This window comes from Chamaea fasciata, unplaced genomic scaffold, assembly GCF_029207755.1.
Source record: "Chamaea fasciata isolate MVZ Bird 193981 ecotype frontalis unplaced genomic scaffold, bChaFas1.0.hap1 SCAF_11, whole genome shotgun sequence".
Taxonomy (NCBI): domain Eukaryota; kingdom Metazoa; phylum Chordata; class Aves; order Passeriformes; family Sylviidae; genus Chamaea; species Chamaea fasciata.
In genome coordinates this window covers 23,299,749-23,371,477 of record NW_027094096.1, presented here as the reverse complement: position 1 = coordinate 23,371,477, position 71,729 = coordinate 23,299,749, and the positions used below count along the sequence as shown (strand labels likewise).

At 42.3% G+C, this 71,729-nt stretch overlaps 1 protein-coding gene and 1 long non-coding RNA gene across 3 annotated transcripts; both read left to right on the top strand.

Annotated features, from left to right (window-relative positions):
* The first annotated feature begins 13,205 nt into the window (after positions 1 to 13,205).
* BCHE (butyrylcholinesterase) lies at positions 13,206 to 58,432 on the top strand. Of its 2 annotated transcripts, none has more exons than XM_066193695.1 (4): positions 13,206 to 13,284; positions 33,653 to 35,174; positions 50,884 to 51,050; positions 58,188 to 58,432. In XM_066193695.1, exons 2-4 carry the CDS (start codon positions 33,658 to 33,660, stop codon positions 58,307 to 58,309), a joined length of 1,806 nt encoding a protein of 601 aa, XP_066049792.1. In that variant the 5' UTR covers positions 13,206 to 13,284; positions 33,653 to 33,657; the 3' UTR covers positions 58,310 to 58,432. The 2 variants fall into 2 exon arrangements, with proteins under 2 accessions (XP_066049792.1, XP_066049793.1); XM_066193696.1 differs by lacking the exon at positions 13,206 to 13,284 and adding an exon at positions 30,376 to 30,525.
* A 1,176-nt stretch (positions 58,433 to 59,608) lies between these two features.
* LOC136295240 (uncharacterized) lies at positions 59,609 to 63,037 on the top strand. The gene is made up of 2 exons (XR_010722609.1): positions 59,609 to 59,988; positions 62,812 to 63,037. It is a non-coding gene; the product is annotated as an uncharacterized lncRNA (long non-coding RNA).
* Positions 63,038 to 71,729: the final 8,692 nt, after the last annotated feature.

Sequence of the window (71,729 nt, the reverse complement as noted above, 5' to 3'; positions counted from 1 at the left end):
TCCAGATCCACACTTTGATAACCCCACGTTTTTGGTGTCAGGAAAGGAAGGGCTCTGCTGCACCCAGGAGCAGGTGGATGGTCAACACCTCCCAAAACAGCCGCACCTCAGGGTTGGGTTTCACCTCCCAAACAATTGTCTGCCTGGTGGGAAATGGCTGAGCTGATTCGATCCCAGCCCTGCGTCCTTGACGCTGTTTTGCACCACAATGACACAGACTCCGAGATTCAGAAGGTTGACAATGGCTCCTTTATTTTTGGGATGTGTCTCCCTTTTGTACTCTTCCACACAGACCAATTTGATTGGTGAAACAAAGGCAAAATCTCTTCACTCACATTGGTCAGAGCAGAGGGACATCAAGAAGAAGTCTCTCCTGGGAAAAGGAATGAATAACAGTTACAACTACAAAAACATTTCTCTTGTTTACAGAAAATTTTCTGGGAAAAGAATTTCAGGAAACCAAAACATCTCAGGCACGGAACCAGGGCTACACATCCTCAGGACAGTTCCAGTGCAGGGCCAAGGCCTTTCATTTCCCTGGTATTTTGGCTGCCAGACCTCACCGGGAGGGACTGGCAGCTTTAATGATCAAACAATATTCCAAGCTGAGCCCGTGCCTTGCAATAACTGAGCACAGCTCCTGGGATAGCTCTGGGAATCTTCAGTGTGAGCAAAAAAGAGTCCTGCAGTTTCCTCATTTAATTAAATTTAAATCTATGGGGGCTGGCAGTGCGTGGCTCAGGCTTATGATTTTTTTTTTTAATTTTTTTTTTTGAGTTGTTCTTTGCAGCTTAATGTGGTTGTGAAGTAATTTTTAATCAACAGACAGTCTCGACTGGAGGTGGAGCTGACACCTCGTTACCTTTAGAGGGGGATTTTTATTAATTGCAGCACTAAGTACAGGGGAAATATCCGGGATGACATGTAGTAAAAACCACCAGAAGGTAGCACAGGGTTCAAAAGCATTTCAGCATTTCCTCTTATGGGTTGCACTTGTGGTTGTCTGGAATTTTTTATGGGAAGGGATCACTCTCATCTGGTTTTTATTGTTCCAACCCGAATTATTAAGGAGTATTTTCTCCACGAGGCTGAAACTTGGGAGTGTTTTAGAAACATCTGCTTTCTAAAACACCTCTAAGACACTTGTGAGTTGAAAGGAAACTGCTTCCAGTGCTGTTTTATGGAGAAACACCATTTCTCTGGGGTGGAACGAGTTGTAAACATAGATAAAGATACAGATACAAATATAGAGATTAAAAAAGAATAATAATAATAAAAATATACCTGCACCACATAAGTTGGTAAATTTCTTTAAAACCAATTTCTGCTGAACTGTTCTTGAACTGTTGTGCTGAGCTGTCCCTGACCAGGAGCTGTGCAGCACCACGGCACAGGGAATGGAATTATTCATATGGCATTAACACAACATCAGTCAGGAATGGTGCCAATTGCTACATCCAGCGCCTTTTAAATTCAGCTTTTCTGAGCATAACACGGGATCGGTTCATGTAATGCAGTTCCTTTTTAACGTAGGGAAACCCTCACAAAAATATCTCCCGGACACAAATTTGCCTCTGTAAGAAGATATGTAAGATGTAAGAACATCTCTGACAGTTTATTGTCACCTCTGTGCTGTCCCCTCTCTGTGCTGTCCCCTCTCTCATATCCTATTTACTAGTTACTCATGGTCACAGAGACACGGAATGGTTTGGGATGGAAGGGAAATTAAAACCCCTGCCATGGGCAGGACACCTTCCACTATCCCAAACCCCATCCAACCTGGCCTTGGACATTGCCAGGGATCCAGGTGCAGCCACAGCTTCTCTGGGAATTCCATCCCAGCCCCTCCCCATCCTCCCAGGGAACAATTTCTCCTTAATACCCCACCTAACCCTGCCCTCCATCGGTTTGAAGCTCTTCCCCCTTTTCCTGTCACTCCTAGAACTCCCTTGTCCAAAGTCCCTCAATTTTCCGGCAAAATAAAGATTTTGCCAACCCACTGCAGTGAGAGGCAAAAAGCAAACCAAGAGGTTCTTCCTGGCCCTCCTGCTCCCAGGAAAAGCATGGAAAATTCTCGATGGTAACAACAACTGGTGAAGCTGGCAGGAATCAAGAACCACCACAGTGAACAGGAGCAAAGGGTGACAAAAACTGAGAGGAGCAGGAGGAAATGGAGAGGAGAAGGAGAAGTGGAAATTTGTGGCTGCTGGCAGGAGGGGCGCCGGAGGAACAGGCAGAAAGGAGAAGGGAAGGAGCCACGCTCTGCTCTAAAGAAATACATCTACAAAAAGAAAAAAAACCGTAATAAAAATATCTGTAGAGACACCGGGTGAAGCAAAGCTCCCCTAAACTACAGAAAAGGCTCATTAGAGGCAACTGGAGAAGTAAACAGACTTTTACCCCCTGCAACACCTACAAGAACCAGGCAACTCCTTGGTGGATTTTAGTGCTTGTTTAACAAAGAGCTGTGATCTGTCTGCCCATCCACCTCACCCCTCACAGCAGCAGGGCACAGCTCCCCACCTCGGCTTCCTAAAACGTTAAATTATCAGCAAAACAACGTCCTTCCCTCTCCCCGGCCTCCTGTCAGTTATTTAGTTCTTCCTCTGCAAAAATCAGGTTAATTTAGTAGTTAGTTCCACAAAATAGTTTAGTATAGAACATTTTTTCACTTTGTTTCGCTCTGTTCCTCCAGGGAGCTGCAGCATTCAATGGGAAGCAGGAATCTGGTTATAAACCAGATTAAAAAAAAAACTATAAAAAAGATAAAATGAGGGATTACATTATTTTTTCCCCCATACCCTGGTGATTTTTTACTTTGTGAAGAAGAGCTTGGACTCCCTCATTCCACACCCCTGTTGTGCTCAGAGCCTTTTCCAGTGGAGGCCTCGTGGCTGCTCACCAGGAGGTTTTGCTGAGAGACAGAAACATCCAATTTCTTGTTCCTTGAGTGTCCAACCTCCCCAGGCTGGCTGTGTTTGGGCAGCTCTGCTGAAGATCCCTGGGTCAGGAAAATTGTTCTCTGTGTGTGGGAAGAAGAACATGGATTTTTATGTTGACAAAAAACCCACAAACCTCTCAAAGTTGTTTCTTTTTTTTTTTGCTGGAGGGACAATCCCAAACTTGTCCTGTGGATGCTCAAACAGATGTGCCACAGCCAGGGGGCCTCAAGGGCAGCACCCAGAATTGGATTGTGGTATAAAAGGTTGTTTTTTTTTTTTCCCCATCTGCTTAGGAATAACCACCTGATTTTAAAAAATCTTCAATCAGTGGCAATTAATAAAAAATCAAGGATCGGAGTATATTTACTCAATATTTAATGACTATATTACAGGGCAATGAGAACTGGGTCAGTTGAAGGTGGCAGGAAACGGTGGGAAAAAATAGAATCTTCTGTTGTAATGAGCAAAATCTTCTCTTCTAAGAGCAAAAACTGCTGTGATGTGATTTAGAATCCTGTGAGTGACTTTCCAGGCTAAGGAATGCCTGAACTGAGTGGTTTTGTGTGGGATGCTGCTGCTCTTTCCATACACATTTTCTATTTCGGGCATAATACATAAATCAATGTCACAACAGAAAGGGAAAATGATGCACACTTAAAGCAAAACATCGAATTACCTCTTTACGGGCTATCTGCCTCTTAGATATTATTTAGAAAGCACAAAATAAAAGAGCAGAGCTGTTTTGGAGCTGCCTAGAGCACAGGAAGGGAGGAGAGATTTCAGAGAGATGAAGTCTCTGCTCTCACAGGTGCTGAACAAACACCTCTGAGCATCACCTCTGTGCCTTGTGCTGTCAGGGAAATGCAGAATTCCTCTCGCTTGGACAACAGAGGACAAATCTACTCCAGGATTTGCTTCCCACTCTGCAGAGAGAGCAGAAAATACTTTACCTCCAGCTGGAGTCTGGTGAGAGGGACAGCTCTGACTTTGCTGTGGTTTCCTGGGACACCTCACAAGGAGGAACTTGGAAATCAGCATTTGATGGCTCAAATATGAGCTTTAATAAATTGCCCGAATCTCTGGGAATTCTTACTGTGATAGGGACAAAGAGATCAGAACCATTATTTTATGAACAGAAATTCCTACATTTGTAATGTTGGTGGATTTTCTCTGGTGGATTATCTCTGGTGGATTTTTTAAACTTGAATAAAATGTACAAATAAATAAAACTTCTTGTTCACAACAAGCTTTGTATAAAACTCCTGTCTTGTGCTGAGTGCAAGTTGATGGAACATTCCCTGGGCAGGTTTTTTTTTACTGCAAATGGAACCTTCTTTGCTTTCTGTCCATTTTACCCACCCAAAGCAGGCAAGAGGAGGTGAGAGCACAGATTTGACACCTGATCAGCACAGGGATATGAGGACATTTATCCAGGGAAAGCCCCACCAAAGAGAGAGGGTTGCTCTAATATCACCTGTTATTATCTTATTTATTTAAGATAAGAGTGGGAAATGCAGTTTGTTCTGCTGGAACATTTTTATCTACAATGCACTCAATATCAAGGGGAAATTGACCAAAAAAACCAGCTCCAAAACCTGCTGCAGGACACCTTGTCTGGAATATTTTGGACCAAACTTTCTTAGCCTAAGGTACCAATGTTTGCACTTCTACCCTGACTCTTTTGGAAAAGATTAATAAACTGAGCATGCTGCTCACAATTCACTTTTTTTTTTTTTTTTTTTTTTTTAATGTCATTAGAAATAAATGGGCTTTGTAAAGAGTTTCAGTAAAATATAGCTCTGGAAAGTTATTTTGGAAAAAAAAATCATAATAAGATATTTAAATATAGAGAAAAATCGCTTGATGAGGTCTGTCTCTTTCCTTGCAGTAAGAAATACAATTTTTTGAAAGGTGGTGTGTTTGGAGCCTGATTTGTGGGTATCTCACCTCCTCACCCTTTCTCCCCTGCGTGCCCTTATCTTTTGTGAGGATGATAAAAGCTTCACCTGCCACAGCTCCATCCTCCTTAAGCCCAGCCTTGAGGTTTAATCCATTGTAGGCCTAGTTCATAAAAAAGAGTTTTCCCTCTCTCTTTCCTAAAAGAGAGTCCAAGACATAATCCAATTATCAACAGTGTATGGCTGTTATACCTGAAGACTTTCAGTTTTGTTGGAAATAATTTTTGAATGCTGCTAATGTCAGGGACAACCAAGTTGCCTATGAAGGAAAATAGGATTTATTTAAAAATAGGATTTTAAAACTCTCAAAAAAAAAGGTGTTTTTTTCTGTCTCTTCTGATGTAGAAACATTGATAGAAATGTCTTTCAATTTTATTTCTTCAAGCAGAAAACAGCAATAAAGAGAACTGCTGCTTTTCCTATTCTAACAAATTCAAGGTTTCAAGAATCAGTTTGAAATAAATAAATAAAAAAATCCTACACCCAGGCACTAAACCCAAATAGGAGCAAGCTTTGTTGTTATCAAAACTCGCTGTAATCCAGTGCCAATTAAACCTCAATATCTGTGTTCATTTCAGAAACAAGGAAAAGCTGTTTCCCTTTGCTTATTGGTGCTTGTACAGGTTCCTTCTGCTGGAAGTGAATTTGCAATTATTGTGAGTTTTGGAGCAGTCTGGGGGAAGGTGCAGAGGCAGCTCTGTACCTCTCTGTGAATTCCTTTTTTCCAGGTGCAGCATCTGTTGCTAAGCTCTAAATACACAACAGAATTTTCAGGTAAGGCTTTCTCATCCATGGCAAGGCTTAATTTGTTTTCATGTTCCAGAACCTCTCCTATTACTTAGAACACCGGGTGATTGCATTGCTAATCTTGCAGCTGACAAGTGCCCCTTCCTCCCCTTTGGGGAATGCAAAAAATCCTTCTTGCAAGGAGCCCTGATCCCAGGCAAACCTCTCAAAGATGGGAGATATGCTGCTCCTTCTGCTTTTAAATAAATAAGTGAATGAATAAACGAGAACAGCAGGACCTTAAAATTAATTAAATAAATAAAGCAGTGGGACCTAAAAATAGATAACAAGTAAATAAATAAATAAATAAATAAATAAATAAATAAATAAAACAATAGGACCAAGAAAGAAAGAAAGCAAGCAAGAAAGAAAGCAGCATGACCTTAAAATAATGAATAAATCAATGGGACCTTAAAATAAATAGATAAATAAATAAATAAATAAATAAATAAATAAATAAATAAATAAGGAAAAAGAGTTTCAGTTTACCTCTGAACACATAACGAAGATGGGCTAGAAAGTTTGAGTTCCGAGTTTGCTCTGTGCTTTTTGGGGTGCCTTAGCTAGGTGCAAGGGGCTTTCCTGCTCCTGAGCACAGCTTCTGGTTTTGGTTTTGTACCGTTTGTTATTTTGTCATTTATTAAAACCTCTTGTTTTTCACAAAAAAACAATTTGTCTTGCAATTATTCTAAGCCATTCTGAGAAGTGCTGGACACCCTCACAACTTGATACACCTTCCTGGGGCTCATTACAGGCTGGCCTCACCTAAGATTGTATCACCTCCCCAGCCCTACAACCCCAAACTCACCCGGCAAATCCATCACCTGGTGTCACCTGTTGTCACCTGTTGTCACCTGTCCGTGGAGGATGAGGCAAAGCCACCCCCAGTCCCTCCTGGGTGACACCTGGAGGGAGCAGCACCTGGATGACACCACCCCTGTTCCCCCCGTGAAAGTTTAATGAAAGTGTCACTTTCTCCCCGTTATTGCTTGTGGAACTTCGTGTCCTCATGAAGAACTGCGGGGAGAGCGGGTTAAGCCCGGTCAGCCAATTTATTTTATAAATCAAAATTAGAAAAATTATAAATTTGATAAAGATGCAAAACTTTGGCATGGCTCTGAGAGTTTTGGGGCTGTTTCAAGGAGAATTTCCTACAACATTTTCAAGGCCTGTGCTCTGCATCCCAAACATTAAAAACCATTTGAAAGGAGCACAAGCTACCAGCACTTCAGGTAAAGCAAGGCAGGAAAACCTTCCCAGCTTGCTGAGCATGAGCGTGTTTAGATAAATCTGGGAGTCTCTGCCTGGCAATTTTTGCTCCAGCAGCCACTGCACAGAAACAGCTTTTGTATCCAATTTACAAACATGAATGCTCCATCCTTACCCTAGAGCTTAAAGACAATTTACAGAAGTAGGGCACTATGAGGTATTGCCACAATAAACAGTTGTTTTACTTCCCTTTTACAGCAAAAATTAGGGGAACACTGCAACTGTTGTCAAGCCTTAAAATATGCTTGCAATAAAATAGAAGCCATCGGCTTTCTTTAATTTCAATGAGTTTCTTCATTATTCAAAAGCCCCTTTAAATCTTTCATAGATTCAAATCTGGTTTTTTAAGAAGAAATACATAATCCTTCAGTAATTAATCTAAGTGTCTGCCTACTAAAAAATTGGGTATTGATGGTCCTCCTGCATTGTTCTCATGGAGGGAGAAGGCATTTTAATTCTTCGGAATTTGCTTATTGGTTCCTTTCTGTTGGCAAGAGTTTGAATATATTATAAAATGCTTTTCTGGTAATACCCTTCCAGAATTAATGAAGGAACACCTTATAACTGGTTACTATGAATTAATTACAAATTCATCCTGGTGGCTGGAGATTCACTTGGATATGAAAGAAAGTTCATAGGAAGTTGCTGTTTATTTAACCACAAAGAAGTTCCTTAGGAAAGACTGAGAATACAGTGAGTTAACAAAGGCAAAAAAAATTATTTTTGTACTTTCACTGAATGAAAGGAATTAACTAGATGTTAAATAACATCGAAATACCACACAGAGTGGCTCTAAAATAGCCAGGCTGGGCTATTTTCATTAACAATGAGCAGCACTTCACTGCATGATTAGTCCCTCTGAAAACAACAGAAACAGAGGATTAATGTCCAGAAATGAGACTGTATAAATTCAGATCTTTGGAACCTTTTGAGGAAGAGTCTCCTGGATTTCAGGAGCCTGGGTTTGGTAGTTTGGGCACACCACAGACACCAGGCGATGGCTGGAGGAGGAGAAAGATTTCTCTCATTGGCATAAAAATCAGTGAGTGGAATTACAGCTTCATCTGCTGCTTCTTTTGTATGATAAGGGATGGACAGAAGGTGTTTTCTGGCTGTGTGAATTAAAATAATGGAGAGAACTGGGAATCTGAGAGAGGATTTAGGCAGAAAAGCCTGGTCCAGCTCAGCCCAGCCACTGCAGAGTGAAGGAGAAAGAAGCATTTTCATGCTCTGCAAACCCTGAGCTGGGTGGGCTTTGGGCAAACAGACACTTCCAGTCCACCTTTGACAAGCACAATTTCAAAGTGATCCAGACATGGAAGAGTTGTTGACGTCTTTGTACAAGGAATTAGCTTTAAACAGAGGGAGCGAGGGAAAAAAAGTCAAATAAGATAAAACCAGAAGAAATCTCAGTATGGGAGTTGACAGATACTTGGATTTTAGTAAAGCATTTGACATTGTCTCATGAAATCTTAATTGAAAAATTAATTCAAGTCAGCTTGGCTGCAGACAATGGTGTGTGGGTTGAATATTGGCTAAAGCACAAGTGGGAAAAATGCTGATAAACAGCTGGTAACAAGATGGGTGGAAATGTCCACTGGGCTAACACGCACTGATTGTTAGTCTGAGTTTACTTTATATCTTCATGAATGGCTTAGAAAAAAGATATCATCGAGATCATAATTAAATGCACAGATTATGCTCATCCTAAAAGGTTTGAAATATCAAACGGGAGAGTGAAATAAAAAAAGGATTGATGGGAAACACAGATAAAACCTGGCCAAAACAGATTCATCAAGGGAATAAAATAATTTTACTGCAAACACAAAACCAGCATGAACCAGAGTAACTGAAAAGGTGAACAACAGTTTATCTTTTAGGGAATGGAACAGTGGCAATGGATAAGAGAGAGAGCAGGAGGATGCTACAGGAATTATAAAAAGCAAAATGCAAGTTCAGGATCCAGTGCCCTTTGCATCCAATGGAAGTGCAGCCATGGACTTCAAAGGATTTTGGGCATGGCTGGCAGTCCCAAAGCAGGGATTATCTGCAACCTTGTTCTGGCCACTGCATGCGGCAGCAATAAGAGATGCTCTCCCAGAAAGATGTTAAATTGGCAGCAAATCAGAGAGGAGACAGAATAAAAAATGAAGGGGTTTTGTGAGAGCTGAAGTGGGAAGAAAAATGAAGGGAATTAAGCAGTTATAATTTGGCCAAATAAGGAATAAGCAGGAACACAATAACAGCTTTCAAATGTCTGAGGACATAAGCCTGAATAAAGGATAATAATTATTCACTCTGTTACATGGCAGAAGGAGTTTAACAGGTGAAGGGAATGTATTATGAGGGAAGAAAGACATTTGATGTAAATATCAGGAAATGCTGCATATTAAACTGCTGAATAATAGAGGAGATGGAAGTCCTGTGGTCTGGGATTTCTGAAACTCAGGCTGAATGCCAGCCATTGAAATGCAGAGAGGAATCTTTTCAATTCCCCAGGACACCAGGAAATGCATCTGCCTTGAAAAGATCAGGATCTTCTCCCGGCCTCTTCCTGTGCAAGCTCCGTGTGTTTTAAATCCCACACCAGGAGATGCAGAAATATCAGAGGAGAAATTGTTCTTAATAACCAATAAACACTCCTCCTATCTCCTGACTGTGCAATCCGCTCCCATCCCTGTCTGGCTGAGATCACAGCCTCTTCTCAAACGGCGAACTCAAGTCGGGATCTTCAAACTGCTTTGGTTTGCTCAGGAGGAAAAAAAAAAAAAAGGCTTTGCTGGGGTGGGAAATGGGGATATTTGTAGCAGTAACCCAAAGATTTATTAGTAGAGGACATTTTTTACCTCAATTTGTGTCAGAATACTCTTTTTTTTTCTGCTAGAAATACTGTCTAGGGGTGGTGTAAAACTTCTTTTCTGGAGTTTTTCTTCTCTGGCTTCATTTTTTTTATTGGGTCTTTAGATTCTAAAACTGCTAACTCTAAAGACCATTAGTAAATTTGTTTGATTGCATGTGCCCACTCATTCACACAGCAAAGAGTTTGACTAAAAATATTAATCAAAGAGAAAAATAGAAAAATCTGATTTTTATTCCATCACACTGTCCACTTTAGGGAAGGAAGCTATTTCTATCCAGCAATTCCTGCCTTTTTCCAGCCCCTGCATTTTGGTTCCTGGCTCTCCATTGAACGTAGGAAGCAAAGAGAAATTTTCAGATGATAAATCAGGAAGGTTTGGGTTTGTTGGGTTTTTTTTCCCCTTTCAGTATGAAAAAGGCAATTTTGAAAGCAGCTAAATATTTGTAAACATGGGAAGTGCCAGCTCTCACTCGGTGTAAATGATCCCGAGTTTATTCATTTTGATTTGAGCAGGGCTCTTCACACTGGGGGAGGATCAGGAATATTTCAGTGTGTGGTAAATTACAGGACTTCACTCACTTTAGTACCAGTTTTAATGATCAATAATGAGCGTAGGCAACATTAAATCAGTTTTCAGACTTTAGACACTGCTACAGTCTATGGTAGAACACATTAAAAAATCCTTCTTGGTGTCTTGATTTGATACTAATGCACAAGGAATTGCGGATTAAGGAAATACTAGGGAAGGTTTTCCATGTCTTAGTGCAAATCAATATATTTTATTACAGCAAAACACGTTTTGTACATCTGCAATGCCATAAATTTACGCCTGGAAAATCAACACGTCCTGCAGTGCAGAAATCAGGAGATGAGAAGCAGAATGTTCAGTCTCAATGCTGCAGGAAAGGCAAGGACACGACACCTGAAGGCAAAAAAAGCAGGACAGGAAGGGGAAAACCAGGGAAGAGGTGGCATCTGTGCATTGCTGAGACCTTTATTAGAGCAATCTGTTTAATTCTTCAGCCTAATTTCCAGGCTGATCCTGAAGACAAGAAATATTCTGAAAAAGGAAGGTGGGATGCTTGTATTTATATTATTTTTAAAGGTATTTTATGGAGAGAAAGTTACGAAGCTGAATGTATTTGGTTTATGTGAGCGTGGTTTAGGGGATGACTTCCTTGAAGCACTGAGGTGAGAAATCACGTAATAATAATCATGTAATAATAAGTTATTAAAAGCAGTAACTCTTCTGGTCCTTACACAAACCCTGAGAGCAGCACTGGCATCGATGGAGCCCTACAATTCTGGGAGTCAGAGCTCATGGCAGGGCTCTGGGCTGATTTATCCTCAATAAATTCAGTCACTGCCCTGATTTGCACTTGCCTGAAAAGACACTCAGGATCAATCCCAATTCAGACTCAAATTAAATTCAGGCTTGGATATATGCACAAATCATAAATACCTGGAAAGAAATAGATTAAGGATTAAGGCTGGTTAAGTAAAGAATTAGCTCAAAATTAAAGGGAAAACAATCCATAAACCATGGACTGTAAAATGGCCTGACATTCTTGAAAACCAAGATTCTCTATTTCTACACACTTGTATTATGAACCTTAAAAGCATGAATGTGTTTTATTCCTTGCCAGGTTTGTTCCTCTACTTGGAAAACATTTATTCTGCTTCTTGTTTACACTGAATTTAGAATTAATGTGGCTGTTCTGGTTGAGCAAAAACAACCTTGACTTGTACGAGGCATCATTTAATCATGCCAAGATATCTTGTATAAAAACATAACACGAGCAGAGTTCTCAGAATTAAGCTGGTTAATAATTACTATATAAACAGGTCAAGGATCAAGAGAGACAGTAAATTCTTGTGAAGTGTGTGTAGATTGTATTTCCAAATTGCAAGACTGAAAGGCAGAGCTGTCTTAATGTGCACAGAAAAAGTCAGATATCCAGAGGTGAAATATCGCGGTCTCAGGGAACATTTTTCACACGCTAATAATCAAAATAAAAATGCCAGTAGTTACTCAAATAAAATAATGCACTGTTGGCATTAGTGAAGTATTCCTTAGGTGCAGTAATAGTTACTGAAAAACTACACGATCCAAGCCACATTTTGTTATACACTGTAGAAATCAAGAAAAATCACAACTGAGAGACTCCAGTCCGGTTTCCTGGTGAGTTTTTCAGCCTCAAACCCATTTCCCCGGCCCAGCTTTCCCCCCAGAGCCTGCTCAGACACTGCTGCCATCACCTTCCCCCAGGGTTTCCACAAGGGAGACTTCTCTGGAGTCCTTTTAGCTCTTGTCTCCTCCAGCCTGGCTTTGAACGTTTCCTGAGGGTCACCCCTCTCTTCAACTTTGAGCCATGATCACCTCTGAACCTTTAAAGACGTTTAATGTTTCATGTCACGGGATCAAGGGCAGGATAACAAGCAGCTCCTTAAGGCTGGGGGTGGTTGTGTGAGCAGCTGGAGACAGCCAAGGGTTGTCTCCAGGTTCCCTGGGTTGTTCTGGATGGCCAAAATTCAGGACACAGTAAATGGCTCAGACTCAAGGTTTTGCAATGCAGAAGGTAAATACACACAGGACTGGGAATACAGTCAGGTGGCAACGTGAGAGTGACAGCTGCAGATAAGATGAGAACTGAACAGTGGAGTTCCTTCAACAGGAATTATTTCTCAGACATCTTCTTTCCGGAGGTTTTAAATTCAATTAATTTGCTCACAGAAAATAGTATTTAAACAGCAACAACAAACCGACCAACCAACGAAACAAAAAACCCCCAAAACAATTGTTTTCTTTCTCATCAGAAAATGGGAAGTGGAAAAGAAAGTAGTTCAATGCTCCAGCAGCTCCCTGAGCAGAACCAGCCCTTTCTCACTGAGCTGATGTCCCACACTTGGCCAGCCCAGCAATGCCAGACATGAAAACTGAATAACTGAGTTGTTCTAGATGTTAACGCTTCTTTATTTCCAATAAAAGCAATGTGGAATCTAAATTCCACTCAAATGACAAGTCAACCCCACGAATTAAAACTCCATATGGTTTTATAAAACAATTACATCAACATGTATGTTCTTTTTTGGGACCTTGGAAAGGATTTCAAAACAAATACAAAACCCTGGTTCTATCAGTAACCACAAAAAATATTTGATAACAGGGAAGGGTCTCAGCAAAGTGGGAAAAGCAGAGATGTGTAAACACAGCTGAGCAGGAACCTGTGTGTGGCTCATTTACTTGTTTGCCAAAGTGTCATTACCTCAGCACATTATTTACAGATAAAAAATAGCACGTCCTTGCAGTCATGTGGTGTGGCTGGCTGCTCAACCTCCTGCTTATCTGACAGGTTAGCCAGCAATTCTGGGCAGAAATGATTTGGCTACTTTGGTAATCAGCTCTTGGCCCAGCAAAACTCTTTTAGTCATGGAAAGAAGCAGCCGGATGTGAAAACCAGCTCTCAAGGTTGGTGGTCTTTTGCTTCCTTTTCTGATCCAGGAGTGCTGATGTGATCAGACAGGCAGGTTAGGGTGAATAAATGAAGCCCTGCTGTTCCCCTTGATTTTCTGGGTGAATTTGATGCCACCTGCACAGCTCTGGCATTTCAGCAGGCAGAGGAGAAGAGCAGCACAGCTGGAGGGGCTCCAGAGTTACTGTGCTGCCCTTCGGTCCTGGACTCTGCCCTGTCCCCTCGTTGGTCCCACGGGGATTGTGGCTGGCACCAGACCAGGGGTGCAGCCAGCCCCAGGGATCCAGGAAATGAAGCTCCTTCTCTCAGGTGTGCAGGTGTGTCACAAACACCAAAACCGGAGCTCTCCCTTCTGAGCTCCTCCCCTGCTCCTCCAGCAGCGGTGGCCAGAGGGTCGATGCTCCGGGAGGGTTTTCCCTTGTGCCGCAGCCGTGCCATGAGAGCAGCAAAGCTCAGACTCTGCGATTCGCCTTCACTTCCAACCTGCCCCTCTCCTGCTGGGGAGGCTCTGAGATTTCAGGGCTGGGGAAGCTCTTTGCAGATCAGCCTTGGTCACAGCTCAGCAAGGCCCTGATGATAATGATGCCTCAGGATTTGGGCTTTTCTATTTTCCATACATTTGCACTCCTGCAGCTCTTTGGTGTGTGACTCCAAACCCCACACACAGGGTCGGCTGCTGCTTCCCCATTTTGGGCAGACACAACAATTCCTCTCCAGGCCTGGGGATCAAGGACACCTCACTGCCTCACGCCCCCGGAGATGGAAACAAAAGTGAGTTGGGGGGAAAACTTGGGGAAAATGACTTCATTAGCTGGAGCTGTAATTGGGAGATGAACCCCCAATGTGCAAATGGCCCAAACTGATCAAAGTGTGAAAACCCGTGACCCGGGGCCCGTTTTGGGTGTAGGCCCTGGGGGGCTTTGTCTGCCCCGAATGTACCTGGAGGCCCTTCAATAAACAGAACTGCTTTTTATTCCCTTAATTTTATCCAGCCTCTTTTTTTAGGTAGCCCTGATAAAAGGTATCAGTACCCCAGAGCTTTTGCAGTTAAAAATTCCAATTATTAATGTAACCTGTCTGATAGCCCTGAGGAGTGGCTCTTTCTTCTCCAGCTTCCTCAGGACACAGAAACTGTGCTCGGTTTTTCCCTTCCTTTCTCTCTCCCAGCTGACCCCAAGGGCACCTGCAGCAGCCAGGGCTGGCACAATTAATTAAGTTAATCATTACCTGGGGCGGCAGCAGGTCGATGCTGCAGGTAACCCAGCTGATTAACACCTGGGATCCTGCAGTGCTGCTTGGTGAAATCTTTGCATTCTTCCTCCTGTGGGATTAATCCCCTTTTATAGATTTGTGCTCAGGTCTTTGGGTCCTGGAGAAGCCAGGCTGCTCCAGAGCTCCTCATCTTCTCCATCTCGGCATAAACACTTTTCCATGAGCAGCACTCTCGTTTCACTGACCAATAGCAGCAAATCATTGCATTTCTAAGAATTCTGAAAAATAAAGTTCCCGTCTGTAAAACCCTCGGAAGTTTTCTCTTCCCTTTTCTAACACTTGGGTTTCTCTGGCAGAAGTGTGGCTGTTACACAGCAATTTTCTTTCCATGTTTTTAAAGTGGCCGATTTTAATTTGGATGTGTTTTCCCCTTCCAAATCCTCTCAGTCAATATGGAATTACATAAAGCAGCTTTTTGAAGAGAAATTGAATCTGGAGAGGTTTCCACTGCGTGTGTGTGTTTTACACAAGTTATTTATTTTTTTTTGTGTCTTGGTGGCACTGTCATTTTTGCTGACCTGTGCTCCATCAGCCTGACCTCAAAGAAATAAAATGAAAATATTGATGCGATGTTTTTGATCCTTCCACATGAAGAGTGATGCTTTCAGATAAGGACAGGGTGGACAAAGTTTACTGGGATGATGGGGAGGAAAGTAATTCTTTTTCTTATCCCCAAAAAGCTGAGTGGCTTAGAAATGTGTTTCCTCCATATAAGTGTAACATAAAGAAAGGGAAGAAATGGTAAAATTTATAATAAAAAGAGATTTGTGTAGATTTATCTGGAAAGGGCAGTGAAGTTTCCAATCATGAGTGAGTGTAAAATGCTCTTCCATAAGGGATCATCAAAACTTCCCAACTGGGAATCTTGAACAGAAGGTGAATTCTTTGCATGTGCTACACAAAACCTGAAATAAAATACAATTATTGACTTCGGTTCTCCATTATTCCCAAAAGGGTAAAAGTACTGTGGAAGCTGGGAAAGCTCTCAAACATATTTTTAGAAAAATGAGGTGGTTTAGGTGTCCTCCATCAGGCAGTATTTTTATAATGCAAATGAAAATATTCCAGAGTCCCACATATCAGTTCAGGTTGGCTTAGGGCAGCTGATTTTCTGGGATCATGACTGCATCAACTGACAATGGAAATTAAATATTCAGCTTTGTTTCCTGCCAGTTCCTGCTGCCGTGGTGCCTATGAAATAACATCTCCAAGAGAACTTCTTGGCTGGACTGACCATTAATCAATTTATGTTTTGAATAGTGAGCAATCATCATAAGTCAGGATTTTTATCTTGCTTTATGTGCCTGGGATATTCGAGAGTCAGGTTTCTCTGACCACTGTGCCCATGGCAGCCTGGCAGCTTCTGGGACACGGCTGAAATGGTGAAAAAAAGAGCAGAGCCTTGTGTAAAACTCCTTTGACACTTTTCTGAGCCCTTGCTGCTCTGAAGACATTCCTGTCTGCTCCTTCAGAATGTTTTCCATATTTTCTGTCTCATGACGAAACAATTCAAAACCCACAGGGTGTGGAATAACACCAAACATTTCTTTGGGTTTTATCTTTTTTTTGTCATGAAACACATTAACCATTTTGGGTTGGTTTAGAAGAATAAGCAGACACTTTTTACTGAGTTGTTTAATTTTTTTGAGCAGTCAAACATCCACCTTTGAATCCATTAGTATCTCTATTGGTAGACTCATAAATCTTCATCTGGATGAAAGTTCCTCCACTGTTTTTTTCCAGCTGGCTCCACTTGCTGACTTATTTCCACGCTGAACATCTGCACACGTGCGTGGTATCACTTAAACCTTCAAGAGAAAGTTTACTTTGGATTTAAAGAATCTTTTTGATGCCATTCATTCCCACATAACAGCGGCATTTTCCACAGCACCAGCACCGTTCCAAATTTTTTTTTTTTTCATAAATATACAAGGGAAAAAAAAATTGTTTTATCTGCCTTGCAGAGCTTCAGACGGGCAGGATGTTTAAAAGAGAAAAAATTGTCTTTGTTCTGATTTATGAGAAATCACAAGTGATACAGATTCCCCCCTTGGGATATTGCTAATGAAGTGGAACCACGTCGAGATTGAGCTCCCTGCTCGTGTGCCCTGCCTGTCTTGTGGGTGCTGTTACAATTTGAGGCACAGCAGCTCTGGAGCCTGAGCTAAAGCAAGCACAAGGATTTATTGCAGCAGAGAAGTGCAGAATATTTGCTGAGTAAGCCAGGACTTCTTGCATTATGCCAGGGATTTAAAGGGACCAAAAAAATCCTTCCCAGCAGCGAATCTCGGGGCAGTCCACATTAACCTCTCTGTATGTCAAGAATTAGATCTTTTTTTTCTTCTCCTTTGTTTTCCCTATCTCAGCAATGCCTTTTAATCCATGGCAGAAATTTACCTTTTACCATGCAGTTTTCAAATTTCCCTGGTAGGCTTTGGGGATGGATTGGGTCAAAAGCCTTCTAAAACCACCACAGGATGATCTCCGTCGGATTGCTTTAATCCTGTGGACCTTCCTGATAGCACTCGACAGATCTGTGGGGCAAGATTTCGGACAAGTCCAATGGGAGGGCGAGGGTTTCCCCCTCTTTCCCCAATTTGTAGAAATTCTGGGGTTTAATATTCACATTTATCAGCCCATCTGAGACTCTGAACTCGACACAGCAGGAGCTGCTTGTCGATAATTTGGACAGGAGGAAATTTGAGAACGTACAACATGTAATTACCCTCTCTGCGAAAGGACAGATTCACACCTCGGTGAAATAGACAGGAGCGGGCTCTGAAGTGCTGCCGTGAATTTCAGGAGCTAAAAATCTGGTTGTATCCTTCAGGAGGCTATTTTAGGAGAGAAAGCCCACTGTGCAGCACCGTTATCTGCTGCTGAAGTAGTGCTCTGCAAGGCAGGACAGCCCCAGCTCCCACCTGGGAGCTGAATAACCTGAGTTGTGTTCACTGTGCTCTAACAACTCCTGATCTGCTGTATTCCCACCGAGGTGCATGAAAGGAAAGGATCCTTCCTCCTTCTTCTTTTCAAGTTGAGCTAAAAGCTTTTTTTCCTTGGAGTGCTTTGAGGGGAGGTGGGAGACGGTGGGTGTTGCACCAGTTGAGGAGGAAAGCGCACAAGGTGGAAAAGCTACTCAGCGCCAGGGAAAAAGCTCAAGGGTAGTTGGGGAAGAGTCCTCAAATCTTTGGGAATATTTAGAGGAGAAGAAACAATCTTAGTGATGTAAATTCAACTAAATCGTCTCCAAATGTGACTCTCAGTTATTTGCTCCAAATCTAAAGATTTGGGGTCTCCGTTTGGGTTTCCGTGGTGGGATGGTCCCATCTGTCACAAACCCACTCTCTGCAATCTCCTGAAAAGTGGCTGTGCTCAGGTGAGGGTTGGGCTCTTTCTCCAGGCACCAGCTGACAGTCTCAGGCTGCGGCAAGGGAAATTTAGGTTGGATATTAGGAAAAGGGTTTTTTTACTGAAAGAGTGATGAAGTACTGGAATTGTCTGCCCGGGGAGGTGGTGGAGTCACCATCCCTGGATGTGTTTAAAAAAAGCTTGAATGTGACACTCAGTGCCATGGTTTAGTTGAGGTGTTAGGGCGTGGGTTGGACTCAATGATCTTGGAGGTCTCTTCCAACCCGGTGATTCTGTGAACTGGTTTTATCCAATTAACCTTCATTTCTGAGGGAAAGAATCAGGATGCAGCCTTGAATCTTTGCCAGGTTTGCTTTTTTTTTTTTTTTTTCCTTTTATCACATGGGAGGCTGGCAGGTGGTGGGTTCAAAAGCAAACCAAAAGGAAGTTTCTTCACGGCTCATGGAATTTTTCACTAATGCAATGGATCTGGCGCCAGATGTTCTGGACTCTGAATGTTTACAAGGTTGCAAAAAGTGCTCAGATGAATTCAAGGAAGAAAAACCTCTGGGTGGCAATAGGAGACAAAAACATCACCTCTTGCTGAGATGCAGGGTTTTGTTGGCTAGAAAGCTTTACTTGTGTAATTCTGTGCTTGGCCTGCTCTTCTACTTTACTTCTGCAAACTTCCCCAATGTTTGGAGAGAGTCCAGAGGAGGCACCAGGATGAGCAGAGGGAGGGAGCAGCTCTGCTGGGAGGAAAGGCTGCAGAATTGGGGTTGTTCAGCCTGGAAAAGAGAAGACTCTGGGGAGACTTTATGTGGCCTTTCAGTATCTGAAGGAGAGCCTAAAATAAGGGTGGGGAGGGAATTTTTGTAAGGACATGGAATGACAGGACAAGGGGAATGGCTTTAAACCAAGAGAGGAGAGGTTTAGATGGGATATTGGGCAGAAATTGTTCCCTGAGGGCGGGGATGCCCTGGCACAGGGTGCCCAGAGAAGCTGTGGCTGCCCCTGGATCCCTGGCAGTGCCCAAGGCCAGGCTGGACAGGGCATGGAGCAGCCTGGGATGGTGGGAGGTGTCCCTGCCCATGGCAGGGGTGGCACTGGATGGGCTTTAAGGACCCTCCCAACCCAAACCGCTCTGTGATTTTATGATTTGTTGATTTACTTTTGTTCAGATTCTGCATGGCCATTCTTGAATATTCTTTATTTAATGAAAACTGTTATTACTCCTCTGCAATAACACATCCCTTTTGTCAGATGGAGTGGGAAAGTAACTCTGGGTCACTCCTCTGTCTGAGGCGCTCACTCCTATAGAAACAAATCTGCTCAGTTTAGCTGTGGTTTACTTAGAAAACGTTCAATGGGAAACCTGCAAAGATTGAATTTTTTTTTTCGAAGTTTGCAGGAAAAATTAATAGGTTGGGTATAAACTATAAAAAACCTGCCATTTTTTGGGTGAGCTGTGCAGTGTTTACATCCTAAGGCTATGCTGATGGCTGATTTATTTTTAATTATCTTATTTTAATCGTTTTATTTTCACTCTTTTAATACTTTTAATTTTACCGTTTATTTTTACTCTTTTTCCTACCCGAATTTCGTGGCCAGCAAACACTGCTGGTGGCTTTCAAAGCCAGCCAAAACCCGGGGAAAAAATACTGAGCTGTATAATCACAAGTGAAAATGAGTCCGAGAGAATTGGTTTTCCAGGATTTCAGGGTCTTCCCAGACAAACTGCAGCCAGGAGCCGAGCACAGCTCTGTGGTGATGAGCATTGCTTAAGGGCAACAGCACAACCTGGTGGTTTGTGCTTATTCCACATTCCCAATGCACCGGGATCTGCACAGGAATTTCCCTTCCCCACAACCCGGCTCGCTGCCTGCGCAGAACTGAAGTCTGTCCTCATTAATTCAGTTGTAAGATTCCATTTTACCCGAGGTTTTCAGAATAAACAGAAAACAGCAGGCTGCAAGGGCATATGCAAAAAAGATGGAGTAACAGGTCCTTCCCAGCATCCCTGATTCTGAAACCTCAAGGTGCTGGATATGTCTGAATTTTGCTTTCAAGATAATAACTAGAGGGGATATAACTGAGAAAACCAAAAAGCCTCTTGCAATATGTACTATGCAAAATTTAGGGGAAAAAGAAAAAAAAAAAAAGGACAAAAGGAAAGTGTGAGCAGAAAAAATTTGTAAGTTTGCCTTGCTTTTTCTATTATGACACAGTTCAAGCAAAGTATATAATGCATCTACATAGACTGAATATTCTGACACCAACAATGATATTTATTCTCTTTCTTGTGTGTCTTCAGGGTAAGTGACGTTGGTCAGTGTAACTTCCGAGGTGGCAGCGAAATGAAACGGGTGGCAAATGTGCTCGGAGAGGATTCTCAAATAAAATTAATTACATTCGCTGTTTTGCTTGGTTGTGAAGCACAGGCTGTGTGATTGCCAGCAATGCACATGTGGGTGCTGAACAAAATATCCTGCGAACTACATATTCAGTTCATTTTCTGATCATTTAAGATGGGACAAAAGCCACTGAGTGTGACAAGAGGGGGGTTTCCAGTCCAGTGCTGGCGCTGCTCCTGACACTGGGCAAGGCTTTTTCATGGAATAATAGAGTTCTAGAATGGTTTGGCTCTGAAGGCACCTTCAATTTCATCCAATTCCACTCCTGCCATGGGCAGGGACACTTTCCACCATCCCAGGTTGCTCCAAACCCCATCCAGCCTGGTCCTGGACACTTCCAGGAACTGGGAGTCCACAACCTGTCTGGGTTTTTCATCTAAACCAGGGACTGCTCAGTCCTGCTTAACTCGGTACAAAGAACCTTTGATTTCACCTGCGTGGCTTTGGAGCTGAGAGCAAAGGGATTTTCAAAGCCACTGGAGGACTGAAGTGCTTTGGGGCAAAAGGCTCATTATTTTTATGCAGTGAATATGCCTGGAGGATTTTCTCCCCAGGGGAATGCTGAGGTGTCTCACTGCTTCCTCTTTGTCCTTTAGCCCACTGCATGGCTGAGGAATGACTCACAATCACTCTCAAGAAAGCACTGGAGTCCAGTGGAGGGCTGACTCATGCATTTAAACTCATGCATTTGACTCTTAAGCTTCCTCTTAAGTTTCACTTATCATATTGTAGCCCAATGTACACGAATTCTGCTGAAATCGTGAAAATACTTATTGTTCTGCTTTGCTGTGTTACAGAAGAAACGCATTGTTACATAAATAGGACAAAATACTCGGAACACCTGAATAGAGTGAGGATATTCCTGAACACTCTGATTATAGAGAGGATATTTCTGAAAAACTGTGCACAAAGAGCTTTGGAAAAGTGTAGGATGCTGGGGGGAAGGAAGGGAGGAAGGAAGGAAGGAAGGAAGGAAGGAAGGAAGGAAGGAAGGAAGGAAGGAAGGAAGGAAGGAAGGAAGGAAGGAAGGAAGGAAGGAAGGAAGGAAGGAAGGAAGGAAGGAAGGAAGGAAGGAAGGAAGGAAGGAAGGAAGGAAGGAAGGAAGGAAGGAAGGAAGGAAGGAAGGGAGGGAAAGAAAAAGAAAGAGATTGTGTTCTCTTCCTTGAGTGCTGAATTAGAGGACAAAACGATCAAAGACCAAACGCTGCTGTTCACAACCTTTCCCTGTATCCCACTGAGGCACAGGGAGGTGCTGCAGTTCCTGGATCCCTCTGCAGCAGCCCTGGGAAGGATGTTGAGCTGTGCCTCAGTTAACCAAAACCATGGACAGAAACCAAACCCCTGAGATGGAAACTGTCCCAGCTTCCCACACATCCTGCTTCAGGCTGGAGAAACCAGAGTGTTTTTCAGCTCTCTAAAAATCCTTGGCGAGCACAGGGATGTCAGGTCTCCCTGCCTGACGTGCTTTGATCACTCTGCAATTATTACCCATCAGTTCAGACACTGATTTGTGCTTTGCTCAGGAGCAGGAGGCAGTGTTGGGGCCTGGATGGAGCAGCTCAGATCAGCTGGGTTGAGTTGACACCTCCTCCTGCTGGATGAAGCACTGACAGGGTTAATTCTCTCCTCTCCTTCCCCTGCTGCTTCACAAAGTTATTCCATATTTTCATGTCAACACAAAGGATTTGGCAGCAATAATTTCATGGACTACCAGGGACATCTTCCCATCATAGAATCACTAAGGTTGGAAAACCCCTTCAAAATCCTCGAGTCCAACCATTCCCTCAGCACTGCCAAGGCCACCACTAAATCTGTCCCCAAGTGCCACAGCCACACATTTTTTGAACATTTCCAGGGATGCTTCCATTGCCTTTCACCCTTTCAGTGAGGAAATCTTCCCTGCCATCCAGTCAAACCTCCCCTGGGGCCAAGACCCACCTGAGTGTGACCCCATTTCAGGTACTTGTGGAGAGCAAAATGTTGACAAATGAGTGTCAAACACCCACTCTCAAAACAATCCCAGTTTTCCTGCTGGGATGAGAGAAAATTCTCCTTTTTCCCTGCTAAACTGAGGGATAATGGAGGGGGTCTGCGCTGTGTTTGCCCCCAAAATGAAAGCTGCTCGCAGTACACACAGATGGTGAATCATCTTTTACCCAGAGGAGCACAAATTCTGGAGTACAAATCCGCTGTGTTCCCATATTTGTCCACCAAATTGTGTACTCGCTGCTGCAAATTTTGTATTAAATTATTTAGGTCAGCTTAAATTTGGAAAGCAACAAAACGAGCACCATTTTTTGGCTCATTTACATGTCTGTGGTTGTTGTAGCACGGTTTGCTTCCTAAATTAAAGTGATGCAAGCAGTCTGCCACGGAAATGAGCGGCAATTTTTTTTTTGGTTATATTTTTGAAAAGCTGGTTGTAACTCTCAGTCATGGACCCAAGAATAGGTGGACACGTGGAGAATAAAACCTCAGGTTTCTTCCAGTATGCACTGGGTTAATGGATGCTCTGGTTTGAAGTTTGATTGATGAGGAGATGAGGAGAATTTTGAGTCTTTGTTTAATGGTTTAAGCATATCAATATCAGTGATCCTGTGATTAAGGCCTGCCTAATGGCAGGTATTGTCAGGGTCCAGGGGATCACGTTAAAAGCCATTAATAGCTCCATGCTGTGCCCTGACATGATGCAGACCAGCAGCTGCCCCGCGGAGAAACACTCCAGGCATCGTGTCAAAGGGACACAGCGCTAATCACTGGGTTAGGATGGGTTTATTTCATCCTGATGGTTCCAGAGCCCTTCCTGTGCCTTCGGAAAGGCTCCTCCTCAAGGCCTGCCCTCATCCCACCCCTTGTTTTCCCTGCTGCTGACATTCCAGCTCCTGCCAAAAACTCCAGACCCCCATTTCTGCCCTAGGCAAACCTCTCTCTGTTCCTCGGTGCTTCCCGTAAACATTTCCACACAGCTCTGTCAGCTCCTCCTGCCTGACATTCTTGTGGGGTACCCTGGATGTGCTGACAAAAGTGGCTTTGTGGGTTTCCCTGGGTGGGTCCCACCTTTCTGCTCCCACTTGTCATAAATGGAAAGGTTTTTTCCTTTCCGTCTTCCTTGCAGGCATCCGGCCACGGAGTGACCCAGAACAGCTTTCCAAACAAAAGGGTGCTGGTGATGTTAGCACTGCAGGCCTCCTGTTTTCCTTTTATTTATTCCCATTTTTTTTAAATGTGTAATTTTTCTCCCACTCTAGAGAACCTCTGTGCTGATCCCAAAGACTGAATCCCCATTTCTCATGCACCAGATGCTCAGCACAAACTAAATTCCCTCTGCCCAGGCACCCATCATGGTCACATCTGTCCCGACACTGGCTGAAAACCATTTGCGTGGTGGCACTCTGGGGTCACCTGAGCCCAGAAGGACAATGATTTGGGAAGCATAGAAAGAGCTGGATCCATTCACTTACATTCCCTTTGGTCAAACATCTTGTTTCCTTTCTGTTCTGGTTTAATTATCTCAGCAACGTTTGATAAATTTTACTCCTTGCCCATTTTCTCTGGAATAGCTTCCAGGTTTTTCTATAAAACACTCAGATTCAGGCCCTTTCCTATCTTGTGCACCAATATCTAATTTTTGTACAGATTTTTATTGATTGCTTTTCTTGGTGTTATTTTATTTTGCTGTTTTATGGCTGCTGTTAACATTTACTACAGGAATTATTTTACACTCTGCATGGGAAGACATCACTCCAGATATTTTGGCCGCACAAATAGTGACTAAAATTTGGGGAGGGGGGTGTGGAATAAAAGGAGGAGGAAGAGGAGAGGAAAGGCAGCATAGGAGGGTGAGCAAATTGCTTTTCCTTTTTCAATGGTTAAATCCTAACCACTGCTAAATGCCCTTTCAGTGGGGAGGGCAGCCCATTTGTGATACGGTACAAATGGGCTCAATCAGAGAAGCAACCCCACAGGCACTTCCAATTTTTCCTGTGACATTCAACACCTCCGATGTTTTCGGCAGCTGGTGATGGGATTTACTCTCTTATTTCTTTTTTTTTTTTTTTTTTTCCCTTTTGCCGTGAACATGAAAATTAAAATCACTTGAACGCTTTCACCGAGCAAGTCCTCGCCGTCGTGCTTTGCTCCTCCAGGGGCACCGGGAAATAGACTGAGAGTCTTTTCCAGCCTTAATGATGCTGTGATTCTGTTTTATGGAAGCTGTGTTCCCGCAGGAGAGGCGAGGGAAGGCAATCCGTGTGAAAGTCAGCGGCACCCACCCGCCCACCTGTGGGCTTTCTCCAGCCTGAGCAGGTTTTGCTTGTGCCAAAAAAAAAAAAAAATTAAAAAAAAAAAAAAAAAAAAATGAAGGCACAGAGGTTTGTGCCGTGAGGTTCCATCTGTGCTTTCCCAATCCATTTCCAGCCAGAATCCTCCCTGCAGCCTTCGCTGGGATTGATTATTGTGCACACAAGATTCACAGCTGTGCTGGTGGCTCCAACAAGAAGCACAGGCAGTTCCTGGATGTGCTGATCCCAAGTGGTTTTCCTTCCCCAGGGGGTGGCTGCCAGCTAAGGAGCCCAGGAATATTCTGCATAACATCTGTAGTGACTTCTAGAAAATGCAGCCTCTGAATCCCAAGGGCTGAGTTCTGTTTACTGTGGAGAACAGGATGGAAATGATGCTTTTATTCAAGATTACCATCAAAAGGTCCTTATTTTTTTGTGATATATTTAGAGGAAAAGCTAGAAAAATGTAGCTATAAAAGTGGAGTATTTAAAACAAACCAAAAAGGATGGTGGTGTCCTGAAGTTCTGGGTGTCTAAAAGCAACCCAGTCTTTTCTTATGGTTTTGGGCACATCTTTCAATTTCCCAGGCTCCTTAGTCTGACAACTTAAACAGAAAGTCTTTCTTGCATTTTGTACTGAACCTGCCTCCAGGCAAAAGGGAGAAAATGAGCAGAGAATCAGAACATTCCTGCAGCCACTCAAACTCCTCTCCCCAGCCGAGCTCTGTGAGCTCTGCCAGGTTCTCCAGCGCTGCACTGAAGTTTTCCTTTCCTGTTTCGACCTCTTGCAGCTCCTCTTCCTAAGGGAAAGGTCACTTAAAGACCATTTTTGGAGTTAAAATGCTCTGACATGATAGAGGGCAAGGGGTTGGAAACGTTGGTGTTTCAGCTTGTACAGTTTCCATTGTGCAAACGAAAGTGGGAAGAAGGAAAGAGAAGTTCGTGGGGTGCATGAGCCATCAAAGATATACACAGGGCAGGACGATCATGACTAGAATATACTGTTATTAAACTGATGGGAGATAATTTTAACTCCTCCATAATAAAATATTTCCAAATAATTCTACATGGATAAGCTTTGGAATCAATGCGGTCTCAATATTTTGGTTTGTGCCCTCAAAATCCATAGGTTACTGCAGAAATCTGTGCAATCTAACTTAGAATTTAATTAGTTTTTTTCTTGCAAGCTAAACACCAGGCTGCAATAATGGTGTGCAAGTCATATTGAGTACACATTGATAGCTTTTATTTTCTTCATCAAACCTGATCCCTATATGAGACAAAATACGGAATTATGTAGTAACACAAGGAACTAAGAAGATGTGAACATTCAAAATAATAATAATAATATCAATAATAATGCCTTTGTCTTTTCATTTGCTGCATTTTCTCAGTGGCTCTGATTTCTTCAAGGCATTTGTACAAGTACAGACCATAACTGTGCTAATAAAGAGGAAATTATACTGATCTATAATTAGAGTAATAAGGAGAAAGGTACAGCAGATCATAATTGAACCAATAAGGGGAAAATATAATCATGTTTAATGGCTTACATGAGTGTTAGTGTCTTCTGTATACTTAATAAATTGGTACCCACTTTCATGGTGTCTATCTGAAACACACCACGAATCTTTCCCGATATTATCAAATTACCCTTCAGATCGATTGTTGGGCACTTCTGCTGGTCCTGGCAGCCCCTCTGGGGTTCCAGGAATAACAGAATAACAGCAGAATTTCAGAATGGTTTTGACCATCAGCTACAATCATCTGTAGCAGCACTTCATCCCTGTCCAGGTTTATTCAGGGTGTCCCTGGTTTAAATCCATGGATATACAGCTGGGCAGTCTCATAACAAGGGTGAGATTTGGAAAAAGAAACACAGAAATGGTCGAGAGGTGTAACCCTTCGGGGTCGCTGTGTTTGGCCACGAAAAGAAGCTCTGCAAGCAGGGTATGCTCTCAGGACAAGGCAATGATTTATTTGCTAATATTCACAGTAGAATAACGTGGCTGCAAGCCCCAGAGCTGAGCATCAGTAATTCCCTGCTGCTGCTGCTGAGCTCCCTTTCACCTTCTTTGGGCTTTTTTTTTTCTTTTTAACCTGAAAATTTCACAGCTCGAAGCTTTGATGTGTTTCCCTGCGAGTCCTTGAGCTGCTAAGTGTCCCCTTCTCAGCAATCTTCCCCCTGTCTGCAGCTTGACCTTTTGGAGCTTGTAGAGCTCGAGTTTACTTGTTTCCCTCACAGTTTTTTCTCACGGCGTGGTGGTTTGCTCAGAGGTTCGAGCCAAGGTCACGCAGATGCTCGCCGTGGAAATCCAGCCAGGGATCACAGAGAGAGCTGAGCCCTCCCAGGGGAGTTTACTAAGGCTGAAGTTTAAAATACCCTCTCCACATCTTCACAGAAACGACATCAAATATCGTTTGGATATAATTTGCCTATTGATTTCCCTCTCAGCCATTAAAAAAATCAGGATGTTTCCTACTTTTACTGTGAGCGCGTAGACATTTCCTCAGATGTGCTCACTCTTGGTGTGTGACATCCTTTATTTTAAGGTGACACCTGTAAAGATTTTCAGCCCAGTTATCCTGGCAGGAGCCCTTGGTGTTGTTTTTAAGCTATGGATGGCTTGGAACAGCAGGACCAAAACAGGTGGGACTCTTCATGTGTCAGAAGGCTTGCACTGGAGCCGGGGGAGCCAGCCTGGCAGCAAGATATCAACAGCCACTTGTTGCCTTTATCTTCTTTTTGTCAGAGTCAGGATTAAATGCTCAAGACAGTATTTCTTGTTCAGACTCAGATGTTTATTAATTCTTATCTCTGTTAGAGTCTCACAAACTGTGAGTTCTACAGCACTTCCAGCTAACAAACTAAAAATGGAGCTGTCTCTATCTCTCTGCAAGGCCTTTTAAGGATAAACTGTCCAACTAAGAAATGACACCTAAATTATTTTCACTTTTAACCCAATAACCAACCACCCGTGGCCCGCAATGAGAACTTTTCTACCCAGTCACAAAACACCACTCAGACCCATGAAGAAGAAGAAAAAAAGAAGGACTCAGCCTCTGCCCTAAATCCTCCGTCCTGCTTGATATATATATATTGCTGTACTTCCCTCCTCACTAAATGTCAATCAACGCAAAACCAGCACAAAGTCCCTATGCCAACATGACACTGAATTCACTTGTACACATGAAATAACGAAAAGACACTTTTACATATTGTGAATATAAGTTTTAAGAGCCTTGCCCTAAATAAAAAAATGACATAACCTTATAAAACCTCATTAGATAGATAGATAGAGATATTTAAAAAGAGAAAGGCAAATCCCATAAAATAAGAGTATAAATACATATATGTATGTAGGTGTACAGCATATATATATAAATATAAAAAATATTTCACCCACTGGTTTGCACCTCCTTTTCTTCCACTCTCCCGTAGGACCACTGAGAAAATGATGACTCTCCACGCAATTACCGAGGGCATAAAATGTATTTAATCTCTAATTTTCGCACAGGTATTTTTAGCAAGCTAAGTAATAACTAAAAGAAGTGTTTCCTCTCACGGCACATAGTTGTGAAACTTTAATTTATATGTTAATTTTTTTAATTAAAGGGGAAAAAATATAGAATTTGGCTTAGTTTTCTTTAAAAGTACAGCATAATAGCCTAACATTAGGCTGAAGGACAATAGTGGAGAGGTCTGACAGTTACCTGAAGACATCCAGGTAACCCCAAGGCTGAACTTGGAGCTTCCTGGTGCCTTGGAAACAGCCTGAGAAGGTGGATTCACTTATCCCAGGGTCACTTTGTCAGAAAACTTCAGGTTTTGCATTAAGGAAAGCAGTGCCTCCGAGCAGGAGGCTGCTCCGCGTGCCCTGGGCTCTCTGAAGAGGAGCAGGGAGGGGAAGGCACAGCCCCGACAGCAAATGAAGGAGAAAACGGACAGTGTTTGAAAACAGATGAAGCCCAAAGCAGCTTTTTTTTACTGTTTGAGTCTCCTGCTGCTTCTCTACTGCTCAAGGCAAAGAGGTCGAGAGCACAAGCATGGTCATAAGCATGTGAAATTCGCTTTAAAGTGGCCTCTAACAAGATTTGGGGGTGATGATTCATCCCTCTGATGTCACAGAAATGGAGTGTGTGTCACCTGGCCGCGTCCCCAAATGGGTTGAGGAGGCAGCAGAGAAAGGCAGCAAACGCTGAAACATTGAGAACTGCCTCAGTTTGTGTAGCACCATTTAGTGTTTCCTGCACTTGAAAGGTTTTGATCGGCAAGAGCTGTCACCAGAAATAATTCTGAATGAATTCTATTTTGTTATTAAATATTTCTATTACACTGCTGAGTGAACAATCTCAGTTAAGAATTCTGAAATCCCACTGTATTGGACAGTCCCGTGCTGAAAGTTTTGGGATTTTTTAACAAAATTATGGAATCCTCAAAAGGCCTGGGTTGAAGGGATCCTAAAAATCAGCCAGTTCCAACCCCTGCCATGGTGATTTAGGTTTAGAGTGGGACATATTCTCTCCAGTGAACATATCCATGCAAAATACCTGTGGAAGGTCTGATCCTAAAGGATGTGGTAAAATTCCCAGGAGAAATAAAATAATCCTGCTTTCTTGAACTTTATTCTGTTGAAACACTAATTCCCACGCTGGCTTGAAAAACCCCACTTGGAATCTCCATATTAAGGTCTATAAACTTCATCCTTAACTTTTTATTTCTGCTTTATTCCTGTTCTATGCGTTGCCAAATATTGCTTTTGTGTAATTGAAGCAGAGCTGTACTTTGATTATTAAACAGGGAAGGTAATTGTCTTCGGCTCTAAAGGGGGAAGCAAATGTGGGCAGCAGAAAAAAGTTTAAATTTTGGGAAAATTGCTTTTTTCAGAGCAGAGCTAGAGAGCAGATGCTGCTGGGGGACAGCAGTCCCAGCTCCAAGGGGTGCCTTTCTGGTTCCATGGGGGGCTCAGGGAAGGGGGTTTGACAAGAAAGTTTGTAAGGGTGGAATATGGAATTTTTTTCTTTTCTCCACCCCTCTGTTTTCATCAGTACCCGGCAGAATTTTTTTGCATTTTAATGCTGTGTTGCAGGACATGTCCCCCAGCTGTGGTTCAGCTTTGCGCCTGCACTGTGGAATTCTGGTGGGAACAATGCTCAGGGGTCCCAGGAAAAAGGAGGATATCAGGTGTGCTCGGCACCAAGGGTGATTTCCAGTTTGAAGCTTCAGAAAAGAGAACAAGCAGCACGTGACGCCACACGGGTCCCATTTTTAACCCTAAAATCAGAAGGCGACAATGCAGATCTGTGCCATGGCCTGGATGGGCAGGAGCCAAGGGATGCAGCTGGCGCTTGCCAGTTGTTGACATGTCCAGGCAGGGCACATTCCTGTTCTATCTGCCACAGCTGCTGCTAAAACCAAAAATAAATACTTATTTACAATGAAAACCTGAGGTTTGAGTACAGAAAAAAACCCCAAAAAAACAAAAACAAAACAAAACAAAACAAAAAAAAAAAACCAAAAACAAGCCAAAAATCCCCTAAGTGGGATGAAAGAGAGGGCTGAATTATTAGAAATAGATTTCTGTTTGTTGGTATAAAACAGACGCCCCACGCACGGAACACGGCCCCGTGTTCCCCCAGCCCCGTGGCTGGTTTTTTGCCCAGCCCGGGGCTGTCCCTGGAGCTTTTCCACGGCAGCTCTGGGAGCAGATGTGGGATGGGAGGCAGAGGCTGCCTGCAGATCAAGTGGCTGCTGCCAACTCTCGCGAGCTCCATGTCAGAAAGAGTTGATTATAATGTCAGCGCCGGCCAATTTACGGGCTTAAAGCAGCAGCTGCACCGCTGCATCTTTCCCCCGAGGGATCCCCGAGATTCCCCCCCACTCTTAAAAAAAAACTTTGTAGTTTCTTATAATAGGAGCGGGGTAAGTGATTCTCTCTCTGCACGTCTCTTGCCTGCCAGGATAATTTACGGTTCAGCTTGATTTGCGCGGGGATTGGGATCTCTGGGAATCGCTCTGCTCTGCCCATTTGTTGCTCTCCGGGGGGAACGCTGCCTCTTGCTTCTGCAAATGGAACGAGTGAGCAGCGTGTGTAGCAGACCTTGGCATTATTCAAGGGATCCTGGGCTAAGTAAATTAAGCTGGAGCTAGAAATCACTTACTAATTCAACCATCTTTCCTATTTAAATGGCGATTATGTAGTCCGGTGTATAGATTTTTTTTATTATTATTTTTTTTTTTTTTTTTGGCTGGGTAAAGATTTGCAAAGCGGGGAGGAAGCAGGCATTGAAATAGTGTTCCCTCGCTGAATAAGAATGCAAAAGTAGAGTCTGTTTAACTTTTTTTTTTTTTTTTTTTTTTTTTTTTTTTTTTTTTTTCTGGGGGAAACTACTACAGCAGCAGCAGCTTTTTAAGATGTGCAAACACGCTGCGTGATATAACTCTGCAGGGTGGGTGTTGATGAGCTAAAGCAATCTTCTGAACCTTTTTACTCTCATTGTGATAATCAAGTAATGTTTGTTTTGCTCAATGTGCTTTACGTTGCTGAGTTTGGTTTAAAGCAGCATTAAAATCCTTATTAAATGTAATATTTGCCCGGCATTCAAAGTGTAATAATAATCCTCTGCCACTTGCTACTTTTGTTAATATTAGCAGAGTGACCTGAGAGTAGATGAGTTCTTTCATTCAGTAGCACAAAACTTCGGTGTTTTTCAAGCTTGATACAACTTTTTCTTTGAAATGCCAGATCTAATTTAAAAGGTACAGAGCTGAATTTTTTGTTATTTTTTTCTCACTAATATTTATGGTCTAAAACTATTGCCTCTATATTTTGAAATGCTACATTGTTTTCCTTCCCTGTTTTTTAATTAACAGGAAAGTTCAGGAGGAGAATTAATTTTAATTACTATTCAGATGGATTAATCTTGAGGAACTTTAAAGTCTCTTGCTTTTCTTGGCGTCATTTTCTCTTCATAATGACAATATTTTAAATATCCTATTACTTCCAGCTTGTGGTTTGGTCATGATCAAATTCAGTGAAGTAGCAGTGTCACAACAACAGACTTTGAGAAATAATTTCTCCCATCTCATAAAGTTACTGGGTGCTTGAAAACCCTCCTCCACCCCTTCTCTATCATTATCCTTCTCCCCAGCTCTGGTGTCTTTTCAGGATTTTGGGTTTGGTTTTGCAGAGGGGCTGAGAGAAGCTCTGGGATGCCCGACACTAATGAATTTTAAGCACAGATTTACAAAGCAAACCAAATCGTTCTTCTCACCTCTCCTTCCACGGCCTCTCTTAAATCTTCTTGAGAAACTTTTAAAATGAAACGTGATGTGTTAAAAAATAATCCCAAGTCTTTGTTGGTTTAGGAGACTGGAAATATTCAGCAAATGGGGTGAGTTACGCCCAGTTGTCTCAATGACAGTGGGATTTAGGCTTGAGTGTTTTGGCAAACTGGGGTGAATACATGCTCTTGTTTTGGTCTCTGGGGAGGTTTAGCTTGGATTTCAGGAAAGGTTCTTCCCCCAGAGGGTGCTGGCACTGCCCAGGCTCCCCAGGGAATGGGCACAGCCCCGAGGCTGCCAGAGCTGTAGGAATGTTTGGGCAGCACTCCAGGGATGCCAAGGGTGGGATTGTTGGGGTGTCTGTGCAGAGACAGGCGCTGGACTGGATGATCCTGGTGGGGCCTTTCCAACCCAGAATATTCCCTGATTCCATGCCTGGCACAGAGAGTGGTGGGCCAAAAGCCAGTGAATGTGTGACTGAGCCTTCTGCCCATGCCAGGGTGAGTTGTGCTGACCCAAACTCACTGCTGGACCCCTTGAACTGACAAATCACACCTCTAATATTTAACATAAAACAGGACGATTGAAGATTTCTGTCAGTCAAGCTGAAGACTTGGTGGATTGTATGACCAACTCTGAAGTCTATAGCCTGCCTTCCCCACCTCATCTATTTTATTTTAACAGAACAACCAGAGCGTAAATGTTTATGTTTTCTAAAATTTATCTATTTTCTGTCTGTTTAGATGAATGCTAAAAATATTGTCCCTGAAGATTCCTCCCTGCTCCTTTGATGCTGTCTCAAAGTTAGGAACCCCTTTGCACAAAACCTTCCCATCCTCCCCTCTGCTGCATTTTCTTTCCAAGAACAGGCAAGCAAGCAGGAGGAGCTCAAATTAGGCCACAGCTGTATTTTCCAGAGAAATTATCCTCATTCCTTTTAAGGACACGAGTGCTCCTCATTAACAAAGAATGGCCTGTTTAAAGGCACAGGACAGAGCACGGGATGTGTGACAGGGAAACAGGCAAAAAAAAAAGAAGGGAGCTTTGTTGAGCATTTTCAGATATGTAAACCATAGAAATGGATTTATGCAAACAGGCTTTTCTGTAAATTTTCAGTTCAAGGGGATGGTGCTGAGGTTTTATTTGAAAAGGTTGAGGTAAATGAGATTACTAGGGTGCTGAAATGTGATACATAATCAACATTTATATACTTAGCTTTAAGGTAATACTGATTATCATTTGGAAAAGTTCTCAGAAAGGAAAGAGCAGACTGTACCCAAATTATTAGGCAGTATCCTCATTTACTCAAAAATCCTTGATGTTTTAGCATTTTAATATTAATTCTAAATAGTAGAAGTCTGAGTGCTTCATGTGACACTGCTGGTTGTAATCTTGGTTAAGATGCTCTAGAAAAACAAGCTCATAGAAGAAATTATTCATATAGGTTTTGGTTGGTGTGTAAATTATCTGCAGCGGTCAGAGCTTGCTTGTGTGATTTCATCTCTCCTGGTTTGTCTTCCTCAGTTCTACAGCTTTTGGCAAGAGAATTTTTCTGAAGTACTGGCCAAATACTAAATACTGAACACAATCTTTGCAACACAAATAACCAACAAGAACTTAGAGTTAAAAACCTCTGTGCTTTGTGTAGCAGCACCATCCTATTTTCATTGCCCCTGGGATGACCTACACCCTTGTTTAACAAACCATTTTGGTACTAATATATTGCAACACTAATTCTGAATTTATTTTTCATCTCGTGCTCCAGGCATCATGATTTGGACAAATGGTCTAAGTCTCTCTGCCGGATTCGTGATGGGGTTTCTTCTCCTGTCCACGTTCACCAGGAGGGTGGTGCCTGAAGAGAACATCATTGCAACCAAGAATGGCAAAGTCAGAGGGACCAGCCTGCAGGTGCTGGGGGGGACAGTCACAGCCTTCCTGGGAATCCCTTATGGGCAGCCCCCCGTCGGGAGGCTGCGGTTCCAAAAGCCAGAACCTCGGGAGAAATGGGCGGATGTTTGGGATGCCACCAAACACGCCAACTCCTGCTACCAGCCCATAGACACAACTTACCCGGGTTTTGCTGGGTCGGAGATGTGGAACCCAAAAACCAACCTGAGTGAGGACTGCCTGTACCTGAACGTGTGGATTCCTTCTCCCAAGCCCAAGAACGCCACTGTCATGGTGTGGATTTATGGTGGTGGCTTCGAGTCTGGGTCCACTGCCCTGCCTGTCTACGATGGGAAGTTTCTGGCCAGGGTGGAAAGAGTGGTCGTGGTTTCCATGAACTACAGGACTGGTGCACTGGGATTTCTGTCCTTGCCGGGAAACCAGAAAGCTCCTGGAAATGCAGGTTTGTTTGATCAAAGGTTGGCACTTCAGTGGGTCCAGGAGAACATAGCAGCCTTTGGAGGCAATCCCAAAAGCGTGACTCTGTTTGGAGAGAGTGCTGGCTCGGCCTCTGTCACCTATCACCTCCTTTCTCCTGAAAGTCACCCTTTATTCACCCGGGCCGTCCTGCAGAGCGGGTCTGCAAATGCCCCCTGGGCTGCAATTCCATCTTCCGAAGCCAGGAACAGAGCAGTGGCTTTGGCCAAACACCTCCAGTGTCCCACCAGCAACGAGTCAGAGCTCATTCTCTGCCTCCAAGACAAGGACCCGAAGGAAATACTGGAAAATGAAAATGTTGTCGTTCCATATGGTTCTCTTTTACAAGTATTTTTCTGTCCGAGCGTGGACGGTGATTTTCTGGTGGACATGCCAGAAGTGTTGGTGGAGAACGGTCACTTCAAACAGACCCAGATCCTGGCGGGTGTTAACAAAGATGAAGGGCTCTCATTCCTGGCATACGGAGTCCCTGGCCTTGACAAGGACAGCGATGGCTTGATCAATAAAACCCAGTTTGATGCGGCTTTAACCCTGGCCTTCCCAGGACTGAGCAAACTTGCGATAGAATCAATCATCTTCCAGTACACGGACTGGGAAAACCTGGGAAAGCCGGAGCACTACCGGGACGCCATCGATGACGTTATCGGGGACTACAACATCATCTGTCCCGTGCTGGAATTCTCCACCAGCTTCGCCCAGCTGGGGCACCAGGTGTTCTTTTATTTCTTTGAGCATCGCTCCTCCAAGCTGCCCTGGCCGGAGTGGATGGGGGTCCTGCACGGCTACGAGATCGAGTTTGTGTTCGGGCTTCCCCTGGAGAGGCGAGTGAATTACACCAAAGCTGAGGAGCTCCTGAGCCGCTCTATGATGAGATACTGGGCAACTTTTGCCAAAACTGGGTAAGTTTACTCTGGAGGGTTGGTTGGTTGGTTGGTTGATTGGTTGGTTGGTTGGTTGGTTGGTTTGATGTTGTTTCACCAGGGGAAAAAGCTTGACTGTTTCAATTCTGCTTTGGAGCTTGACCGGAATTATGGAAACAGATTAATTGCTCAGTTATCCAGAATTCCTGTTTTAGTTCTGAGAAAAGCACTGTTTTAATGAAATAAACTGTTGATGTGTTGCTCCCTGTATTGGACAAGCTTAAGGGAACAATGTTTATCCACCCATAAAAGCAAATACAACACATTTCTTTATTGTTCCAAAGGCCGGTAATGGTTCCAAGTGTTAGAAACAAAATATTTCAAACACTAGAAAAAACTTCCATCAGTAGAAGTAGGAGGAAAAAAAGCCCAATTTCCTTGAGGATGTAATTTGCTCAGAACATTCAGGTGTATAACAGCCAGGTGTGTGCTGTTCACATGATGAAGAGATTGGGATTTTACAAAGCCTCTCCTCCCTGTGTGCTGTGAGTGCAAGCCCATGACAAATCACACTCCAATTCCAGTCCACTCGTCTGGAAGTGAAATATGGCCCAGCCTGCACAAGGAGCAGATAAGAATATTTCATTTGGGTGTTTGAAATGGATTAAATCCAACCCCTCTGCAGCTGGACTCCGGAGAAGTGAGGCAGCCCCTGCTCCTCTCAGCAGGGCTGGAGGCTCTCAATGAGATGCTCAGTTTGAAATGAAAACATCTCAGAGCAATAACAAAAACACTCCCCCACCACAACAACCACACAGGATTAGTCCCAAGCCTGGTGGGAAGGGGAGGTATCTTTTTCCAGAAGTTTGGTTTGTGCTCTCTCCTGGGAAGATTAGATACACAAAAATCTGTGCCATGGAGAACACACATCCAGTCAATTCACAGTCTAAAAACATTTCTTTAATGTTAAAATCCTGCATTAATTCTATTTCTAAGGTGGACCTTTTATTTGATTTTTCAAGGATATATAGATTTGCAAAGGCTGAAATCAACATTGCAACAGGATCTAATTATTTTTTTTAATAGATTAGAAACCAGAAGGGACCACTGTGCTCATTTAGTCCACCCAACCTTGTACATAACACAAAACACAGGTAGGAATGAAATGTTCCGACTGATTAAAAATGTTTCCACAGATTAAAAATCCAGAACAAACATTGTTAGGTTGTTTTAAATCTAAATTCCACTTAAAATGTTGCATTATAAATGTGTTTCTGGACTGAATTTGCCTATTCTAACTCTACATTTTCCAGGTTTCACGTTTTGTCTGTCAAATCTGTAAGATTAATTTTATGATTTTTGTTCCATATAGAGGTTGGTTATTAAGGATCTATTAAAATAATCCTTATTTTTTAAAAATTGTTTGTTAAACAAGCACCTTGAGACTTGAACTCATGTGCCTTTTTCTCAAATAATAACTCCCCACCTTTAAACCTGTGATTCACCTGCACCTTGTTGGGACTTTCCCTGCCAGAATTAAACACTGTCATCCCCACGGAGCTGTAATTCCAGGTGTCACCTCTCCCATCCAGTTCAACCTGATATTCCCTTTTTATCCATCCAAGGCCAGCGCTGTTTGTGCTTTGTGGTGTTGCCCTGGGGCTGCCATTTGCCAAAGACTCCACCATCCATCCCAAGTCCATGTTTTTCCCACTTTGCTTGGGCTCTCTCCAGCTCCAGGACACCCCAAACTTGGTGGCTGCCAACCCCCAGCCCTGTGCTGTCCCTTCACCTCATGGTGAACTCACTGCTTATTTTTATGTGCATCCCTTTTTTTTTTTTTTAACAGATTTACTTGTCAATGGGTGTGATTGATTGATTGATTGATTGATGGATTGCCTTGATCTGTAGGAGGATTAATTATCTTAACACCTCCCATCGACTTTATTTGCTGGAGCTTGTAACATTTCTCTTACCAGATGAGATGAGCATATTAAAACTCAGAAAATAACTGTGCCAATAGCTGTACCCGTCGCTGCATAATGCTTTCATACAGGTTTAATTGTTGTAAAATTTAATCTAGAATTTAATCCACGAGCTCTTCCTGCCTCACTCTCTGCTCAGAGCCTGAGCACACCCCTGCGTGTGACTTTGGTGGGGAGGGTTGTGATGCAGAGCAAAGCTTTCACTGGGGTTCACAGTCGGGAACTGAGCTGTGAGGCTGATCTATCAATGCCAGAAATGCACCTGACTGATTCCCAGGATGAATTCTGACTTTGGGAAAACTTCCTGCGCCGTGAGGATGTGCTGTGACACCGTTCCTTTGGGGCTGGTGTCATCAGGCCCTTGGTGGAGGGAAAACTGAGTGAAAGTTCCTAATTCCACCCTGCAGCTTCCCATCCTGCCCTAAAGGAGCTGGCAGCCAGGATCTTCCACCAGAGACAGCACATCCTGCCATTAGACAGGACTGTTGCTGGGTGGAAAAAGAGAAATTCAGGTCTACATTTGATTTTGCAGAGCGATATTTACATTTCTTTGAACTATGGGTTTCCATTGGATTATGTATATATTTAATTTTCATGTATATAACTTTTATGTGTGTATATATATAAATATAAATCTCAATAACCTGCTCTGCAAAACACTGTTCCTGTCACTGCTGCTCCTAAAATTAGACAACATAAGGTACATTCAGGTTTAAGTTTGTGGAAGACGGTCCTGTCACCTACTCTGATCATCATTCACACTATAATTAGATTACCCCACAGATTGAATTTCAAGTGGTTTCCACAGCAAACAGCAAATAATCCTTCCCTCTGCTCCCACCGCGAGCATCCAAACCACCACTGCTGGGAAAAAAACAATACAATCCAGCAATTTCTATGTTAGTAAAAGATCAGATCTGGATTAACCCTCTGTGTGACCCTTTACTCATTATCCAGAGCAGAGACACCTAAAGCTCCCATTATTCAGTAATAAAAAATTCCTAATAATTCCAAGATTATTAAGCAATCCTTTTTTTTTTCCCTCCCCGGCATATTTGAGCACAGCAAACATTTATATGGAGCTGGGGAAGCCCTGTTTTGACATTATAGGAAACTCTGGCATGATCAAAGGGCAAACCTCTGAGGGGAAAATTACCATCGATGTCTCCAGCAGATGAAGAGAAAAATCAAGCAAATAAAAAAAAGGGAAATATTGTACAGCACATTTTTTAGTGAGGGTGTTTGACCTAATATTCTAATGTGCTGAAGTACAAAAGCACAAGGGAGGGGAGAGCAGCCTGCAGAGGAGAGGAGATGGAGTAGAGTCAACAAAACTGGAAGAAATCTTGTTTTCTTCCTGGTGTTTTCTGGCTGGGAGGGACCGAGAGGTGCCAGAGCTGCTTCTCATGAGGGGCCTTCAAGCCCAAATTTTGACCTTAGTGATCTCTGGGTTTTCTCATCGTGTGAGGAATAAAAATACTGTTAGGAAAATTAAAAATATGCACTTAGGAGCATTTTCTGTTTCTGTCGTGGCTTAACCCCAGCCAGCAGCTAAACCCCAAAAAACTGCTGCCCTCTTCCCTCACAGAGGGATGGGAGAGACAACTGGAGGGATAAAAGCAAAGAAAACTTGTGAGAAATCCTTAACGTAATGTGAGGACAAAAGAAAAGATGTTTAGGGACAGAAAGTGGCTCCTTCAAAGCATGCCAAGAGTCTGAAATCCTGGATTTCTGCATTTCTCAGTAACTAAAAGGACACTGTCAGCCAGCCCAGGGCTTTCCCAGACCACCACCATCCCCAGCAGGAGTGGGTGCAATTTTCCAAATCTCTGGGCACTTCCTATTTCACATCCTGGCTAAAAATAGGTATCAGTGGTTACTGACCATTTTTTCTGGAAAATTAGAGGCATTTCTATTTTTGACTATAAACAAGAAATGGAGATGTAGAGGATTCAGTAGGAGACAGGAGCAGAGGTTTCTCCTGTGAGCCTTGGAGCTGGTGCTGGTGTTGGACTCCAGAATTTCTCTTCAGGATCCCAGGGAATAATGTCACTTTTAGGAATCTGCCATATATTTACATAGTCTGTGAGGATCCTGCTCAAAAGGTCTTTTTCATGACTGAATTTGGGTATCAGGTAAGTTTGACCAAATATCCCAGCCATTCCTAGTGCTACTAAACTACCTAGTGCCATAAAATACTTTTTTATTCATACATTTCAGCCTTGAAAGAGCAACATTTTCACTAGATCCTGAGAAATCCTTGTTCTACCAGCAAGGGAAGATAAAGACTTACTACTCCTGCTGTCTGAATAAATCAAGCCTAATAAAATATTTGGGTTATAAGAAAGAACAGGTTCCAAAAATCAAAGTTCTGGATTTACACTTTGAGGTTGAATTCCTCCCCTCACCTTCACCTGGGGTCTCCTCAGCTTATTCTTGCATTTAGGAGTATTGGCAGTTGAATATCAATTCACAGCCTCAAAAACATTTGATAAAATACCAGATATCATCCCAGTTAAACAGAGATGGGCAGATTGGATTCAGCAGGAAGCCGTAGTGTGATGACATGAAAAGGGCTAGATTTGGTTTGGTATGATTATTGTGTGTAAATAACATTTATTTTAACCATATTGTTAATTTTCAGTGGCCTATTCGTAAATTCTTCCCAGCACACTTGATTTTAAGCCACATGAAAAAACATAAATCTCTCTTTTTAAACATTTTAACATTCCTTTTTCTGCCACAGTTTTGTTCTTCTTCAGAAAGCTTTTGAAAGCAGGCAGGTGACACCAACAGGTCCTGCAAATCCCAAACCCCAGGATACTCTGCCAGCTCTGGGAAGGGGAAATTTTATTTATCCTGAAAAACTAGATGGGATCCCAAATCCATGAGTGCCTTTTCCATTCCTTTATCCATTAGATTTGGTAAATGTGTACTTCAGTGATGAGAGATGCAAAGTGACAAGAGCCAGACAAATCAGATGAGCTAAAAACTCCAGCAAGAATATAATGGAGCACACAAAGATAATATTTTTTTAAGGCTTTGTGAAAAATGTTTCGGATAAAAGGAAACGGGCAAAACTTGTCTCCCTGCCAGTTTTACAACTGCTGAAACAAATCTTTGCAGCTTTTTCTATAAAGTGAAGTCTTTGAAATATTTCCTCCTATGTTTTAGGGGGAATTTGTGAGGCTTTGATTGTCCCACTAAAGCTGTGAAGCACTTTGTCTGGTTATTATTGCCTTTCCATGATGTTCTGCTGGTAGACACATAATAAATTTCAGTGCTTTTGTTACCAACTTCTCACGACCTGTTTATGGAGAGTCGTTTTCAGAGCAGTGAGAACAAAACCAACAGCCTCATACAGAGTCCAGGCAGCACTTGAACTTGGGGACCTATATACTCTGGGTATGGGAAGGACTGAATATACTGGGGAAAAAAAAATAAAAATAAAAAACTCCAACCACTTTTAATTTCCTTATACTTCAGGAAGTTGGAAGTTTTATGTCCCTCTGAGCCATTTCAAGGGAAGAAATTTACTGCGGGCTGTATTTCTGTCAGAGATTCGCTCCTGTTCACAGGGATGGAGGAAAGTTTTTGGGTTGGAGTCACTTTGATCCTCACAGGGTCTTCAAACGCTCCAGAGCTCAGGGTGACCAAGAGGAGCTATCCCCCGAGGCTGTAGCTCCTGAGATATCACGCTCTTCCAGAAAAATTAATTTTTACATCTTAACGTGGGATTTTTCCTGATCAGGCCAAGAATCCAGAAGAAAAGTTTTATGGATTTAAAAAAAAAAAAAAAAAAAAAAAAAAAGAATATGAACAAAGCAGGAGAGAGGTTCCCAAAAATACAAAAATGTATATGGAAAGACTTTCTTCTCCATTTTAGGGAAAATCTAAGCTTTCATAGCTTTCATTAAGACCCAAAAGGACACATTTACTCTCTCATTCACTGTCTTTCATCTGAGTTATTTCTGAGCCATGTAAAGAAATTGCTGAAATTATAGGCTTGGGGGGAAAAAAAAAAAAAAAAGTTCAATTTTAAAGAAAATTTACTCCTATTTTTCCACCTTCGGTTTTGAGCTCTTAAAAGTGACTCATCATCTTTACCAGAGTTTACATCCGTTGTTATATTCAGAAACAGTAATGGAAACACCTTTATAGCAAATTAATAGGAAACAGTGGATCATGGAAAATATCAGCAACCAGAGACTCACCTTGGCAGGCATCTCTCTCTCTCTCTCTCTCTCTCTCCAGCTTGCAAGCTGTCATTGAACTTCAAAACTGAAAACAGGAGTATTTGATTCAGATGTCTTTTGAAAATCAGTCTGGGATACAAATTGTTGCGACTGGTTTAATTTTATTACAAATGTTGCAAATTATTGCAAGAAGACGTCTCGTTCCTTCCCATATGTGGAGCAAACACAATTCTGTCCGCACGGATTTTACTCCCTCCAACAGATGAGTCAAACCATTATTTTCAAACAGGAGATGAGAACATCTGTGAAGGAAATGTCCAAATATTGTAGGAGTCTTTGAGTGAGAGTAAAACTACAACCTAGCGCTGAAATGCAGAGGATTGCCTGGGAGGGAACCCTGGCAGTGCTTTGTGGAGCAGGGAAAGCTCAAATTCAATTGTCAAAGGCTGCAGGATCAAAACCATCCATGGTGATTCACGGGGCTGAGCAGGGTGAACTCCTGAGCCCTGGAAAAGAGGGAGATCTGAGGGGATGGAGAGTGTCTGAAGAAAGAAAAGGAGCTGGGAAAGGGTTTGAAGCCCCAGGAGAGGCTGAGGGAGCTGGGAAAGGGGCTCAGCCTGGAGAAAAGGAGGCTCAGGGGGGTCCTTGGGGCTCTGCACAACTCCCTGACAGGAGGGGACAGGCAGGGTTTAGGTTGGATATTAGGAAAAATTTCTCACGGAAAGGGATTTCCTGCCCTGGTGAAATCTGCCCAGAACCGAGGTGCAGCCTCTATCCTTGAGGGATTTAAAATCCACGTGGATGTGGCGCTTGGGGGCACAGGAAGGAGGTGGCCTTGGCAGTGCTGGGTCAGCAGCTGGACTTAAAGATCCTGGACATCTTTTCCAACCTAATTCAGTGATTCCATGGATCTGATCTTGGATGTGGCTCCACCTTTCCTCATAACTGAGAGAGGTTGAAGAGCCTGTACTGGACAGGGTTCCCTGCTGTCCCAAGAGCCTGGCAAAGAGTGCACGGACACATTCTGGGGAAGGGAGAGGCATGAAGGAAATAAACGTTTCAAGAGTGAAATAAAACCATGATGTGATTGCCACCTCAAATTTGGGAGTGGGCATAAGAAGCCTGGATGGAAATAATTTAGTGTGTGGTGGGAAGTAAGGAAAATGGAAAAGCAGGAGAGGGAAACGTAACTGCTACAAGACATCAGGTGAGACCAAGAAATGCACAAAGAGGAAAGAACAAAAGGAGAGATTGAAATATGACAGAAGAAAACTTCTGAAAGACTCGCTGGGGAAGAACAAATCTGTGAACAGAGAAGTGAAGGAAGGGCACACATGGACTTACTATGAGTTGTGTCTGAGGCAGGTTCACATGTAAAGCCAGGCACTTCAGAGAGAATGCGTTTTACAGGCCTGCAAACACATGGTTCCAAAAGGCACTGAGAAATTCTAATTAATATTCACCCACATCAAGTTAATCCCCCTTTTTAAGGGCCACTCTTCTTCCCTGCAGCTCTTCCACAGCTTAGTCCTTGTTTCATCATCAGGAGGCAGAAATGGAAGCTGGAAAGGTCTGCAAACCCCATTTCTCCAGGTGGTTCTGGAACACTAATCTGAAGCGATGCTGAGAAGTTTTGCAGGAGGAATGGAAACCTTTCAGAGCACATTTTAATTTCCTCCCCAACGCCAGAGATTGGCTGTTCCAGGGAGGTGGCAGAGGCGAGGGGAGAGGAAATGAGGAGCAGCAGAGGTTACCTAACACCACATTTTTGGAGGGAGCTCAATATGGTGTTTAATTCTGTTTTCAATCAGCTGCAGGGGAAGGCAGTGGTGGGGAAATGTAGTTAGGAATTCAGTGTTGGGATTTGGGAGATCCTGTCCCCAAGAATATGAAGCCGTCTTGGTAGAAATTGGGCATTTTGTGCTCGCAGTTGGTGATGTGACACAATTCTATAAGAATATAAAATTGAAAGCTGCCATTCTCTGCTTTCCCAGACACCTCTGGCCACCATCTGTGTCCTCAACCTTTCCTTGCAGGAACATAAGAGAACTTCTTAATTTCATAAAATACAAACCCTGAAGAGCATTACCTCAAATTTACACCTGAGAGATCCTTTTCCCACAGAAACAGCTGTTTAAATACCATTATATTTTTAATTCTAATTAAGTTTTTCATTTTAATGAACTTCTAAATATCTGCCTTTCATGGATCTTATTCATGGTGCAACCTCCAAGTGAATTTTCTGTATAACTGGAAATGCTCAGATGTTTAACTGTTGTTTTTTCCTAGTAATAAAGTAGTCTGCATACAATAATTTCCACAAAACCCTCTCAATTTTGAAAGAGAAGGACTTTAAACAGGTTCCTCCTCCTCTCTTTTCATATTGTTTCTTCTTAAGAGCAGCCCCTCCATGCTTCCCAGTCCACCTGCTGGTATTTGGAGATCTCCTTCTTGCTGCAGTTCAAAAGACAGGCTCAAGAACTAACAAGAATGGGACATAATTCAATTTTTTTATCAAAGGAAGTCAAATGTAACTTCCACTTGTAAATGTCAAACCTACAATGAATTTATACCATAAGAAAATATTATTACTATAGTATTATTATTATTATTATTATTATTATTATTATTATTATTATTATTATTAATAATAATAATAATAATAATAATATTTGGGGAGGGGGTTGAGAGCACTCTATCTTCTTGTTTACATTTCCCAGCTTGAGGCTGCAGTTGTTCTGTTTCTGATGAAGCAGTAGCACAAATTCCCCCTCCTGAAAGCTACCCAATAGTTTCATTTTTAGGACTGCTCAATTTGGCCTAGATTACATGGTCGTGAAAGTTTGTGACTCATGCACTTCCTCCCACTCACAGAAATAAAACAGTAGTAGAAAATATAAAGAAAAAATGCCACTGTGATGAAATCCATCAGGACACGACGAATCCAGAGGATTTTGGTTGGCGCAGGGCTCTGTGGAGCATCCATCCTGAAAATAAATCATGATTAGGGCAATTTCCATTGAAAACAAATCTCAGATATCATATCCTGGCGTAGTATCAACTACGCAGGCTCAATTGCAAATTTAGCCTCCAGAGATAAGAAAAGCATTGAGCACATTTATCCAACAATTTCTGAGCGCCTGGGATGAACTTTATTAATGGCAGAGAAAGGGAGGAATGGAACCAGCAATAATATCCATGAGCACAGTATTTACTCTCTCTCAGAACCAGCTGGGCTGACAAATTTTACCAAAGACGCTGGGAATTTAAAACACAACATCGATCGTTTTACGGCTATAAAAACATTTTTTTCTCTCCCTTCACACCCTCTTTTTATTGTTTCTGATGAAGCCCTGGTTTGTTCCAGGGAGTAATCCTGGTTAAGATACTGTGTAAGTTTGTGTTTTTCCAGGTCATGAGGAGGGAGAGGGGTTGCAGGGGAGATAAAACAGCCTCGGAGGATGACTAAAAGGGCAAGTGCCATGTGCCTTCCTGACTACTTATTCTTTTACTTACCTGTTATGAAAGGTACTTCCACCTTCAAGGTGTCAGTGGGGTTCAGGAACTTCTTCCATTTCCAAATATCCCTCTTCGACCTCTACAAGTTAAGACTAAAAGTTATAGTTCCATTTGAGCTCTTGCTGCAGCCAAGACTGTTAAGAAATAACAGCTTTGAAAAGTGGCCCTTGAAAGCTGAAATTGATACCACACAAAAGGGCAGAAGGATCTTGCAAAATGCTTTACAGGAACATCAGAACAAAAAAAAAAAAAAGGCAGAATTGTTCCTTCAGCATAAAGAAGGACTAAGGTGCGGTGTTGCCTCTCTCATGTCTATCCAAAAGCGATGTAAATGTGAAGTGTGAATGTTCACAGCAGAGCCTGAGTGCTGGGGGATGGGTGAAATCATCACTGTGACTCTGACTCAGAGCAGTGGGACAGTTCCACACTTTGTGTGATAAAATCCCATCTCATCCATGCTCTGTGTGGAGTTTGGGGCTCCTGAAGCAGCCCCAAACTTGGCTGGGACATTTCAGAGTGAAGCAGCCCCGTGTGCAGCACTGCCCAGAGGGTCAGAAATGCAGGCAGGGGTTGAAGGGCTCGTTAGCTCTGGCTCAAACTCGTTATTTCTCCTGTCCAGGAGCCAGGGGTTGGAAGCACCCGGCTCCTAAATGCTCAGCAACGAGCTGAGGCAGAACATCCTGCAGCTAAACGTCTCAAATGCTTCATTATTTATGACCAATACCTTAAGGCCTGCCTTGTATTCAGCAGGAATTTCTGACATGCAGGAGCAAGACTTGTTTCAGCTCAATGGGTGCTCCACGAGGCTCTTTGGAGCAGAACACAAGACAAAAAACATGATAACAAATAGCACAAATAACAGAAATAACACCCCAAATAAAAAGGAATAACAGCTCGTTGATTCATTTCCTGAAACTGATATTGGTCATAGTAGCACATCCCACGATAATTTATAGTTAAAGGCATTTAAAGACGTAGCTGCTGTGTCCAGGCTGGAATCTGGAAGGAATATCCTGAGCTTTATTTAGCCTGTGAAGGTGTAAGGAAACCTGGCTGCAAAGGTTCTTCTCCAGTTTCTCTCAGTTAAGGACTTTGCCAGCTGGATCCTGCTGCTTTCTTCAGGGATCAGCAGAAGGAATAATATTTACCCAGGCTAGAACTTGCAAAGCAGTTTCCCTTCGCTCTGGCTCAGGGACATTTTGCAGTCACTGGATTATGGAGTCGTGTGTGTGATCTGGGAGTGAGAACTGAGCACAGCAGGGCATAATGAACTTCCCAGAACCAGCTGATTAAAAAGGGACTTTGAAGGATTCGAGCCTGCGCATCCCTCGGACTTGTAGTGCTCATCAGAGGAGCCCTTTCCTTCCCTACTGTGGGAATCTCAGTGAGGCTCAAATGCCACAAAATCAGGATTTTTGCACCTCATTAAGGAAAAAAATTATCTGAGAAGTTTGTTGGGTTTTTTTTAATATCAATTATACGATAATTGAGATCAATTGTATGAGCAATGTTTAATTACTAATATTTTCAGAAACTGGTCACTATTTTCTCACATCCGTGGAGCCATCCAAGCAAAGCCTTGCAAAACCTTCAGCTGGATCATTCCATCATCCCCCCAGGGACCACACCAGCGCCCCAAATTGAGATTAACCTGGCAGCCAGTGTGCTGCAGTGGGAAAATGAGCTTAGGTATAAATATCACCCGTCCTGGCCTTCAGGAATCATGTGAGACCTCTGGCTGTGCTGGCCTGACTAATGCCACAAACACTTCCCTTCCCGTCCCTCTGGAGCACGGCTGGGGCTCCTCATCAGCATTCCTGCTAATTAGGAGCATCCTCCTGTCCAAGTGGGAAAGAGGAAAAACAACAAAAGGTTTTTCTTCCAAAATGTGAGGGGGATAAAAAAAGAAGGAAAGGTCCATCTGTTTGGTTTAGACCTTTAAGATCATCCAACCATCAGACATGTGCAGAGGCAGCCCTTACTCCCAGAGCTGCCCTTGGGGTGAAGCTTTTAGGTTGTTCTTCCTGTTTGATGCTGAGCTGTCTGTTCCCAGAATTCTCGGAGGTTTTGTACTGCAGCTGCAGGAAAGCTGCGAGAGTCGGGGTTGTTTTTGCTGTCACATTCCCTCCAAGGCCATTCTCCTCCTGTTTTTCTTGTGCCTAAGGTAACACTCCATCAAATGCCATCCCATGGAAACCAGCTGATGGCCAGTGCTGCCCAACAGCCACCAGAGGCCACAAAAGCCAATTAAAGGGATTCACACTCCCTCTCTCCTGCCTTGAAATCAGCTTTTAAGAGAAAAGGGGCCAAATTGGAAACGAGCATCAGCATTTCCAACCAGGGTGAAGCCAATCCACTCACACTGGGAGGGACAGGTCTCCCTTGGATTTCAATTCCTCCTGCACAGGGGAAGCAGAGGGTGCAGCAGAATTATCATTAATTTTCATTCATCCCAGTGGGCACTGAAATTTGGGATTGTTTTTCCTGTCCTCTGGAGAAACACACAAAGTCACAAACAGAGCAGCTAAACAGGAACATGGTGAAAGCTTGGGACAGCCTAAACTAGTCTGCAGGACATTAGTTTTATGAAGATAAATCCCAAAGCATCCTAAACATGTTTTCAGGAGGGTTAGCAGAGAGTATTTTCCATTCTGGACTTCTTGAAAATACAACTTAATGCTACAAAAGAATAACTTTTGTGGTAATGATGAAATTCACTCTATGAGTTTTCACTCTGCTAGTCAGGACTTGCTCAGAAAAAAAAGGAGAATTTTTTCCAGGTGCTTTGTATCCTGAATGTTTACCAAAACCAGTCAGATGATGAATTACATTTTTTTGTGTATCTGTATGATAAACCATTTGTAAAGGTAATGCTGTGTGAATATTAATAAAAATGCAGTGAGCTGGTGTTGTTTCTCAGGCTATATTGATCATATTAATGAGAATGGTAATGTATGTATGTTTATTATGATTAACAGAGCTCTGTTCATGTTGCATTTTCCATTTGAATGAAATTAACTTTCTCTTTCTAAAGTTGCTGAAGATGAATATTAAATACAGAGAAATGATTGGTTAATAACTTCTTCTAAAACCCCCTTCATGCCTATATCAATTTTTGTACACTTGCTATAAATTAATCTTGAAAACTAAAAGTTATTGGCAATTGTGGATGGAAAAACCCAAAGGGGAAGAACCTGATCTAAGCAACGACAAGTGCAGCCAAGAAACTTCCACTTAAAGACTTATCTTAACACAACAAATTACTATAAATGAGCTGCTGTGCCACTACCAGAGTAGAGAGAACCCAGCCTGTAATTTCAGGGCATATGCAAAGAGAAAATAAAGCTGCAGGAATGAGACAAATTCTGTTTACACCAGAGTTTAAACACAGGTGGTTTGAGTTTGTGTTTTGGTTTGGTTTGGTTTTTTGTTTTTTTGGGGGTTTTTTTTGTTTGTTTGTTTTTTTAATGTTTTGTTTCATTTTGCTTTTTCTGTCTTGCATTTCTTTTCTGGCAGCGATTCAAAGAATTGTATTTCTTCATTGCCTTAAGACTTGCTCCTGCAAATGGTAAGAAGGGTAGAAAAGGAAAAAGATTCTTTCTAAGATGTTCAGTGGAGCTCATCTAGCTGAAGATGTCCCTGCTCATTTCAGGCGGTTGGATCTTCCAAAGTCCTTTCCAAGCCACACTATTTGATGATTTTCTCCAAACAAAAGTCAGGCCTTCTCTGAATGAATCTTGTCTGAGAAAGGTGATTTGACAAGATAAAATCACGAAATAAAACCCTGTCCTGTAGATGCACAGCCCAAACCCTTTTCAGGACACACCATCAGGCCCCAATGCCAGCACTGAAGTGGCAAAACTGGAATTACTGAAGCAGAGAGGATTAAGCAGCAGCAGCAGATGAAAGAGCGGAGGTTTAAGGAATTGATAAAAGATGATAGAATGGAGGTTTCCGTGCAAAGGGAACTTTCTTTCTTCAGTTCAAACAAGTTTCTGTAATCGATCACCAAAGATTGTCCATCCAAACCTAAATGGGCAGCGACAAGTTTGTGCAGGGTATTGGATTCCTGTCTGCTCACTGGAGATATTCCCACCATACCTACTGCTCTGTATGAATATTATTAGACGTTGAATTTGGTGCAAAGAACAGGGAATTTTACAGCTTATTCTGGGCCCTGCAATTCTCATCATGAAGTTATTAGTAAGGAGGAATGAACAGTAATTGTGAGGGAACAACGAGGTTATAATCATAACTCGTTCCAAATTATCCTCCTGTGATCTCCCTTTTGCTCCAACTGGATCTGCTTTTAAACTTGGGAAATTTTCAATAGTAAAGTTAAGAAGGAAATCACTGGGCATTTCTTTGAACAGTAAACTTCCTAGAAATGCAGAGATTGTCATAATCAGCAGGTTCATGGGCTTCAAAGTGCTGTGTTCACCTGACAGTTCTTTCAATCATTTTCCAGTAAAATACATCTGTAGCCATCGAGGCATTGTGTAATCCCCCCACACACCTGTAAATTATAATGTGGGATGTCATGATTTATTTCATAGCATAAAAACTGTTAAATGAATACTGACAGCACCATTAGCGTCCTGATCTTGAACTGAAGTGCAAGTCAGCTCTGCTTAAGTCATCATTCTCAGGAGCCACAAATAAATGTGCACTTGAAAAAGGTGCCGTGGGTTAATCAGAGCTGAATTAGTCAAGAAAAAAATCAGTGGAGAAGGGAGCAGTTCAGGAAATGACAGGCTGAAGCTCTTCTTCCAACACTGATTCTTGAAGCAGAACAAAGCCGAAGACCCCAGAACACAAAAAAATGTGCTGAAAACTTGATTAATTTAGAATTAGCTGAGAGATAGCAATATTGCTTCAACATCTTGTGCTCTGAGTGCTCCTACCCTGCCTCATTCCCTCTCTTGGGAAGCAGAACCCAAATGGGCTCCACAGACTGGACTCCTCTTTGCCTTCTGCCTTCCAGGAAGAGTCCTGGTGAAAAGCAAAGTAGGGAGAACCAAATGAACTCAGCTCAGAGTTTATTTATCTCACCAAGAATCATCAATTACTGTTGCTCTGCCCTAAATCCCAGATTCCTTGATAACAGGAAAGAAAATGGCTCCTTGTGCTTGCACCGAAATAAAATGTTTAATTCCTATTCTTTACCTCTTCTGAGCTTATGGTGATCTTTGACTCTTTGAAATGCAAATAATTATTTTCCTAAAATTCATGTTCTGTTTTGTTTGTTCCCTAATGTAACACTGCCCATTTTGTTGCTCTCCTACACATTTATACCTCTTTTCCCCCCTCATAGAGATGCTGTCATTTCTGGAGGTGAAATCTGGCTGCCCGTCCTTAGAGCCTGACGAATTCTGTTGTATTATAAATATTTATCACAACTCTTTTAACACCAACAGCTGTGCTCCTTTCGCATGCAGAGCTGGTTTTATAAAGGGTCAAGGCCTCTGTACCTCTTCCCAGTTTCCACAAGATCTCAGAGTGTTCCCATTTGGCCCTCCACAAACAGGACTCAACATGCCTCCAGGATGACTGTTCTTTCTTAATGAGGAATAATTGTTCTCTCTCCCAGTACAGATCTTATCCCAGTTTGGACATTATTTCGACTTTTACTTGCATGTTTATCCCAGTAATTTATTCCAATCTGTTTGTCCATCTAAAGGGATCAAAGGCATTCAAGCTAAAACACAAACCACTCAACCTCGCAGACTGGCAGGCTGGTTAGTTCTAGAGTCATCCCTAATAATTCACAGCTCCTGTGAGACTCTCCAGATTCAAAAAGTTGCTTGAATACGATAATTTATTAGGTTTTTCCCTTTGATGAATGCAGAACACCTCAAAAGGGGATTTTTTTTTTCTTCAAGTGAGGGTAAATGAAATTTATCTGGCTTTTTTCCCCTGTTACTTCCACAAGGACACATCAGTCATTCCAAACTAACACACTTGAGCTATTAAACAAACCCAAATCACGCTTCATTGAGTGCTGAGGTGTTTTCTCATTCTAAATGAAGCATTTCTTTTCTCATTTAGAGCTCCAAATGGGACCCTGAGTAATGGAACAAGATGGCCAGTCTTCACTAGTACTGACCAAAAATATTTGACACTGAGCACCAACACTTCGGAGGTACTGACAAAACTCCAAGCTCAGCAGTGTCGATTCTGGAAACACTTCTTCCCCAAAGTCGTGGAAATGACAGGTAACAGTTCTTTTCTAGATGCTTTAATATAAAATTTTTATGCAAGGGTCATTTTCCGGATGTTAATGTGATAATCGAGTTCAGATCTTTATATTCCTGTTCATAACTGAGATGTTCAGTTGGGTAAAACTGAATTGGTGTTGGATAAAACTGTCCATGCTGTGTTGAGGGTGGACCCCAGAACGTTCCCTGTGCTTCTGGCTTTGGGGTCACTTGTTGTTGTTTATCTTCTTTTTTTGCCAGAGTCAGGATTAAATGCTTCAGACGGTATTTTGTGTTCACACTCAGTTGTTTATTAATTCTTATCTATGTTACGGTCTTATAAGCCATGAGTTCTACAGCACTTCTAGCTAACAAACTAAAAATGGATCTGTCTCTATCTCTACAAGGCCTTTTAAGGATAAAATGTCCAATTAAGAAATGACACCTAGATTATTTTTACTTTTAACCCAATAACCAACCACCCGTGGCCCGCAATGCAGATTTTTCTACCCAGTCACAAAATCCCACCCAGACCCATGAAGAAGAAGAAAGTGAAAAAGAAGGACTCAGCCTCTGCCCTAAAACCTCCATCTTGCTTTATACATATATTACTATATTCTAAACCCTTAAACTCTTAAGTTTTCCACCATGTGAGATCACACACTTCTATTCAAACTCCACTCCCACAATCCCAGTGCTGTCACTCAATTTTGGAGCGTTTTCCATGGCCTCAGGTCCAATGCAGTGTTTGCCTGGGGGTCAGTGCCTGTCAGCACGGAAAGTCTGAAATTCTCAGTGCCCAGGGCTCCAACAGTCACCAAACACCCTATTTTGTACCAGGACAAAACCCGGGGACACGCCAAGGGCCAGCACTTTGTGACGTGGAGTTTTTCTGTCCCAAAATTCAGGTGCAGCCGCAATGTGAGACACTGAGTGCTGAAACCTCTCTCCTTTGGTACCCCCTGGAAGAGTCTTGGTGCCACCAGGGTTCCTGGGTGCTGGGGAGAGCTGGAAAATCAGTGCTGAAGGAGAGTTTGCACCGGGAATTGTGGAGGCTTTAGATGTTCTGTATAAACTGTGGGGTGTTACAGGATGTTATATTTGGCTTATGGTACCTATTATTTATGAGATTCTATTTTATGCAACTGATCCCCCGAGGACAGGAAGTGCACTGCCAAGAGGGGATTCTGGTTTCCAGCTCACGTGAGAGCCCTGGGTTTTATTTCTGGAGTGTCACTGCTGACAACCCAGAGGCTGCAGGATTTGCCTAGAGAAAACAGAACTGATTTGTGCCTGCCCATGTACACAATGGATTTATGAGATTTCGCTGCCAAGAAAAGTATAATTGTTTGAAACTTTAAGGTCAGTTGAACACAGAAGACCCAAATGCTTTGAAGACCGATGGCACTGTTTTTACCAAAGCCCAGCAACAGATGAAGCCTCTGTGCTCTGGATTTCAAAAGGAATTGATTTTACAAAGTGATTTTGCAGCTCTGGAGTCGCATTCTGCAGCTTGACTGAGGGAAAGTCTCGTTTCAAAAATGAGATACACTTTTAAGATGTTAATTAGTAATTTAAAATCTTTCTCTAAGACTCAGTTTGAATGCTCGTCTTAAAAAACACGTTGAAAAACACGTAAGCCTTAAAAATATGTAAACTGTCATGGTGCACAGATGATTCCTTCTGAAATAATTTATTCCTTCCTCATTTGAGTCTGTGACTGTATTATGGCTCAACTTTTATCCCCTCTCAATTCAACAGATGTTTTTCAATTAAATCAAGAGACGCGAAATCAGTAGGTAAAATGAATAATTTATGAAGCCTACTGTGTGATTTTTAAAATCACAGAGTTCCCAATTACGGGTGGATTTCAGGGAGGTTTCAAAGATCCTGACAACTTTGTGCTGAGCCAGGAGAACTGAACGCTTTTACATATTCCTTCAACCTGGCTGGGAAACCCTAGGGGAAAAAAAATGTGGATCCTACAAATGGGCTGAGCTTTGCTTTGAGACCGTGTGGAGCAGGAGGGAGCAGGTCACCAGAGCCCAGCACATCCTGGAGGGGAGGAGAGCTGCTCTGCCTGGTCCTGGGGGGTTGAGGGATGATGAAGCAACACTCAGGATCTGCCAGCAGACAGAAATGCATCGCCCTGCCACGTTCGGTAATTCGCAACATAAATTTACATAATTTAATTAAAAAGAAATTCACAAGCGTATTCTTAGCAAAAAGAGAAGAATCGTCGTGTCTGGATCCAAATATAGAACTGAGGGAAGAAAGTTGTCAACAAGTGGCACTGCCTGGTCTTGTATCATCTGTCAGTCCTTGAAACATTGCAATAATAAAACCAGAGTGTTTCCATTATGTTCCCCACACAATATTATCTAATTCTGACAGAAAACCCTTTAAAATCCTGTGTACAAATGTGATATAAGAGCTTATATTGCAATAATTCTCCTCACTGAAATATTATTTTGCATTTTCTCTCTCCCTTTATGCCCAAAGGACAGGGCACACCATTAATGCAGAGATTTCCTCTTGTTCTGAGGGTCTCTCATTTCTATTACTCCTTTCATTGAAATATTCTAAGGAAAAGAAGGTTGCTTTAACATGAGGTGATGTAAGATGACAGGGAACAAGTAAGGAATTTTTATGTTCTCATTGGTACAAGTTCAAGTAGGGTTCAGACAGGCAGAGTAGAATTCTGTCAGGTAGAACCCAAAGAGGATAATCAAAACAACTTATTTTGCAGAAATTACGCCTTTTCAGCATTAAGTGATCAGGATTTTGCCATGGGTGTGCTTGGTAACCCCTTGCTTAATTCCTGACCCATTCCTATCCTTTTAAAGCCTTTAAAGGCCAGCTCCAAATGTGTCCTGGATCTGAACCAGCCTGTTCCCATCACAGGCTGGGTAAGACAGGTTTCCTGAGGCAGTTCAATATATGAGAAATATATATCTTTACTGTTAGGTAATTCACATTTTCCTCAAGCAATCATAGCAGATATCTTTTTTAAAAAATTATTATGGTTGTGGGGTAGGAAAATAATAAGGCAGTAATGAGGCTCTCACAGTAACACAAGAGTAACAGCCATATATAAAATATGGTCTTGATGCCTCTGGAGTAATTTTGAGTAATTCTGACCTCTACAAGTCAGAACATGTAGTTTTGTGTCCAGCTTGATGAGAAACACTGGACAAGGGGCTCTGGGCTCAGACACAATTCCTACACGATTTTCACCCCATTTCCTGCACCCTGCCCAGCCCAGGACAGGCTGGGAGCACTCAGCATTTCCCACTGGATTTGGAAAGCAGAAGGGTTTCTGCTGGCTGCTGCTGAGAGAATCACACTGGAGGGGCAGTAAACAGTAAGTGACTTTTAAGTAGCTTTTAGAGCAATCATATGTTAATTATAAAAGCATCTGTGTCAGACTTTACCTCCTCAACACAACCTTTAATGCATCTAAAGCCCTTCCTATTTATATGAGCCCGTTTCCTCTTGATTGTAGAACGCTGCAGGCAGCCAAACTTTCCATTTACTCTTCCATTACTCTTTTAGTGTGCCTAATACATATTTTTCTATTTTATTTGATATTGCTGCATCATGTATCATCTTTGAAGGAATCAAGCTTGGCCATTTAAATACATTACTTTTTAAAACCACCCTACAAAGATTTTTTTTTTATGTGGAGGCACCGAAATGTTCAACCTCTTGACCAGTGAGTGACAAAAATGATTTGTTATTTAAAAATTATAAATTTATAATTTAAAATTAAATAATTATAAAAATTATTGTGTTTGCTGTGATCCTCCAACCAGCATCTGGATTCTGCAGAGATAAATACTCAGGGTGGTAAAAATATTTTAATGATTGACTAAATAGAAGATTCACCATCCGAATTAAATTTCCACAGAGTTGGATACATGAAGAAATGTGAATTAACCACAAGTAACCTCACCAATAATACCACACGTCCCAACAAAGGCTTTACTCATTGCACCTGTGAGCAATACGTTTCTGTACCTAAACCATCTGATTTCTTTCCGACATTTCATTCCATCTCATTGGAAAGATAACAGCCCTTAGCATAATTCATCTCCCAGAGACCTCTGCTGACCCTGGGAAGAACTGAAAAAAAATAAAGGATTTTGTAGTCCTTAAAAACACGTGCGAAAATGAATATACTGCTGTGGCAAACAAAGCTTTGATATACAGAGAGTGTGATTAAAGGATATTCAGTATAGATATTATTTGTTTCCTCTCACCATGAGAATCTACAGCATAAACCTGTGACATTTATCATACATCATCTATTAAACCCAGAAACTTGCAGGTACCTGCAATCATGAGCTGATGAGGATGGAAAAATTAATTCTAACTTGTCATCCCTTATTCATTAACAGCTATATGGCCTTTATCCCAATCCTAAATAGGTTTTTTTGTGTGTGTTAACATTAAGATTAGCACTTTATTGGCACATCCAGCAGTTCAAAGGATGGGATGGTGATAAATTTAACTTTGCTGTAACACCATTAAAGCAAGGGATAGATGGAACGAGAGGAAACTCCAGCTGAAGAATCAAAAAAAAATCCCTTTTTAAAATTTTGATCTGCTAAATTGGAACCTCTCAGAGCACTGATTCATTGCCTACAGAATCTCTCTTTTTCTCCTTGTCAGTCTCACTGGGCTTTGCACGGGGCTAAGGGGAATTAAGGTAAAGTTTGGGATTGCCCCGGTGGCTTACAGAAAACTCCCTGTTCTCACTGTTCCGTGGCTCTGCAGGCACCCAGTGCTCTGAGCTGTAATTATGGGTCAGCTTGGACTCCCCAATCTTTCTCTTCTCTGCCTCCCAGCTGTCAGCTCTTCTAAGTCATGGGTGGTTGCCTCCCAGAGATTGATGATGTTGCTGATAATGGGATGCATTGACTTGTGACTTCAATTTGGATCTTATCACTGGGGGGAAAAAAGCAAACAAATGGGAATCCGAGTTCTTATTTCAGTGTTTTCCGTCCCACTTTTGTCTTTTAGATTCATAATGGTGGCTCCTCTGAATTTTTTGATGTCTTCTTTCTCTAGCTGGCTCACTTGTTCACCACAATCTTTAAAAAGCCCCATAATTTATACTCCAGAACAGTGACTTTTAATTCAAGATGTGTCTATGGTAGAGATAGCCCAGTGTCCTTGGGCAGACTTTAAACAACTCTACACCTCAATAATTAAAGAGGAGAGGCTTTTGAGTTTCCTTTTTAATTCATAAGTGGAGGTTTTGCCTGAATAAATAAAACTGGACACCCAAAATCAAGAACAAAATGAGAAACACGGTTCAGGCAGTTTTCTCCAAATAATACTGCTACTGCTTCGTACACTAAATTACCAATCCATTTGACTTAATGTGAAACATTTGGCTTTGCCTGAGACCCTGACTACATCTTTAAATTAAATATGTGCAAAGGAGAGTTCTTAGAGTCAGGAAAGCAGAATGTCGTGCGTGTTTTGTCCCCATGTTTCTGAGTTCTCTCTGCATAGCTTAGCAATGAAAATGAGATTTTATTGTTACCAGCACTTCCAAATCATCTCTGAGTTAATGGCAGTTGTGGCCTGCAGAAAAAAAAATATTAAAAGTATCTGAACTTCCCTTTGGTCTCCGTTGTAACCAAGCTTATTTACAACTTTGAGCTGAGGGAGAAGGATGTGGTTAATTTATTGACATTTTCCCCCATATTTGTTCTTCACACTTTTCTGTTTGACTGAATGTAAAAGTACAAGACTTCCCGGAGAAAAAGCATCTTGGTTTTATTTCTGGTCTCACTGGAACCAAGAAGTAAATCTCATTTCAAAGTCTCATTAAATTGCCATCTGGATTTCCAGACCAAAAAGGTTTGGAAACGTCGAGCTAAACTGCAGATAAGCGACCAAATTACTGGATGCTTCTCCAAGCTAAATCTCGGAATCAGTGAACTCTCTCCGCCGAAATATTTTCTCTAGCCATGTGTAAAACACAGAAGTATTTCATTTTCACATCGCCAGTTACACTCGCAGCGCTGGCAGGTCGTAAAAAAGGGGGAAGGGGTGTATTTATGGAGGGACAGGGCCGAGGCTCTGCTGCAGCAGAAGAACATAAAAGCCAAAGGAGCAGAAAGAAACCTCGGAGCTGTTACCTCAGGAACACCATCAACAATCTTTTCTGGAAGTGAAAAACCCACCAGCCCAGCTGGGTCCAGGATGAATAAAGCATTCACGGACCATCAGTGGCTTCTGAACTTTATCCTGAAGTCTGCAGCTGATACAAAATGATGAGCATGGGTGACTGATGCAGCCTGCAGGTTTTATTCACTTTTTTTTTGGTGGTGCCTGGGATGTTCCTGCAAGGCCACTGCCTTCCTGCATGGTGTTAACCACCTTTTGGGGCTGCAGGGAGGGATCCCTGCCCATAAAATACTCTGGGAACCCTGTGAAATGCTGTATTTTTATGACTCTTCCCGTCCTCAATAAATATTTCCTTGGGACTCAGGATTACTTGGAAAATGCTTTAAAGGTAGGGATGAAACAGAAAAGATGGTTTCATGTTGACATAGTGCACATTTAGCAATATCCTACTCCAAACTTGTGCCCTTTGTGCCTTAAACTTGGGGATTTATTCCATGGGAGGTCGAGATCCTGGACATCCATTGAAATCCATTAAAACAATGGAAATCCTGTTGTTGCCTTTAACAAAGCTGTGATATCACCTTATCTTTACAAGCATCTCTCTCATTTTGCATCGCTTAGTTCTTCAGCATGTGTGGGTTTCAATGCAGGGTATATTGAACCAAAGGAATATTTCGAGGATAAAAAAAGAAAATAAAAAGTGGCTTTAAAATGATGATTTTGATGGACAGAAGAATTATCCAAAATGTATATTAAATATATATATATATATATATAACCCAAAGTATATTTATTACCCTGCCAGAATGATGTCTTTGCACTCCTTCCTTTCTGATGCAAAGACAAAATGCTAATCACTGAATTTTCAGTCATCCTAGGTTTAAGAAAAGAAGCAAAAGACCATCCCGTAATGTATTTGGAGCAGATGACATTGATAATCAAAATTATTTTCCAATTAGCATACAAAGAGATTCAAATTTAGATTAATGTAACCCATCTCATGTTTTACAGGAAATATTGATGAAGCAGAACGAGAGTGGAAAGCAGGATTCCATCGCTGGAACAATTACATGTCAGACTGGAAAAATCAATTTAATGATTACACCAGCAAGAAGGAGCTGTGCAGTCTCTAATTAATATGTTTACTCTTTCCAGTTTGTCCCTAGAACTGTTCATCAGGCAGATATCCAGGTAGCTCCCCAACGTGTCCAGCATTAAATACGTTATGCAGATTAAAAGGAAAATGTTACAGATACCGTTTTGATTTCAGATCTTTCATTTATATTTTACCTCCTCTCTCAATAAAAAAAAAAAATACAAGGCACCCACACCCTTTGAAGCTTCCCTGGGTTAAGTAGGACTGTAGAGATTAAAGGCTGGAGATTAATGATGTACATATTATTATAAATACCCGCTGCTTAAATTCACCCTTCAAAGACACAATGCAATCTGTTAGAAGGAAATGGATTTTTTTTTTTCCTAAACAGAAGTAGCAGTTTTACAGCATTGCCATGCAGAACACAATCAGATTTAATCTCCAACTGCAACGCCACCGTGCTCAAGCCTTGTTTCAGACATAATTTCATCGACATAAAGATACAATAACTTTGCTGCACGCACCAGGCAATGTTGTCTTGTTAGACCGAAAAGTTTTAAGGCTGCCATAAAAGTGTGAATCAGTGCTTCTCTCTGGCCAAATCTGCAGGACAAAGCCACGCTAGGAGAGGGTTTGAAAGCCTAAATCAAGTGCTACAGTGAAATAAGTTGGAAAACCCGACGCCTTTCCCACAATCCTCATTTTTCAAGGAGTAAAGAATTATCAAATAATGAATTCACACCTTTCCAACTCCCTGGGAGAAGTCTCTTCTATGGAGGCAAACTCCAATTATGGGGGTTTTTTTTGTCCACTCAGTTGCCTCCTGGTTGAGGGACACTCCACATTTCCTGAAACACGAGGGGCAGGTTTTTACACCTGCTGACGAGCCTCAGTCTCTGTTTTCAGCAGATCCCCAGCCCCCAAAACTGCCAGGAGAGAGATTTCCTGGCCAGAAATGTCCAGGACGGAAGGCTGGGAATGGGATCCTTGCAGAGGGACGTTGTGACCTTGGTGAGAAGGACCTAAAGGACCCTTTGCCATGGCCAGGGGAGCTCCGTGCCCTGGGAGCTGGCATCTCCCACACTCCCTTCCACTTGCTCGAGCTGAACCTATTAAAAACTTCCAAAGAAACCTATGGATAATTTTTCCTACTCCCCTGCTTCTGGATGGGGCCGGAATTTTTCCGCCTGAACACCACCTTAATTGGTTGCTTTTCACTGGCCCAACTGGGAAGAATAAATGCCAAGGGTTTGATGAATGTAAGTAGTATGTAAGAGCAACAAGCCATCTCGTAAATGAATTATCCTGAAGCTTTCTGCAAATGCAACAGCGTCTCAGTGCATCTATTTTCTGTGCTGGTGATTGCAAAATGCCTCCTTGGATTGAGCTGAAGAACTCCAGATAATGAACTGAGAGTGTTCTCTTCCTGGCAATCAGTTTGACCACACAGGATCCCTGCACTGAAAGGGATTTATTTATACGGGAAGGCCAAATTCTGCAAGAGAGGATGGCTTATCATCCTTCCAGTTATTTCTAAGAGAACACAATTATTTCCCCAACTACTTTATGGAAAACCACCTTTTAGCACAGGATTTCCAAAGGCTGCAGTCAAACCTGCGCAGAGAAAAAAAAAAATTCAGATCAGTTTTGAAGACGCTGATGAAAACTTGAAATGACCTGGCATCCAAAAGCCGTCTTTACGTGTTTATACCACAGGTAATTAGCCCATCACATAGATTAGCATCGTTTTTATCAAATATTCTTCAAGCTAACCATGGGATATTGAAAACAAACACAGAATTTTTGTCCATCCCTGAGCAGTTCTGGCACTCCCCATTTTATTTTTGTGCTGTTCTTCACGGGTATGTTGGGTGCTGCTCTGCCACAGTGAGCCTTGACAGCACCATCAAAGCAGCTTTTATTCCTTTAGCCATCCTCTTGACAGCAATATTTCCTTATCCATCTGTCTGATCAGCCTAATCAATGGGGGGAAAATATCCGAGCCAATTAAAAGGTAAAATAACCTCTGGAAAGGTGGTGAAGGAGTTTATAAAACATTTGGTTGCAAAGGTGGTTTTTGTTTGAGTTAAAACAAAGGTTAAACCACTTTTTCAAGGTTTCACTGATTTTCTTGGTGTGACTTGCTAGCTTTGTATGTATTCACCTGCTGGGAAATGATATCTCCATTTGTCATTCAAATGAAATCAGTACATCACATAGTCACTCATTGCTCGTATCTGCAAAAAACAAACCAAGGAAAGCCTGAAGAACTTGGATGTAAATGGTTAAGGTAATGAAGAGTGAAAAAAAGACTGATTGCTGAAAATGATGATTATGTATTAGAGGGATATCTCACCCAGACCTTCCTGAAGATGGAAAATGTTGTTAATTGATGGGGTTTTTTTTTGCTCCTGAGAGCCAAGAAACACAGGTTTCTCTGTGAAACCTGAGAAAATGTGTTGATTCTTTCTTTACCATCCTTGATACCCAAAGGAAGAATTCCGAATTTAGTCACAGAGTTGATGAAAGATCAGAACAAAATCAACTGCAGTGCCAACAAAAACGTTGGCATTAAACCAGTTGTCATTGGGTTTATAATCTCTCAGGTTTAATGACAGATATTTCACACTTATTTTAGATATTGGCATTGGAGGACTGAAGTCAGACATTCCCCAGCAATTAAACCCACTCTTTTTTTTTTTTCATATTTTAAGTGTTTTTTCTGAAGAAATTTTTGTTCTATAAGCTTTCAGTAAAGTTAAGCATTATTTGTGTGAAATCCAATCTGTTCTCCTGCTGGGGTATCACACTCAGAAGGAGTTGAGATGTTCATGGTACCTGACCCAGGCCTGGTCTGCAAAGCTGGACCAACCAATGCTGAAGATTTCTGGCTTTTGACAGAGTCCAAAATTGTCTCCAGCACAGCTCAGACCCTCCCAGAATTTCCAGGCTTCCTCCCAACTGCAGATATCACCCTCATAACTTGTACCCCCTCAGAGCCGGGATTTTTTGGAGTGAAAGTTCAGGCCTCGCCATCCCAAACCTTGGCCCCCACTCCAACGTTACCACACTAAAAAAGGCAAATTTCTCATGGAGTGGAAGGCTGGGCTTTGGCCTTCTTTGGTCAGTAGAGGCTCAGTCTATTTATACAGCAGAGATTTCTGCTCTATAAACACATGGATTTATGTACCCAGTTAATTCTTCATGAGGAGACAGCTCATCCCCACTCAGAGCTGGAAAGGTGTCTTTTCAACAGAAGGAATTTAAGTATTTTTTTTTTCTTTTAAACAGAAAAATTATTATCTGAATTGGAGTTTTGGAGAGAAAATGAGTTTATAAAACTAATTTGCAGCAGAACATTTTCAAGTGGTTTGGCTTCTATAACACACAGATACCAAATGGATTAATCTGAACAAAACACGGGCAGAGGAGGGATATAAATTTCTCTCTATCAACATCACAACGTCGTTCTTCTGGGGCTTGATTATGTTTTATCATTTCTCCTGGCTCAGCACCAGTTCTGCACCATCAGCAGAGCTATTTAGAGGGACATAACAAACGTCACCCTGCTTGAGTTACACCTGCAGCGTGTCCAGGGAGTGGAGAGCAGCCTGGGCTGTCCCTGCCCCCTGACACTGGCACTGTCCTCCTCAGCTGGAGAGGGAAAACTGCAAAAGAGAGAAAATAAACCACCCCACCCCCCAAAAAAAAAAATAGAGGAAAATAAATAAGGAAGGGAAAAAATCAAGAAGGAAGGAAAAATAAAAATTAGAACAAAACAAAACCCACACCAAACAAAAAGCTGCACCCCCCAAAAACCCAACAAAATTAACAGAAGCATCTGCTCTCCCCCCAAAAAAACTACCAAGGAGAGGAATTTAAAAAAGAAAACCAAACAAAAAGATAGAAATGAACAGGGAGGGAGGGAGGGAGGGAGGGAGGGAGGGAGGGAGGGAGGGAGGAAGGAAGGAAGGAAGGAAGGAAGGAAGGAAGGAAGGAAGGAAGGAAGGAAGGAAGGAAGGAAGGAAGGAAGGAAGGAAGGAAGGAAGGAAGGAAGGAAGGAAGGAAGGAAGGAAGGAAGGAAGGAAGGAAGGAAGGAAGGAAGGAAGGAAGGAAGGAAGGAAGGAAGGAAGGAAGGAAGGAAGGAAGGAAGGAAGGAAGGAAGGAAATAAAAGAGGAGAAATGGAAAAGTCACAACCAAGGTGGGAGCAAGTGTGTCAGAAAATGGGAGTGATAAAAAATGAGGCGTGAAAAGAGCCCAAACGAATAAGGGGGAAGGAATTGACAGACCTCACACAAGAGCATCTGCCCCAGAATGACCAACCACGGGAAGGGTTTAACACCATCCACTGAGGCACTGAGTATCCCAGTGTCTCTGTTCCAACAGTTCCCCTGAACTGCCAAATAAGTTTAGGAATTTGACAGTGATTCAGAGCACGGGGTGAGGAATGAGCTGGGCAGGTTTGGCTCAGGCTTGGGGGCTGCTCTGGAAGATGCTGCTGCCAGCTGACTCCTTTCTCCCTGTCTTTTCTCCTCCAGCCCCTGGAATTCTGGGCATTTGCCAAAGCCCCAGTGCCCTTGGCCAGGCAGAGGCTGAAGCCAGCACCTGTGTAACAGATCTGTGCAGCTGGAGGTGTTTGCCATGCCTGCTCCATCTGTTCCACGTGCCACAGGTGTGGTGATTTACTCAGGGTGAATTGGGAGCAAGAATCCTTTAGGAAAGAAAAAAAGTTCCTGGCTGAATTAAAATCTCTCTCTCTTTTTACATGCTCTGTTTTTATTTATCCTCATCCACAGCTCTAGGTGGGCAAGCATAAAGAAACTTCTTAAAAAAAAAAATCTGGTAAAATATAGAATTTTAGACTTTTTGGATACTGCAGCTTTGGGATCTACAGCAGGAATTTGGCAAGGGGCTTATATTTAACAGCCTTTGGCTCTGTGAGGTGGGAGGACCACATTGTGTGTTCCTTATGGAATATGCATCCGTGCACTCAGATATCCAGAGAAATAAATACAGGTCCAGCACGGATATCCAGAGAAATACAGGTCCAGCAGCAGCTGCCTCCCAGCCTTTGTCAGAAGCATGGAGATGGAATTTCATCTGCTGCTCTTCGAAAACACAACCTCTGTATCCTGGTTTTTGCTGAAGAATAAAAGGCTCACAGAACCTCCTGATACAAATCAGCACCTCGGCCAAATGAGTTATTCACAGTGAAAAGTTCCAAAGCTTTTCCCTCGGATTTCGGTTGTTTTAGGTCCAACTTTTATGAACAAACATAATTAGCCGTTTTTGAAATGCTTGGCGAGACAAGATAATTCCTGCCTGACCCCTGCTGATTATCCTGGTTTAGCACGGGAACCTCGCAGCACTTTGTTGATAAACCAGATTAGCTGCACTCATCAAAACTTTAACTCGTGGACTTAATGACTGCAAAGCAGTGATGTGAATCTGCAATTAGTGCAGGTGCAAAGTTTTAAGAGGCTTTTAATTGGATTGCAGGTGAGATTAACTAAGGCTTCCAGGCATGTGCAGGGCTGGGGAGGCTTTAGCCACGTGCCGGTTCGGGGGGAAGCAGGAGAAAAAAAATGAACTTTAATTCCTGCACAGGCTCTTCGACACTAAGTGAACAATGATAAAAGTTCCCTCCCTTGAGGATACTTCCAGAGGCTGCGGGTGCTGGGGTTTTTTGGGGATTTACTGAATTTGGTCATTACACGCATCAGTTTTTGAAAACCCTGGCATTCTTTTCAGGTCTCTGGAGCTAGCCAGGAAATTATTATTGTACTAAATCATCGCTGCATTGCAAATTATCCATCTATTCCTTCCAAATCCATATATTTGCCTGGAAAAGAACACCAGCCCCTGATCTTTCCAACTCTGTTCCATTTCAATATGTGTCCTGGTTGCAGGAATTCATGTTTTATCCACCAAGTGTGAAAGGTGTAAGTCTGGGAGTGCTGGGGTTAATTTTTTTTTTTTTAATAATTTATAGACTCCTTATAAGCCCTGAGTTAGAGTGAGAAGTGGTAAAGGTGTGTAGGCAGAGAGGAGTTCTCATCACAGCTCTCAACCTTCCAGATGAAATTCCTGCTTGCAGGATGTTTAATCACCTCATCAACCTCTCCCCAGCACAGCCTGTGCAGCACCTTTTTCTTACAAAATAGTTACATTTCAACTGCATTTTAATACTGATCTGATTTTATCATCTCACATGTGAGAAAATTAATGTTTTAACCCAGAAAAAGCAACAAAAGATGTGACTGATCATTTATCCAGAATTGTTTAGAAAGTAATTCAAAGGAACTGATTCAGGGCTGTGAGAACCAGCTGAAATTACACATCCAAAGGGATACTTCTGAAATATTAAACTTTTCTCACTCACTAATTATAGGGATATAAATTTTATAGGTACTGTTAGCAGAAGTTACATCAGTCATTAAATAACCCTAACCATGCCTCATTTTTCATGACCTGAAGGAAATACATTTAAATTATTTTATTTCTTAATTAAGAGTTAAACATGCAGAAAAAAAAAAAAAAGAAGAAATAGCTCCTATTTTATTTTTCAGCATATTTTTATCTAGACCTTCAACCCATTTCATGTCTTATTTTCAGTGCTACAATGATGAGCACAATTAGAATTTTCCCCATCTCTGCTCTTCAAAAGATCTTGACCCTGGAGCTCTCACTGCAGGCAGAATTCTGGGTTGCAAAATTGATTATTACAAACCAAAATCACAATTTTACCCACAAACACTCATTGCTGCCTTCATTCCATAAAACTTCTGTATCCATCTATCTCTGGGAATGAGGCAGGACTCCCACTTGATCACTGGGTGACTTTAATTAAAGTTTTGCCATTGCCTTCAGCAGAAGCACAAGAGCTCCTTTGAGTGACATTTTCAATCTTCCCTATCTCTTCATTATCTGGGAGGTATTTACTATTTAACAAAAAAAAAATTTCCACACCTCAGAACGTGCATTTTCCCCACAGATTCCTCTCAATGATGAGCTAAATGGGAGAGTAAAGATGGGAACAAAATTTGTGTTTCTCTTCTCCTCTCTGCAGATGAAAATCCATCAGGTGCTAACCACAAATGCCATTTCCTTTACATATACCATGCTGCTGTTATTTGTGAGTAAATGGACTCTGAAAAATGGAAGCAGAACCCAAAATTTTCCTCTGCCGATCCTTGGAAAAACGGGCAGTGTCTGCAGCCCACCTGAGGATCCTCTGCTCACCGAGGCTCTCGACAGATTTTTGTCCTTGTCCCACAAATCTGATCCACTGTGGCAGTTCCCATCCTTATCCACACTCAGAGTGGGTATTATTTCAAATATTAAGATAAATACCTCCAAAAATTCCTTTCGGGAGAGGGGTCTTGACAACAAACCTCTCCGGGAGCTCCCAAGGCTGGGATTTGTTAGTCCACGGTGCAAAGAGGGATCTCAGACAAAACTCAGCCTGCAGGGAAAGGAATAAAACTCAGAGCAGTGGAGGTTTCAACCCAACATTTCCCCCGCTTTTGATTCAAGAAAAATGCCCAAATCCCCGAAAATCCCACTCTGTGTTCTTTCTCTATTTAAAGGAAGGTTCCTTGGCCTCGTGTCCAACCCCTGCAGCCTGAATTCCTTTTCTTTCCCACTGGCACTGGTAACAAACTCCCAAAAACCAGGTTCCAGTCAGAGATCTGCAGCGACTTCATGGCATTTGACACTCATAACTCCACTTTAATAAAAACAGATTAGTGCATTAAAAACCTCCTTAATAACAGCTCTATCAAAGCAGACGTCGCCCAAAGCAATACAATTATTGGTCAATAATTCCTCTTTAGCTGTTTCTATTACCACCACTTTATTCCAGCACTTGCCTCCTTCCCCTTTGATCTGCTAATTATCTTTTTACCCTCTGATCCTCTCTACAATTCCCTGGCAATTTGATCCATTAATTACAGTGCCCACATTCCCCATTTTCCACAGAATGTGCAATTTTTGTGACCTTCTTCACCTTCCTTCATACAAACACTTGCCATCTTTCTCTAGGGTATAGCTGCTTCTGTAAATATATAGATAATGGTACAAAGGGCTGTAATTAAAAGTATTTTCTTACATTTTCCTTGCAAACCTTTGGGCTTCATGAGAACATCTTAATAATTTGTCATTGAGTTAAATTTCGATGGAAATGGGCAGTCTGGAAAATTCTTTTGACTTCATCTTTAGTACCATAAACACTTGGATTTTTTCCCAATATTAAACATTGATTGTATTTCCATGCTGGAGGTTCTGTTAAAAACACACTTTCTGCGGTATTTTGTGTAAATATTATAAAAAAGTATTTTCTGATCTAAAGCTTTTCTCATTTTATGCACACATGACCCACAAGTTCCTGAATATTCTGCGTTGCCAATTTCCCACTCCCTTCTAAGCCAGATTCAGACTTTCAGTGCAACCTGAACAAGTTCCAGAGTGGAAGAATTTTAGGGAGATAAACTCCAGCTTTTTATTTGTACAAACCAGAAGTGATGGTGCTATGGAAGGGGGACATTTTTGGGACTGGGGAGCCAAAGTTTGGCAGCTGGAACAGAACCTCGGTGTTTAAAAGCTGGATTTAACGAATTTATTGTGACCAGGATATCCCATAAGAATTCCAAACAGTCATTTATTCTACCAGGAACTCTCTGGCACTGTTGGGTTTCTCCAGAGTTTGTGCAGAAGGACACTCTCATTTAAACCTCCAGTGCCTCACATAGTGACGTGGGAATTCTGCTGCTGGCATTTATATTTTTAACCACAGATTTAGTTCAGACCTGAGGACTTGGTAAATCCCCATCAATAAAATGCAGCCAAACACAGGCATTGCAGTTGATTTTATTCAGTTTTTTATGTGCAAATGCTCACTTAGTCCTTTGGCCAAAGTTACCAGCTGCTTAAAGTGATGGCTTTGAGCTGTGTCCGCTCAAATGAGCTCAACAACTTCTCATTCCAAAGAAACCTGTGCAGAGTTGCCAAAGAACGATCATTAATGCAAGATTTGTCTTTCTGACAGCTTTTCTGCTTGGAAAATGATTGATTGGGCACTTCTTGTATAAATAATCTTTGCAGATATTAAAACAGAAAATCCATTTTAATATCTGCATCGTAAAAAACCCAAGAAATTCTCATTTCTGTGCATCCAGTTCTTTTCAATCTGATTATTCTTATAAACGTGAGGATAGGAAAAGCAAAATGTGTCTTGCAGAGCAGAGGTATGTTCTATAATCCAAAGGAAAAATCTGCAAAGGAATAAAATCCTTCTCGCACAATTTCCAACCAAAATTGTGCTTATTGAATATAGTCCTGTCTAATCATATTGACTTATTCCTCCTTTTTTTTTTTTCCCCTTTTCAGACCTAGCCGGTAGCATACAATTTGCCATTTTTCACATTAGTTCTTAAATAGCTCACACTTCCTCGCATCACGAGGCACTTAACAGCTCCCGGGTAATCTGATTGTTCAATTGTCTGGCACAGAAAAGGCGAGTACGGGATCAGCCTGGAAACACTCGGTGAAATACAGGAGGCCGTTTCGGCGCAACCGAGGCAGGTGATGGAGAATTTGTAAAATCAAACACAAAGGGATGAGTTGTGGCTGGCAATAAAGGCGTGCGATTTTTTTTTATTTTTTATTTTTTTTTTTTTTTCTACATCAGAATCCAGAGCTCAGCTGATTGTGGGTGTTTCTGTTTGAGTTATGGAATTTCTCGGGTGCTGTTCGGGGATCAGGGCTGCTCTGCCTGGTTTCACTTTATGGTCCCCCAGCCGGGGATTTCGGCGGCTGCTGAGACCTGGAGTGATCCAGAGCCTCGAGAGGAGCTCAGTCCTGATGGATGGCACCTCCCAGGCACCGCCACAGAGGTGCAGAGCTGCTGACGCCGCAGTTCCCCTTCTCCTCCACCTCCTTGGTGCAGGAAAACTTTCTGCTGCTTCCTCCGCTGGTCCCGGTGAATATTCCAGCCTGGAATGCACTACCCACAACACCCATAGCAAAGAACTCCACACCTGCGTTTGTCACTAACATGAAATGTGCCACAGGAAAAAATAAAAACCTGTTCATCAAGAAAATCTTTGGAGAGAGGAACCATTCCCTTGAATCAGCCTTTCTTTTCTCCGTCTGTGTGTGTATAACAGTTATCCTGGTCAATATTTAGATTATTAAAACCCACCAAATGAACATGTACAATTTTTTTTTCTACATCAGAATCCAGAGCTCGGCTGATTGTGGCACTTTTTAATCTCCAGTTTCAATCCAAATTCACATAAGAAAAACACTGAGGTAATTTTCTTTTGCCATTCATTAATATCTCTCACTAACCACTGAGTAATCTCTCTATTTTTCTTTTGAATCCCTTTCGCAAACTGCATCAGGTAGGCTTCAGTTACTCATGTATTTTTTACCCTTTCCCTTCTGTTTGTTGCTTTTCCTCTCTGAGTTGCCTGGATTGCTATTCAGTGTTGTGGAATTTTGAGAAATCAATTCTTCTCTATCTTTTTGCTTTATGATGAAAAAAAAAAAAAAAAAAAGACAAGGTGATTTTCCATAGAGGTTGCCAAGCAGAGTGTTCCCATACACAGAATTCAGCTGCAATAATTTCTTCATTCTTTCCTCATTCTTTCCTCATTCTACCTTTCCCACCACTCCAAGTAGTTTATAACTCTTAAAGCTTCAGCCTAGAAGAGCTTTCCCTTTCCCCAGCTCTTGTGTCTGTCCTTTGAGCTCTCAATAGCAATGAAACCCCAAGATTAAGGACATTTTATGGTTTTATTTTCAGCCATCTTCTGATTTCATTCCCTAAGATTTTTTTGCTGCCAACTGCTTCAATATTTTGCACTAAATTCCTCATCTAAAGGTGACTGAAGCCTGCAAGTCTTGCAGTTGGGGTTTGTTTGTGGGCTCTAAAGTGAACCCTAATTTCCCAGCTGAGCCAGCCCCAGCCCTTTCAGCAGCGGACCCACGGGTTGTGCTTGGACTCAGGCTCACACAAACTCCAGAACAATTAAGCATTTATTTATAGCTGAAGTTGAATGTAGGAGTAAGACACACACACGCTCAGGAATTGCAATGCTTTGTTGACCACAACATTCCCCAGGAAGATTTAGAAAGGCGTGAGGTGCCAAGTTCACTTTTGCAGCAGTTGCCTCTCCTATTTCTGCTGGGAGAGCCTTTAAACCTGCTTCACCACTGAAATATTTACCTAGCTTTCCTCTCCTCTTCCCTCCCTGTGATATTTAAGCAAGAGGCTTTATTTGAACAAGAGCTCTTTAACCTCATCACAGGGATGTGGTTTCTTTTTTCCCCTCATTTCAAAGTTGTGATTAATTAATACAAACCCCAGCGATCCTGCTGGCCCTGCCTGCAGAGGAGCTGACAGTTTGCCTTTTGATGAGGAGGAAGCAGTCTCCAAACGGAGCTGGGGCTGCTCAGCCTGGAGGAGGGAAAGGCTGAGGTGTGACCAGTTTGTAAATCACTGAAGGGAGGGAGCAGAGGTGACACAGCCAGGCCGGTTCCAGAGGTGCTCCAGGACAGGAGTCAGTGGGCAAAACCTGAAACCCAGGAACATCAGGAAACACAAATTCACTGAGAGGGTGACCAAATTCATGAATTCACTGTGAGGGTGACCAAACATACGTTTACTGTGAGGATGGCCAAACCAGGGAGATTCTGGAGTCTCCATTCTTGAAATTGTTCAGAAGGTGTCTGTACATAGTCATAAAATTATGGAGTGTTTTGGGTTGGAAGGCACCTTAAAGATGATCTCCTTCCAACCGCACTGCCCTGGCCAGGGGTGTCACTCCACTAGACCCAGTTTCCTAAAGTCCCCATCCAAGCTGGCCTTGGCAACTGGCTCTGGGTGGTCCTGCTTGGAGCAAAAGTGTTGGACCAAGTGATCTGTGGAGGCTCCTTCCAACCTGAACCATCCTGAGCTTCTGGGAATGTGCCCGTCAATCCAGAGCCTCAACGTGAAGCACATCAGACATGAAATGTGAGGATGTCAAGTGCCTCTGAGGCCGCCCTGGAATGAAAATGTGCTGCCAAGAGCAGTAAAAAATAATAAAATAAGTCAGATTAGGTTCCCCACATCCAGTGAGGTTCCTAGACTGCATATCACCCCAAATACTGCAATATTTAGATCAGTGTTTTGGATGTCTTTGCTCACTTATGAAGCCTCTTGGCTCGTTCTTTTTCACTCTCCTATTTCTGTAATAAGAAATAAATGTTTCTTTGCCTGGCCAATTTTTTTTTTTTGAACTGAAAAATAAACCTGTAACTTGGGGCATGCTTGGAAGTGTTTACAGATGCTCAGTAACCCCGTGAAGACTCTCCTGTCCCTTTGAATTTAATGGAAGCTGACACTGAATTCAATGAAGTGCAAATTTCCCTCTCGATTTCGGGAGCTCTTTCCCTGGATTTATTATGCCTGTGATTCCACACAGTGTCTGCAAATGGTGTTATCATACAGCCACCAGCTCAGCCAGGGTATTCCAGCTGAGAACTTAGAGACCAAAATCTTTTGCCATCAGCTGCCCCCAGTCCTCATCTGGGGGGGATAATCTGGATTTAACGCTCTTGAGATCTCCCTTTTATTTCTAATTGGTTTCATTTATTTTGGAGCAGTTTCTTATTAGAAAGGGTGAGTCCTCTGCTTTTAGGGGCACCCCAAAATCTTCATGCCCCATCCCTGGAAGTGTCCAAGGCCAGGCTAGAAGGGGCTTGGAGAAACCTGGTCTAGTGGAAGGTGCCCATGGCAGAGGTGGAATGAGATGAACTTTAAAGCCCCTTCCAACCCAAATCATTCTATGATATCAATAATATGTTATAAGACGCTGCAGAAGGGTCTCACAAACCAGAGGGACCTCAGCAGTTCCATCCTCCTCCTGAGGATTCATGTCGGGAGTGGTGGATGGCAACAAACCCCACGGTGGGACAACCCAAACTTCTCCCCGTCTCACAAACAGGGACGTGTGACACTGCCAAGCCCAGAGTGCCAGGAGCCTGTGGAGATCGCCTGCTGGGCTGTGACTTCAAAATATGGGGTTTTGTTCAATCATTTATTCATTTTTTTATCTTATGTGTGTGAGTAAATTGCCACGGTCAGGATCACTGCAATCCTGCACCCTGTGTGGGACAGGATATTTGTCCTGCAAGTTCCCCTTGCAGACCTGGCAGGGGAAGGCTTAGCTTGTTATCCTTCTAATCCTGCTTCCAGCAGGTGCCTGGAAGGAAGAGGAGTCAGAGATCTGATTTCTGTCCCCACTGTGCTCCGAGGAGTGATGACAGAGTTATCCTGGGATGAGGCTGAGCGGGAAATGGGAGGGAATGGCAGAAATGCCATGCCCCAGGTCACGTACCAAAGAATTTCCCTGGCAGAAACATCTCCTCTCCAGGCTGGCTCAGTGACGGGCCTGTCCCCTGGCCAGCT

Coding starts and splice junctions, on each gene's coding strand:
- BCHE (XM_066193695.1), top strand. CDS start 33,658: ATGATTTGGACAAATGGTCTAAGTCTCTCTGCCGGATTCGTGATGGGG. Junction 35,175..50,883: donor GCAACTTTTGCCAAAACTGG/GTAAGTTTACTC, acceptor TTTCTCATTTAG/AGCTCCAAATGGGACCCTGA. Junction 51,051..58,187: donor CAAAGTCGTGGAAATGACAG/GTAACAGTTCTT, acceptor CATGTTTTACAG/GAAATATTGATGAAGCAGAA.